The sequence below is a fragment of the Mauremys reevesii genome, linkage group 8 (genome assembly GCF_016161935.1).
Source record: "Mauremys reevesii isolate NIE-2019 linkage group 8, ASM1616193v1, whole genome shotgun sequence".
NCBI lineage: Eukaryota > Metazoa > Chordata > Testudines > Geoemydidae > Mauremys > Mauremys reevesii.
Genome location: NC_052630.1, coordinates 21,434,091 through 21,504,916, shown reverse-complemented (window position 1 = coordinate 21,504,916; position 70,826 = coordinate 21,434,091). Strand labels below are relative to the sequence as shown.

The following is a 70,826-nucleotide window of genomic DNA, read 5'->3' as shown; positions in this document are numbered from 1 at the left end:
CAGGTTACCCCACAACGGCTCGCTGCAGGGCTTCTTGCATCTTCTTCTGCAGCATCCAGTGCTGGCCACTGTGAGAGATGGGACACTGGAATACATGGACCACTGGTCTGATCCATCTGGGGAGCCCCTAGGTGCTGTGTTTCACACCCCTGTTTTAACCACACTTCCAAACTGTGCTACGCACTTGGGCTTTGCACCAAATTCAAACATTATCAGACCTTTGTCCCTGGAGCTACTTAGGTGTGCGTGGTTCTGGGCTGCAAAACCAAAGTGGGTTTCAACCATGGCAGGGGTCCACCATGCTATAACTGGTTTTCACCCATTGCTTTCACTCTGGGGTTCACTGTTTTCCTCTTCATTGGGAAGTGGGGGGCTCGGCTCCTTGCAGGATCCCCAGCGTTTGAAAGGAGACCGCAGAGTGAGAGCTTCTTTCCAGTGCTGATCCGTTTAATTTTGCCCAAAGTATTGAGGTGAGCAACCTTGAACTGTTCCCATCACGTCCTCTCTGGAGGCAGAAATCTGCCTGCTGGCTCCACAATTAAAATGGAAATGATTTGATGATGGGGCTTCGTTAGAAAAAATATCCCTCTCCCCCGGTCAATGTTATTGAGGGTTTTATTTATGGATCAGGAGGAGCACAACAAACTGGATTTATTTCTATAGTTTATAAATCTGGTCGGTAACAGCTTGAGGGACACAAGGTTTAGAGTCACAGAGCATTCCTTTCAGTTGGAGACTTAGCAACCTGATTTCCAAAACCTTTGAGTGACAGCTTGATTGCCTGATGTCAGGAAATGGACGGAGCAGTGGCTTTTTGTAGCAGAAGGCCATTTCCAAACCCTCGACAGCCTGCCACATGTTTACAAATCTTGGCAGCGCACTTCTGAGTGCTGCAGCTCAGTCGCACACCCTCGCCTTTCTGATTTACAAGTCGGCTCCATTTATTTATTTTCTTGATTCTCCGCTGCTAGTGCAAGTGATTCATGGAGGCCTTTTGCCACTTCACACCAAGTTTGACTTTCCATAACTTGATCCATTTTTCTACAGTCCATCTGGCTCTTCCCTAAAGGATTAAAGCAGTGCGTAACGTATGAGTTAGCAGCAGGAATTCTCAGCAACGGGCTCGTGGAATATGCAGATGTTCGACTCCCTGAAGCTGCAGCATTGCTGGGGAAAGTAATTCAGTCAGCATCCCATGCATGTGAAACTGGTTCTGCAGGGCCCGATGTGAGGAATGCCAATGAGGAAGTTGCTGAGAACAGTGGCCCCGTGTCTAATGCTACATTAGGAATCTATTCTATTCCATTCTCTTTAACTTCTTATACCGCTCCCACCTCACAGTATCTGAGTGCCCAACCTCTGTCTAGCAGAGTGGATTCCTCAGTGTTACTGGGCTGAATCTCCCCTAGATGAGAAAAAGTGATTGAAATTTGTTACAGGTTCTTGGTGAAATGAAGAGGTGGACAGAGGAGGTGTCTGCAGCACAAAGGCCACCTCACAGCTAGGGGCTAATATGCACCCCTTGCTGTCAGTTCCAGCAAAGAGGCCAGTCTCTCCTCTTCCTGCTAGAGGGAGGGTCCCTCTGGGGCAGGGCAGGGACACATTGTCAGGGAGGTTTGCCCTGCAGAAGCTTGTGCTGCACCTGTTCTGTGGATACAGAGAGGCCTGGGGTTCTCCACCTGCACCTTTCACCAGCACTACATTCACTTCAGAAAAGAGCTGCACCTGTCAGATTCCCCCAATGGCAGGAGCATTTCCACACAGCTTTATCTGTGGCCACATCACCGAGCCAGGCACGGAGCTGTCTGTCTACTCTGCTTCCTGGAGCCACATCCCAGGGCTGTGGAGATGAAAGTGTTCCCTGAAACAAAGCACCATCCTTCCCACATTTACCACAGGCAGAGCTGCACCTTCCCTGTTTGAGTGAGTGAGAAACCTACAGAAAGCAGCAAAGCACGTGGGGATTGATCACATCCGTCTGCCAGATTGGCTTGCTGAGACAGATGAGCAGGGGTTTGATTAGATTTCTACTGTGTGTCTCAAGTCGTCTTGGGCCAGGGGCATGCGGTTCAACTTCTGAGGACTCAAAGCAAACTAGCACCTTCTCGTTCTTTCTGTGAAGCCGGGGACTGGGGCTGCTTCCCCATGGAAAATGTTACAGCTCATCTTGCTAGGAAACAATGATTTCTTCTTCACCATGGAAACAGGTGTTCAGCCCTTCCGGCAGCATCAGAGCCAGCCATGCCCCTGGGTTCCTGGCAGAGCCTATAGCATTCATGGCAGATAGGAATATTTAGCATAGCTTAAAACTGCCTGCTCTTCCCTTCTCCTCTTCCCCTACATCTGGGCCCTGGTTAGACAGGAGGGATGTGGAGGAGGTCCCATTCCCCATGCCCTGTCCACACTAGGAGCAGACCCAATTTGTAACCACGGACAATTTGTAACCATGGACACAAGCCAACTCCTAACTGTGGCTGGGGAAGCAGCTTAAAATGCAGTCAGTTACAACTCCTAGCACAACCCAGTAGCCTCAGAGCTGCTACCTGTTGATGCACCATAGAACAGCACAGAAGGGGCCAGATTCTCAAACCAGTTAGACACACAATCATGTACAGGGCCGGCTTTATGAACTGCGGGGCCTGATTCGAATACCTGGCAGCAGTCCGGGGCTTCAGCTGCACTTCGGTGGTGCAGGGTCTGCTCCGGGTCTTCCGTGGCACCGAAGGACCCCCCGCCACTGAAAGGCCACGGAAGACCCAGAGCGGACACCCCCACCGCCGCTGCCAAAATGCCGCTGAAGACCCGGACCCCCCCTGCACAGGTTCCGGGTGAGTAAAAAGAATTAAAAAAATTAAAAAGGCGCCTAAGGCGCGGGGCCCTCTTAGGTACGGGGCCTGATTCCTGGGAATTGAGGGAATCGGCCTAAAGCCGGCCCTGATCATGTATGCAAAATGGGCATGCATTTGCATGCCCAACTTGCATGCACAGTTACTGTGACTGCATGCACAAATCAGGCAACTGTATGAACAAGTGGGCAATTGGATGCATTTGCATCCACAATTACCAAATGCACGTGTGCAGTTGCAGTAAATGCATATGCAAATGGGCCACACAAGATGTGCACGAGAAGTGCTTTAGTGATGCAGGTGCTTAGTCTAATAGCCTGGGTAGCAGCGGAACGGCAGCTACAGCAGAAACTAACCCCAGAAAACTAGGACTCTTCTCTCACTCTCCAGTTCTTTAGCTCTCTTGTGGTCTCTCTAACCCAGCGAGAGTGACCTTGGGGAGGGAGAGACACTGAGGGATTTGCCTTTAGCTGCCAGGTAGATGAAGCACCTCATTATGCAGAGCCGAGACGGCCCCAGGGGAAAATGTCCATCACCCTGAAACCCCAACTGCGGGGGCCGGTGGCGCATTTATGACTGGAAACCTTAATGTGCAGGCTGGAGGCAGCACGGACCCGGGCAAGGCAAGAGAGCAGCGTTATGGGCTGTTGTGAAATGGCACGGGACTCCCGCCGGGCTGGGACGTGTGGGAGCCAGGCAGACACACACAGTGCTCCAGGGACCTTACCCGTGTGTTCTCCCAGGCCAGCTCTTGTGCCTATCAGTCTATAGTATCTACCCCAATAAAAGATTCATGACCCACAGGCAGCACCACTGGCTTTGCTTCTCTCTCCTGTTTTTCCTCGGCCTTTCTCTTCGGCTTCTCTGTGCAGGAGCTGGGAAGGAGTGGCTTGCTGAGACGAGCCTGTGTTCACAGCGGTCTCAGGTCAACAACCCCGGGGGCAGGTTGGCTCCAAATGAGCATCGAGCCTCTGCCTCCAGAGAGCAGCTCTCAGCTGAGCGGTGAGTCTGGGGGGTGCAAGATACAGGGCTGGTCTAATGGAAGAGCAGCACAAGGGAGTGCTCGGGGCCCTGCCTACTCACAGCTCATGGGCCAGGCCTGATCCCCCCACCCCACTCTGAGCACTGGTAGGAAGGGGAGATCATTCCCTATCGGAGGCCCCTGCTCCAGATGCTGAGGAGGCGAAGCCTGGCTGGGACATTCTTCTCTGCCCTCTCCCCCGTCACGATGGGCCAGAATTGTTCACACTGGTGCAGGGACGACAGAAATCACCCCTCTCTGCTCCAGTTAATCCCTGCTGGCCCAGAGACAATTCGCCCCCATCTGCCCTCCGTGTAGGGTGCTGGCTGAGGGTGCCTCTGGTCTCCCCCAGAGGCTGCTCCCTCAGCGATGTGCTGAATCAGTGTCTCTCCCCTTCCCCCTCTGCACCCCTCCTGCCCAGGCCTGCCCAGCTTCCTGCTTTCCACCACTGCTACCTCCTCAGCTGGGGGGTCCCCCCAGGCCCTGAATTTAACTTGACCAGCTCAAATCAGGTGGCCAAGCAGGCTAGTCCAGTGCTCAGCGCAAAGGGCCAGGAAGGTCCTTGATTCCCCCAATGACTCTTCAAACAATGTGAGCCAAGCAGAGCCCACAGTAAGAAACCACCCCCCAAAATAACATCCCAGCTCTGTAGCGCAGAGCGGCCCCTCCATGGAGCTGCAGCTCAGGTAGTTGCCAACTCCCCCACCCCGCTCCCAATTCCAGGGAGAGGCAGGCGAGGTGCATGTCCCGAGGCGGACGGTGCTCCTGATGAGCGAGGACAGTGTGGCTTCCCCTCGCTGCTCAGCATCTCACCAGCACCCCCATTCTGTCAGTCAAGAGCCTCAACACACATCTCCCCACTGCACATACGGCCCATCTGCCGTGCCGCGGGCTCAGCCCTGGCGGCGGCTGCTCAGTTGACGCAGGCATGGCCGCATTTCCTAGGTAAGATGCAGATCAGCCAGGTTCCTGTTATCACTGCCTGAGGCTGGCTATGTCAGCTAACCCAGTGTACGCTCCAGCCCGATCACTGATCACAGCTTCCGCCTGGCTCCGCTCTGTGCCAGGTGTTTGTTTAAATGGGCTGGTCTAAGCTGATTCTGCTGCCCCTCCCCGGCTCTAGTTTCTGTTGCCATATTCCATGACATCGCCCGGTTCCTTGGGGCGGTTGTGCTCTTGTGTCACCTGGTGTTGTGTCGTAGTCTTGTCGTCTCTGGAGGCTTGGAGCCAGCCAGGCATCACGGCCCACCCTGGCCTAAGTGGGGGAGCTCCTTGGAAGCCAGTGGGGTTGTGCTTTCTTCACACTAGGAAGTGGGATCTGCAGCTCCTTTGGGAAACATCACCAGTTCCTGGGAGAACCCCAGGAAACCTGCGGGGAGTGAGGGTGGAAGAGGCTGACACATACTAGAGCCCCCCATCTCCTCTGAGATATGCAGCCCCACCCCCACCCCAGCCTACTGCGGGAATTAGGGCTCAGGGTGGGTAGAACAGGCCCTGCTCTCCATTGACCCTTAGTGGGCCAGCTACATGTCTCCCATTCCAAACACTTGGCTGCCTGCCTGCCTGCTGTGCCCTATGTGAGGTGGTTGGAAAGAGTACTGAGCAGCTCAGCAGGTGAGGTCTCTCCACCATCTGATCAGATGCAAATGGACCTTGTCACCTTGCCAATCTTATACAAGCTCCTGGGTGCGGTGTGATCAGGTGGCAGCAGCCAGCAGCTTCTGCCTGCACAAATGTACTCAGTTATGCAGCACTAATGGCAAAACATACCTTGTGGTCTGAATCTTTAACCAGAGCAAGGGTTTAACTTTATCAGCAGTTAAAACATGTAACCGCTCCCCAAGGGCAAAGTATCTCCCACTTGCCATTGCCCTGTTACCCTAAGCTCCAAGTGCTCAGCCCAGCAGATCCACCCCTTCCTAGAAATCACAGGTTCTGATCCTTGTGTGGGTGCAGTGCCCTCTCTCTCCCCTGTGCTGCAGCTATTAGTGTGAGGGTCAGATTACAAATGCCTCTATATTTTACATGCACACATACCCAGCGTGCATCCGCTAACCAGGCATTTGTGCAGACCAGGCTAGTCACAAACAGGTGTCTGGAGTGCAATGACACAGGTCTACCCCCTTCCCTGAGGGGGCGCCATGGTCCAGTACAATAGGCAATGGCCTGGGGATTAGGAAACCTGGGTTCCAGTCCTGGCTCTGCCCCTGCCACACTGTGACCCTCCAGTAGTCACTTCTCTCTGTGTGCTCCAGCTTCCTGCCTGGCAAAGGGACAAGATGATACCAGCCCAGCTTTTCAAAGAGCCATGAATTAAAAGTGCTAGGGAATGACTAATTCTTGTTATTAAACTCAGTGAGTGGCTACTGAGCACTCCCAGGCATAATCATTCATCATCAGAGCCCTGGACAAGGGAAATATGTGACTCCTCTTTTTGTGCCCACATGTATGTTTCAAAACATATGTGTCAGGCCACAAAGATCCTCTCTGGGTGCTGCTGACGACCAGTGGTATAGTTTGTGTATGGAAACAGACCAGCATAGGCCTCCCAAGGTACCCACCTTGCCCAAGAGGAGCGACATGGCCCCTGGTGTTCTCAGCACGTACCTGATTTCAACCTTCATGTGCTGTTCCAAACCATACAAGGCTATCTGATTGGCACTGCACCTGGCAAGAAATCATTCCCAGTGGCCAGGCTTTGCAGCAGTTCTGCTCACAGGGCAAGTTCCCGGGCACAGTGCTTTATGCTGAGCTTCCCTTCAGAGGCCAGAGCTCTTTGGCGGTGGCAGAGTTTTGAGAGGGCCTGTCCTAGCCCCCAAGCTAACCGTGATCTGATGGGGTGATGGCATGGCACAGAGCTTCCTGCCCCTAGGGCCGGAAAGGGCTGCAGCAGCCCAACACATGAAAAATGAGCAGAGCAGGATGAGGCCTGGGTAGCTTTGACCAAGAGCAGCCGTGCTAGGTTGGGGTTGGTTTGGAGCCTCAGCCCTTGTCATTAACTGCACCTTTGGGCAAACAGAGTCAAGTCTGCACCATGCCAGTAAACACATGACCACCTTCTTAAAGGGGTACTATCCACTGCAAATAGACCTACAATGAGTTCACTTTAGAAATCACCCAGCACATCCCGACATAGCTCTGTGATGGTGCTTGTCACACAGCCATGTCTACACTAGACTTTCTAAACAATCCCTCACCCCCAACTGCTGGCCCAGGACCAGGGCAGCTCTGCTGCGAGTAGCAATGGCAGGCGGGCTCAGGCCAGCCTTTACCACCAGTTGTCTATCCCGGGCATAGATGACGGGGGGTTAGAAAACTAGCTGCAATCAGGCTCCCATGACGAAGCGCTGGAAAGCTGGTCTGATATATTAAAGTGCAGCAAAGGCCCACGCATCCCAGTTACCCCCCTGCCCCATTCCTCACACCAGGGCAAGGGGAAGCCTGAAGCAGGTTCCCTGCCTGTGAAACCCACACCTAGCCTGGAGGCAATAGCGACAAGGAGTGACAAGTAACAGGAGTACCCTGTGGTCAAAGCCTTGAGGTGCCACACACCCAGGGCAAAGCCCAATGCTCGGACGCTGGTGGTGTGGGGAAGCAGCTGGAGGATGCTAGGGCATTCTGGGTCATGGCAGGCCGATGGGCCTGTCAGCATCAAGTGCCCCATGTGACTGCACTTCCCGTGTCCAATGCCACCACCACAAGCTGCTTCCGACAGTGGGGAAGAGCTGCTCAGCCCAGCTCAGGGGCATGTGGCCTGGTTACACAGACGCTGGTGTGTGTCCTGACGGGACTGCAGTGGCTCCGCACTGCCTGGCTCCTTGCAGGGCTTGCAAAACAGCCCACGCAGTCAGTCAGCTGAGCCTGAGCACGTGCATGAGACTGACCTGCTCATCTGGCAGGCACAGTGACAGCAGCCAGGACGTCAGCAGCAGCCGCCTCGCTGTGGGGGAAGACGGGAGGAGGTATAATGACGATGCGGCTCAGAAAAGGTAGCAGAGCGTGAAACCAATTTCACACTTTATTAGCCAATTCAGGTGTCAATTGCTCAAATCTGAAGTGAGTGATCCTGCCTCCCTGCCTCTTCCCTCTTGCTCCAAGCCCTCCCCTCGGAAGCACATTCCGTTGCTCTTAGCAGGGCCTGTGAGCAACCCAAGAGCCATGAAGAAGATTCCTTGGTTCTGCCACTACCGCAAATTGCCCGCTCCAGGGCAGCATTGTCCCAGAGCTCTGTGCTGCCTGGGCCCAGAAGGCTGGCCATGACTGTGTAAGGTCTCCCTCTTCAAAATACCATCTTCTGGTCTACCGCTGAGAGCAATGCCACCGCTTGGCACATACCCACCAGCACTTGGATGCCAGCCTGTCTCAGATTTACTTTATTTGACACTCTCCTGCCAGTGTTTAACCCTTCATGGAAAGAGCTGGTGGTGCACCATAACCAGATTTACACAGCCCCCGAAGAATAGCAGAAACATGCCAGCCAGCAGCCGCAGCAATTGCAAACCCACTGCTAGCATCCACGCCAGCCTAAAAAACACGGTGCCAGCCATCACGCCACTCTCATGAATGCTGACATTGCCACCAAGGGGACAGCGAGAGCACCACCTAATAACAGCAGCACCACACCAACACCGCCCCCCCCCCGCCACGAAGACACGTATCGCCACCAGAAACAGTGCTCACAAATGCCCATATCATCCCCAGTGGCATCACTCCCAGCAACACTGTCTTCACCCATGTTCCCTGGAAACTGGGCCATGCTTTCAGCCCCACGAGGCCAGGGCTTGGATCAAGCTGGCTCACAGCACTTTCCTGGGCAGCCTCCAGCAGCTTCCGCAGGATTTAAGCTTTGATTTCTAAAGATGATTAAGTTCCTAGCCATCATGGCAGTTGGGAGAGAACCTTCTGAGTATCACAAGCAAAAAGAGGTCCAAGACAGCTGTGCACTGCCCTTATTAACTGCATTGGGTGTTGACTCTGAAGTCTAATGATGACAGACCACATGCCAGCATTATTTTCCCTGCTCTCTATTTTAACAAAACACCCAGCTATTCTGGGATTGTGGAGAGGGTTTAGGATTGTGAGTGGGGTTTGGGTAAAGTCCCATCATGCCTTCTCACCCTTCTCTAGCCCTTGAATGAAGCCAAGTAACTGACAGCAGCCAACCATGGAGAGTGCAGGCAGCTGAGGATGCTGTTTCAGCAATGAAAAACAGGCTTGGGACTTCCTTGAAATATATTTCCCTTCCATTTTCAATGATTTGGTGTCTGAAGATTAGCAAGGCTGCCTGGATTTAGGCTCTGCAGGAGAGATGCTGCAGCGGGCTTTCCCTGATGCCTTTCGGAACTCCCTGGCCTGAAGCAGCAGGACAGATGAAAGTCAGGGGACAAGTCCATCCTGGCTCTCGCTTGATGCAAACAACAAATCCAAAGAGCCTTTTCTGCTGGAAGATGCAATTAGCAGGGCCCTGGGTCAGCCCTGCTCCAGCTTAGCGACTCTGTCAGTGGGAAGAAGCACACCGATAACAGGGACAGCAGGCACTGTGCACAAGGAGCGCTGATATTTAATTCCCAAAGAGGCATTTACACGTGCAGATCAGATACACTGCATCCCTGAAACACTGCAAAGGGGGAGCCATGCTTTCCTGTGAACACTGCAGGTGGGCAGGGAGGGAACGTTCTTCACCCTCTCTCTGCTCCCACATTCAAATGGATATGAGGGGAGGGACGTTTTTGCGTTTCCCTAGAGCCCAGGGTTGATGGGGAGGCAGCATGGTAGTGGATGGGGCACTGGACTGGGAGTCAGGAGACCTCCATTTCATTGCTAGGTCTGCCATTGAATCATTGTGACCTGGCTGAGTCCCTGCCCCTTTCTATGCCTGTTTCCTCTCCTCCTCTTTGTGCAAATTGTCTCTTCAGATGTCGTGGGATCTCACCCCCACTTTGAGCTTGTGGGTTCAAAGAGGGGACCCGCAGGTATTCTCCCCCCACCCTAACCCTTAGGGTAGGATTCCTTCTCGCTGCCACCAGTCAGGTTTTAACGTCTGACCTGCCTGCCTGTCCCCCCAAGCTGGGGGGGGGGATTCAAATTCAAAATCTTGAATCACTACACACACAGAAGCAGCCCCCCTCCCTCTCCTCTCCTGCTCTCTCTCTGCTTGGAGACAACTCTTCTCCCCACAGAGTGGCCTTAACTTCCTTCCCCAATCCAAAGAAGGAGGAACTCCTGAAACTTAAGAGTTTATTAAAGAGAAAAAAAAGAAAAAAAAAAAAAAAAAAAAAATACACAATCATAGAAGACAGATATAGGGTCTAATCTTAAATAAATCTATTAATTTCTTTCTTTCCTCAGTACAAACAAAAACAAAACAAAACAAATATAAATAAATCAATACACACAGACAGAATTGCAGAGACAGGATTCTTATATGCAGCAGTACCCAGTTCTTCTAATTAAACTAGAAGAAATAAGAAAGAAAGAGAGAAGATTAGATGCAGACTCTGGTGGTCATCTGGTCTGGTGGTCTCAGACGAACTAAGAACTCAGAACACAGAGACAGAGAGACCCCTCTCGCTCTTTCTCTGGGATTTTCAAATTTTCTGGTTTGGTGGTCCTTTGGTCAGGGTGTTTGTTAGTTTCTGTCCCTTTTAAACCTTAACTAACCTTAACCCTTAACTAACTGCCACCATGTCATGGGATCCCACCACCCCCTTTGTGGGTTCAAAGAGGGAGAGGGGACCCCCCACCCCCCCCCTTAGGGTAGGATTCCTTCTCGCTGCCACCAGTCAGGGCCTCAGTTCAGGTTAAACTGTCCCCCCCCCCAAGCCTCCCCCCCCCCCTCCAATCCATCCTCCCTTTCATACACACACACAGGAAGCAGCCCTCCTCCCCTCCTCTCTCTCTCTCTCTCTCTCTCTCTTTGTCTCTCTCCTCCCTGGACTCACTTCCCCAGGTCCACAGGTAACTTCCAAGGAATGAAACCAGAAGTTGAGACTTAAATAAAGATTAAAAAGAAAAAAAGAAAGAAAAAAAAAAGAAAAAGAGAGAGATAGAAGATAGATATTCATAATCTTAAATCTTATTAATCCCTGGAGAAATTTCTCCCTCTCCAATTCAAACAAATCAATACAGCAAAAAAATACAAACAACATGCAAGCAACAGAATTATAGCATGCACTCTCACACTATACAGCAGACACCACTTCTTTGAATAGAAGATAGCAATTCTAAGAAGAAAGTAGAGAAAGAAGAAATTAAGCAGGTGGTGCATGGTCTCCAGAGTGACTAAGAGAACAGAACAAGAAAGAACAAGAGACAACAAGAAACTCTGGGATTTTCAAATTCTCTTTGGTCATTTTCCCTGATTGGTCTGTTTGGGTGTTTCTTCTGTCTTAACTAACCCTTTACAGGTAACTAACACCTTATACTAAAACAGATGGTAAACCCTTTGGGGCAGGGACTGTCTCTTACTGGGCACTATGGCAACACAGATAACAATAGGACTCATGACGTGGTTGAGGAGATGGAGAGGGCCTAGCATTGTGAGCACAGGAACTCCGGACTTCTAATCAAGACTCTGCTACTGACTCCCTGCATAGCCTGGGGTGAGTCATTTCACTGTCCCCATCTGGGAACTGGGAATGATGACACTTATTACCCTACCTCTCTGAGAGGCTCTCGGAGTTAATGAGGATGACATATTATTATTAGGTGCAAGGAGTTAGGGAATGCTCCCCATCGCTCTCTTGCCTTACCCACTGGGGTCTCCATCATGCCCTGGCCCTGCGTATGTCCCTCAGGATCCCAGGCTGATGAGGAGCTCTGGGTGGGTGTCATGACAGCTCCGTGCCTTGTAGCTGCCTCCGTGTCCCCCATTGCAAGCTGCTTGGCTCCTTCCTCCTCGTTTGCAGTCTGTTGTCATTACAAGAGGAATCGGAGCTGGAGGAACACGAGTGACACCGAGATGCAGGGGGAGGCGGGAAGGGAGCTGCTGGTTTACAAATAAGCCAGGAATGTTGAGTTAATGTGCTGCCTGGCCACAGGCCAGCGCATCAGCATTTACAGCCTGTGCTGGGAGCACAGAGCTTCCCTTGCATCCTAATACCATAATTACCACAGCTGCGCTGCTGGCCCACAGACACGCTCCCAGACTCGCTGGCCAGCCGGCCAGCAGTGCAGACATGGAGACCTCATGGAAGGGCCTTCTCTGGGTGGGGGTGAATGGGGAAGCTCTGAGGGGGTCTGCCCCACCCGGTCTCCCCAAAGTTGCAGCCAAGATGGGGGAGCTAAGTGGTGGGTGATTCTCCTGGGGCTGATGAGCTCCCTCTTGCAGAGGGCCAGTCTGGGATGGCCCTGGACACATCTCTTCACAGAAGAAGATGGGGAAGGGTGAGGGGCTCTCTACTGGCCGCTGGTGCACTGGGGAGCAGGGAATGTTCATATGTGAGCTCAGATAGGAACCGTCAGTCTGGCTTTCCAAAGTTACAGCCCTTTAAGGCAGGCATGGGGGAAAGAGGGGGTTCAAGCCCTCGTTCTGAGACTTGGCTGCTGCGCTGCTGTCCGAAAGGGTTCCCCTACTGGTTGTTCCCTGGACATGGGCAGCGCCATCAGAGGTCCTTGCATGGTATCCTAGCGACAGGTTCCCTTTTTCTGGGCCCACAGCTTGGCACAGCTGGGCTCCTTGCTCATAGCCCAGCTGGTGTGGATCAGTCATAGCAGAGTGTGGGGAAGATGGAGCCCGTCTCCTCCTCCCCAGCTCTGTCTTGACCCTGCTGTGCTGCTCTGCCGTTGGCACGGTGAATAACCCTGGCCCAGCCAGGTCCTGCTGGGGAAGCAGGATAAACTTTTGTCTGCCCACCCCTTGGGACTGGGGAGTTACCCAGAGAGCTGCCCTTTCTCTCCCCAGTTAGAATTGTGCTGAAGGCAAACAAGGGTTTCCAAGGGCTGCCAGGTGGGCACATCATGCCCTTAGTGAGGCTCCCTTGCTGAAAGCTGCCCCAGCTTGGAACCTAAAGGAGGCGCTATAGGCGATGGTCACTTTGGGCAGTAATAATGTGACCCAGGAAAGTCAGCTGCCCTGGCTGGTGTGGGATTGCCATGAGGCGTTTATAGCAAGGGGGATTGGCAGGTGCTCTGCTCCCTATGTTGCTTTCACTCTGGGAGGCAGCGTAGCCTAAAGAGGATCTGACACCCAAATCCCCAGGAGAGCCTCTGCCTTCAGCCACACGCGGTCACTGATGCAGCCGGCCAGGCTGTGCCTGTGGGGTGCCAGCCTGGCCCCTACTTGCCCTCACCTGAGGCCTCTATGGGAGCAGGGGACCCAAAGGGGTTCTCCCGAGAGAGTGGGAGAAGGAGGGTAGGGGGAAGGGAATGAGTGACCGACAGTGTGTGACAGAGAGAGAAACCTGGATACAGTTATATGCTTCTTCCCCCTGTCCAACACCCCCTGTGACTGTCTTCTCTCTGCGTTAAAGAGGGATGGGCCTAGCCTAGCCAGGAGAGGAGACTGCAAAGCTGGCGTACAGGCCTGGCAGACTGCGAGGCTGCAGGTCAGGATGAGGTGATCACTACCCTCCAGGATTGTTCTGGAGTCTCCAGGGATTAAAGATTAATCTTTAATTAAAGGTGATGTCAGAAACCTCCCAGAATAAGTCCAGCCAAAATTGGCAACCTTATGACTCAGCAGAGCTGACCTGGGCTATTCCTCTGATATGGGTGAGGGGTGAAAGAATTCGTGGGGTTCCCGCAACGTTGCTGTGCCCTTGAACTAGACACAGAGAGCCCAGGCTGAGTGGAGCATGAGCATTTAGCTGATTTAGCTGTGACCTTGTAGAGCTGGGGGTCTGTGGAAGACCCCGGCCACAAGAGGGGGGAAGCAAAGAGAGGGGAGGGATGTTTACCCACCCTTGTTGTGACCTTGCACATGAGCAAGACTCGGAAAACTTCCCAGAGCTAAAGCCTCAACAGATGCCGTTAACTGTGAAGAAGGAGATTCTTAACCTTGTCCTGAGTGCACTTTTTGAGCTAACAGGTTGGGTCAGGCACCCTCCCCCTTCGCTCACTCCCAGCCACAAACAACATGTTCCAGTCATGGGGCCAGAGCATTCCTGCTGGAAGGGTATGTCCTTGCCAGGCTATTTAAAGGCACGCACACTGCCCTTTATTCTTCCACATACTTATGCTGCAAGAGGCCTGTACCACACGCCTGGCTGAGAGGAAACAGCCCCAGGGTCAGGGCAGTGCTGATTGGGAGGGGCTGGTGCCAAACACAGCATGAGAGGCCTGCCATGAGGGGTCCGTTTGGCTTTCAGTGCCCATTTGGCCAACCCCTGCTGTGTAATAGTGAGATCTCCCCACGAGCGGCACTGCAGGGAAATGCAGCAAAAGCCTTGCTTACGCTCAATTAGGGTCTGGGCCTCACACCTGGGGGCTCTGTCCTGTCCTTGCAGGGGCGGATTCAGCGATCAAAGCAGTCTGTCCATCTCTGCTTGCTAAGACGCCACGTCCTAGCCATCCGACTTCACCCAGCTGTGCAGTAATTACCCTGAAGGCCAAGAACACACCGGGGATTGGGCTGTTGCAGCTTCTTTTAGACACTTCTAGGGGGCGCCAAGGAAGCAACACACTATATGGTTGAGCAATGATCCCTGGACCAGCCTTAGGCCCATGCCAAGCAAGCAGCGGTTTGGGGGTGTCACCCATGGGCCTTCAGCCACTCACAATCTGAGGCTTTGCTTGGAGCACTGGGATGGGATGAGGAGCAGCAGGCCTCCGTCCTGCCCTGTTGCTGAGTGGGGAAGGGGAGCAGACTGCAGCAGGCCCCACCCTAAAGTCGGGTGTTGTCCCTGGCCAGCAGTGGGGGCAGCATTCTGGGGTGATACAGTAGTGGCTGCCAGGGCCTGGATGAGTGAAATGCCACTGGCGTGAGAAAAGGAATCTAGCCCCCCGCACACACCCCAGTCTCATCCTAGTACTCCGTGTGGATGGCTGGGTCCGAGCGGTATCTGGCAGAGGGGCAGGAGGACGACTGAGATGGTGTTTGCTCTGCATGGGAAATACATTCCCGAGTCTGTTCTAGCCCAGCCCAGCCCAGCCCAGCCCAAGGCCCAGCTATCTCCTGAACAACAGCTCAGCATGTGGCCAGCATAAACCGCTTACTGGGATTTGCAGTGGGCTGTTTCCATCCCATCTGTATTGGCCTGCTCAGCCCGCTTGCAAGTGCTGTGCCCAGGCACTAGACAGGGATCCTGCCAGCCTCCAGGCTATGCGAAGGAGACAGTGACTTGCAGCCTGAAGGACCCCCACAGGCTCGACACGCTAGGATCAGCGTTTCTCAAATGCGTGTCCCATTGTGGCCTCATGCGTCCACCTGGGGCTTTTCTTGTGGCCAAAGCCTCCTAGGCAGTGATGGGGAGAGGGAGCAAAGCAGCAGCCCCTCCCCCGTGGCTACCAGAAGGGGTTGGCTCTGCCCCCTCTGGAGATGCAAACGCTGGAGGAGCAGCCAGCCAGTGAGTTCCCCACCTTCCTGGGGGCAGTGGGGATGGGCTTCAGCCTAGGGGTGGCAGGTGGCAGGCTCCACCTGCGGGGCTTCGGGCTCCATTCCCTGGCCGCGAAGTGGCAGGCTCTGGCCCCAGACTCACCCCGCCCCCCCGTCACCCCTGGTCCCTGCTGCCTCCATACCTACCTCCCCATCAGGGCTTAATTTGTCCCCGGGCTTGCGGAGGCTGTTTGTTATCATATGTTTGTTAATATCACTTTTCACAGCAGACTTAGTAGCTAGCAAGTCTTTAAAAAAAAAAAGGCAACCAAAAAAAGCAAAAGAAACTACAAGAGAAAAAGACAAGAATGTGCAAAGCACCTTATTTGTGTTTCTATTCTGTTTAGGTCCAGTAAAGAATAGAGACAACTGTGCATTATTTTCTACTTAAATAAATTACAATGATTTGGATATGTGTATGTGCATATTTATTTGTTTTTCCTGAAGCTAATTAAGCATTTTAGAAAAAAATGTAAAAGTGGCTCCCAGCAAGAGTTGGTGGCCACACTCTGAGGCCACCAAAAATGTGTTGTGAGAACCCCTGTGCTACATGCAAAAATCACTTCACTCAGTGCTAAAATGCAGCCACTTCTGGGCTGGGATAGGGCAGTCATTTCACACTCATAAAAGCTCATGCAAAGGTGGAGTAAGAAAATGTTGTAACTCTGCAGCCAGGCCTCATGTCTCTCCAGCTTTCACCCCAGTTGGTCCGGAACTCACTTTGGGGTGCCGTGGGCAAAGAGCAGGGCAGCATTTCCACAGTGCTTCCCCTCCCCAAAGGGGCTTGGGAGTCTGAGTTCCAGAGGAGCAGGACTTGTTTGAATTGGCGTTTCTCATAATTGCTTGTGTTGGTTGCTCTGCTGATTGTGTTTGAGCCCCCCGCCGAGTTGGCAGGAAGACGGCTTGGGAGGGAAAACCAACCTGATTTGATTTGATTAGAATGAAGCGGAAGCATCCAGAGGCGCCATCAGCGGCTCCCTGAAGGTCTGAGCCCCACTGTCCTGATGCACAAGCAATGGGGGACATTGTTCCAAGGAGAGGGGATGTAGGAGCACGGCGGGGGCCACCATCATGTGGAGCTGCCCTGGGATAGCAGTGGTTGGACATGTTAAGACAGTGCTTCTCAAGCTATCTGATGTGGGGGACCGGCAATTTTTTTTTCCCAATGTTCCAGGGACTGGTGCCATATTATTATCCTATTGGACGCTCTTGTGAGGAAACTCGCTGCGGACTAGTAGCCGATGGCTCGCAGACTGGTGCCACCACTTTGAGAAGCACTGTGTTAAGAGACAAGGCCCTGGGGTGAGACCAGCAGGATGGGGCCCTGTCCATTGACAGCATCAGGCCCAGTCTAGTTAATTAGCTGGAATGGCAGGCAGCTTGGTGGGGAAGGAAGATGAGTGACACTTTCACCGTGATCTCCAGACCTCGCTGTGTTCTCCCCCAGGCCCTGTGTTCCCCTGGGTATCAAGTGAAGGGCAAACCAGTCTCAAGCAGGGCCCATGGCAGTCTGGGGCCCTGTGTTCTGGGCTAAACACACACTCCACTTCTCCTACAGTCTCCCCATGGCTCCAACCCATCTTCCCCAGAGACCCCCACCCTTGTACAGCCTCACTCTCTCTTGGTGCCCGGCAGCCCTGTGCCCTACTCTCTCTCCAGACACCCGGCTCCCCGACAGACACCTCCACGCTCTTGTCCACCTTCTCATGTGGCCAACTCCATGCTGACAGCCCCATAAATTCAGACCTTTCTCACACATCCCCCACGGCTCCCAGACCACTCCTGGACCCAGCCCCCACTGACAGTTACACCACAACTGTGTACACCCCATACCTATCCACATCCATGCTCTCCACCCCATTCCCAGCCTCCATTCCCATATACACCCACCACCCATGTACCCTGCAGCCAGCGAGAGACCGCAATCAACTTGGCCTTAAATTTGGCCTGAGCGATTAATAATGTTGGGCCAGCAGTGGCCAGCTTTCCAAAGGGGATGCAATTCCTGTCAGGCCTCTCCATTGACAGGACTGGCAGTGGGGCTGGGAGCTTGGGCCTTTAAAGTGCTAATGAAACCTCCTGCTGTGGGATAGAGACAGCAGCATTCCACCCTCCCAGCAAATAAAGGGGAACTCCTCCCCACAGCCCTATTGCAGCCTCGCCCCACTCACATCAATGGTGCTGCAGATGAAAGGAGAACTGTTGACAAAGGTGGGTGAAACCCAAACACCATTATACTCCTGCTGAGGGGATGATGATTCCAGTTGTGTATACAGATGTTAATGGGACTCTAACTGCAGACGGGATTCTTCCCCTTCCCTTCCCGCCATGCCTAAAGGGATCTACTCACTGTCTCTGTAAATACAGCGCCTTCTCTGGTGAGAGTGCCTCACCCAGCCTTGGAATGCAGCCATCTCTGGAGTGAAAAGCAACCGCTCTTGCCTGTGAAAGGTCTATCATAGCTGGTAGCTGTGAGCCCACAGCTGGATCACCTTCCCTTTTGGGGGACACAGGAGTGTCTGCCCCAGAGGGGAGCCCAAAGAGGAATTTTAGGTATACTGCCTCCGCCATAGTCAGTGTCCAAGTCTGTGGCAGTAAGTTCAGGAGAAGGGTGTGACGTTGCACTCCATATGCTTTTATGAAAATATGCTAATGGGTGTGAATGTAATGTAACTGGAATATGCTTCATGCGAAAGGTCTCTTGTAAGGTATCCTTACAAAGCTTATAATCTTCTGAGTGTGGTCATCCTATTTGTATAAATGTATCAGTGAGCAGTGATACTACACAGACAGTCAGGGCAGGAAGTGAAGGAGACTCTCTCTCCAAAATGAGATGCCAGGGGAGCTGGTGGTAGGCAGGATATACTCTGGCCCAGACTGGGATTGACTGGGACACCAGAGCCAGCATGCATAATCTTGCCGAAAGTGCCACAGAGCCTTTGATGGGAAATGGTCAGTAGTCTGGCTTTATAGCTCATGGACAGGGGAAGGAAACATGGCCCTGCAAGGGCTGCCCTCCTCATGCTCTATACAAACACCTCAACCTTCCTGCAAATGTGCTGAGTGATGAGAAGCAGAGGCCAGGGCCCTGCAAAGTGCTAACTTCTGCTCCCTTCTTGCTCTGCTGCGGAAGCTGGAGGAGATCAGCAGCTTTGTTACTGGTCCCATTGCAATGAGAGTCAGTGACTGGTGTGGCTGGGCGAACTCCTTTTCCCCCATGCAAGGGGGCTGTAACCTATCTGACAGCACCTCGTATCACCAAGTTTCAGAATTCCCATCTGAAGCAGTCCCATGGTTCCTGTGCAGCAGCAGCAGCAGCCCATTGGGCTCTCCCAGGAGCTCCTACCAGCTAGTCATGATGCTTCAGGCAAGGCCCAGCCCAGTGGATGGCTCAGGCTTGCTATATAAGATGCCACACAAAACATATTGAATCGTTGCCTGCTGGGCAGTCATTCCGGCTTGTTTCCTGTGTGTTTGCCTTCCTGCCAGTTAGCAGAAATAGCAGTAGGCCTAAGGCTACACTCAAAACTTATAAGGAGGGGAGAGATAGCTTGGTGATTTGAGCATTGGCCTGTTAAACCCAGGGTTGTGAGTTCAATCCTTGAGGGGGCCATTTAGGGATCTGGGGTTTAAAAAAAAAATCTGTGTGGGGATTGGTCCTGCTTTCATCAGGGGGTTGGACTAGATGACTTCCTGAGGTCTCTTCCAACCCTGATATTCTATACTGGCCTAGCTGTGCCCCCCAGTGGGGTGAAAAACACACTCTCATGGCAGCATAGCTACACAGCCCAAACCCTCAGGATAGCTGCAGCTGGAAGAGGGTGTCCATCATCAGAGTTAATAGTGTTCAGGGAATTGGTAAAAGCAACAAAGAATCCTGTGGCACCTTATAGACTAACAGACGTTTTGCAGCATGAGCTTTCGTGGGTGAATACCCACTTCTTCGGATGCAAGGAATTGGTGTTCCCATCCCAGCAGAAAAAGGTCGTCTGTCACCGTCCACTGTGCTTACGTTAGGGGGCTAGGCCAGTGAAGCTCTACCAGCACAGGTGCTGTAGTGCACACATAGCCTCATGGGAATCTGTTAACAAATCCAGGGCCTCCCACAGGCATGACACTGCCCCATACTGAGCTCTGCAGGGGTAGCCCTCTAACAGCCTGACTACAGCATCTTTACAATTGGCAGACGCAGCTGAGGGTTAAACAGGCCATGGAGTGTGAGCTGCACCCTCAGCCCTGGAGGAGTTCCCTCTCGGCACGTTAATATAGGCCTGGGGGCGGGGCGGGGGGAGGAATCTTGCCGTGCTGCAGTCCAGGCTGTACTTGTGGTTGGGATCACAGATGCCTTCAGGCTCCAGGACTGCGGCCTTGCGCAAATCACACCCATCGGCCATGTCGCTGTGTTGGCCAGGGGTGATCATTTGAGATAGCTGACAGACATGCCCTTTGCTGAGGAGGAGCACACTGTGGCAACCTACTGTCCACCAGGATCCTGTGCCTCGAAGCTGCAGGGCTACCCATCACACAGACACACAAAGCCATGCACACATCTACCCAGCCGCCTGAATGCAGATAGAGGGGCTTACATTTTATCCATCAAAATAAATATATACATATCAAATACCCCTTTACTTTACTGGCAGCATTTATCTAGCTTGTCACTGGACTGAACTGGATATTGTGCGTGCTTTTGTCAGAGTGCACATTTGTGTAGGAGTCAGGCACCGGGGCTGCCTTCCTGGAGCTGTCTCACAGCCATCAGCTGTACTGCTCCCGCCCCCCCGTTCCCCGTGCCATGGCTGCAGCTGGCGGGTGCATGGGCGTTATCTGCTATGTGCCCTGCAGCCAGCATCTCAAAGAACCCAAGAATTAGGAACGTACATGTAGGGTGCACACACACCCACGGCTGGCATACACTGGCTGTCCGTGTTGATAGACCACTGCACAAAACACATGCTTGCAGTGCAGGCAGCCCAGCCACGTCTGCAGGCTGCAGCCTCACCCAGAGACAGCTCTGCCTTCCTCTTCCTTGCATAGGCACCTGGAGCATCAGGCTGGCTGGTGGCAAAAGGAGAGAAGTTTGCCTGGGCTGCGCATTTTACTTGCTTTGCAGGGGCTTGAGATGACGACCTCGGCCTATTTTCATGCACAACAGGATGAAAGCCGAGGCTTTCAGCATTTATAATATATAACTTGGGATCGATTTTTCCAGCCCAGCATTTTTTAATAGAAACAGCATGTTCTGAGTGCCTGGAGCCTTGCTCCAGTAATGCCCCACAGCCCATTCTGTCTCCTCCCCTCCCACAAGGCTGGTTCATCTCTTGGCTGCATTGTTCAGCTTTGCTTCCCAATGCCGTGCCCATCCTACTGTGTGGGGCAGTGGGTGTCTGTAAGCCAGCCTGACACATCATAACCCTTCATGCTTGCACAGCATGTTACAAATATTCCCAGTTATTCCTCACAGCCTCCCTTGCTAGGTACACGAAGGAGATGGCATGAGGCTGCTGAAGGAGGAGTGTCAGAGCCAGGATTAGAACTCAGGAGGTGCTGGCTCCCAGGTCTGTGCTCAGACCACATCTTTCTCTGTAGATCCCATCTAGGCCTTATGGTCCATCTGGAGCCTAACCCTCAGCAAGACACTCAGCAGCACTCTGTGGTGGCCACTGCTTCTCACAATCCCCCTGTCTCTCTTCCGTGGCCATTTCTTTGGGCTGGAAATGCTGCTGCTACAGGCAGTTGTGTTGTTTCTAAATAGCTCTTCCCATTCAAGGGTGAAGAACAGGGATGTTTTCTCTTGGAGACTCAAGGGCCCATTGCTTCCACACATCCTACCCTTAAGGCTGGCATGCTTCCAGTTGTGGAGAACCTGCTGGTTCTTGCCTAACAGTTAGCACCGCTACTTAGTTAGCTGGGCCGGCCACTGTCAAGGGACACAGAGACTCCCTTCCCCCTATGCACTGCCTGCTTCTGCCAGTGCTGGGCGTGAGCCACACAGTTGATGGAAACAGTCATATTTTCTATTTATAAGGAGACACAAAGATCCATTCACCCACCTGTGAAATGCAGCCACCTCTGGGGTAGGGGCTGGCAGCTCTTTAACAGAGCCCAGGAACTCTACACAACAGCTTGGCACAAGGAGTGAAGACCAAGCCTTTACTCAGCAGAGCTGGCAAGGAGGCTGCACGTAACCACCCTCAGTTGAATTTGGCTGGGGCTCGCCAAGCCGGTCTTAGAGCTTGAACAATAATGGAAAGGACCACGATTCTGATCTAAGATCAGTCCCGAGTGCCCGGATCTGTCAGGCCCTTAGCTTCACAACGCAAGGAAAAGGCTGCAGCACCATGCCCTGGCACCACACCGAAGTTCTGCTTGAGAACTGAGTCCCTGCAGCTCCTCCCCTCTCTGCAGAAAAGAAGAATGAGGGGGGATTTGATAGCTGCTTTCAACTACCTGAAAGGGGGTTCCAAAGTGGATGGATCTAGACTGTTCTCAGTGGTAGAAGATGACAGAACAAGGAGTAATGATCTCAAGTTGCAATGCGGGAGGTTTAGGTTGGACATTCGGAAAAACTTTTTCACTAGTAGGGTGGTGAAGCACTGGAATGGGTTACCTAGGGAGGTAGTGGAATCTCCTTCCTTAGAGGTTTTTAAGGTCAGGCTTGACAAAGCCCTGGCTGGGATGATTTAGTTGGGTTTGGTCCTGCTTTGAGCAGGGGGTTGGACTAATGACCTCCTGAGGTCCCTTCCAACCCTGAGATTCTATGATTCTTAGGGCCCCTTTGCGTGTCTCCCATCCAAGCACCAACCGACCTGTCTTGGCTTAGCACGTGGTATCGCAGTGGAGCACCAATCCCCCCAGGCAGTGGGACACGGGATGGCAGAGCCTCCTCTACAAACTGCTATCCGTCCCCACTGACTTCTCAAGCCAAATGTTTGCTCTGAAGGCTCTGCTCTTTCAGACCTGAGGCAGATCCCAGGAATTCAGCAGCTGGATGGCACAGCTGTGCCATCTAGTGGCCAAATTATGAATACACAGGGAGACACAGGATGCACTGGGACCTCTTTGTAACACAGGTGTGTCACAGACCACTAAAGAATTCCTGTCATCAGCCTCAGAGAGCAACAGCCCCACAGCCCTTTCTAAGCATGGCATCAGCATTTCTTACGCTGCCTGCTTCCAGTAGTCCAGCCCTTGGGATGATAATGTATGAATAGTCTGACACATTCCCATCAGTACAGCCGTGCTGCTCTCTGGCTCAAGAATCCCAGGCAGTTGAGTCCTGTTATGGCAATGTGGAGGTGATGTGCTGGGGGCATCTGTGCCATGCTAGCAGTGCCACTGCCCACATGCCCGCCCAACCCACTGCTGGAGTACAAAGAATGATGGTTCCCCTTCACCCACAGTAACTACCACTTAGCAGCACAGTAGTATTTTCCTCCCAAGTACAGTGCATGAGTGAAGCATTTGGTAGCTTATCATAGAATCATAGAATCATAGAATTCAAGATCAGAAGGGACCATTATGATCATCTAGTCTGACCTCTCCTGCAAGATGCACAGCCCAAGATCACCCACACTCCCTTAATGAACCCCCCCCCCCCATGCTTGGAAGGAAGAAAAAACTCCAGGCCCATAGCCAGCCAATCTTCCTGGAAAATTCCTTCCCCCCGACCCGGTCAGCGGCTAAACCTAAGCATGGGCATGCAAGACAGCCAAACCCAGCCAAACCTCTGGAATAATATATATTACCAAATACATGATTTATGACTATTTGTTAAGCCCCGTATCCTCCCCTCCCCTCCATCAACATCTATCTTAAAGTCATTTAGGTCCTTCGTCTCCTTGTTTCCTGTTGTTTCCTTCCCTCCCGGTAGTCTAGTATTGCACTCCCCTGATCTCCCTGAAGGTGCCTGAATCTGACTTGACATTTCATATCCGATGACCCGTCTCCTCATTATATCCATAGCAGCCCTTCTACTTCCCTGGTATTCTTCTTTCTGATATTTTTATATTTATCCATTTATCCTCATCTCTCCTCTCATCCTTTCTCCTCCTATTCTTCTTTTAAGGAAGGAAAACCTCTCTCCTCAAGTCTCCTTTCTCCTTGGCCTCTTAGCTTTCAGCTTCTCTTTGTACTCCTTCTAGTCTGAATTGATTTCTTAAACATTCTAGTTTTCATTCTTCAACACACACAACTGCAATGAAACTTCAAATGAATACTCCAAAACGCCTTATATACTCCTTATCCTAACACCTTCTTATAACTACTAATACTACACCGACATAAGCCCAAGACCGCATTAGCTTTCATTTACACATTTTTTAGCTACATCACATCAACATCACATCCTAGGTCCTCCTCCTCTCTCCTCCTCTCCCCCCCTCCTCCCCTCTCCCAGCTTATAACTAAAACTTCCAATAACATTATACTATGCATAACCTAGACATCCTAAATGCATAATCTCACCTCTCATCTAATACTTAATATCCTGGTAGATAATCCCCAGTTTACAAATCCCCTAAATCTCCCTGAAGAATATCCATCCTCTTCATCTCCCCCACTCCCCATCTTATCAAACAGCTTCCTTACTTCCCAGGTCACTCATAAATAGAAACAAATATAAAAGATAAAATAGCCCAGGAAAAAAACCCCCAAAACCGAACTCCTCCAACCTCCCTTCCCCCCCCTCCCCCCCCCCTCTTGCAGTCTCTGCAGTCTCCTTTCTCTCCCTCTTTCCTAACCATTTTATCATCCCTCCTTTTTTCACTCATCCCCAATCTTTCCAATTTTTTCAGCAAATTCTCGATGCCACGCATATCGAATCCATTACTGAAATCATCAGATAAATCCTTTTAAATCTTCTTTCCTCAAATCAAAAAATCTGTTACTCTTGTAAGGGCCTCAATCTACCTTTCACAATCTGCTAATCCAACCATCCCAGTTCATCTCTCCCTCATAAACCACCACTCTCTCTTTTTTTTTTTTTTTTTTTTAAGATTTTTTACCACTACTTTGCACTAACCAGTAATTAGATTTTTTTTTTCCCTCCCTTGAATAATTTTTTTTCCCTTTTTAATATATCAGTCTCTACAATCCCCAATATCCATTTATTATTTTTTAATTTTATTATATTATAGATTATTAAATATTATACCCTAATATTCTAGGATATAATTTTATCAGCCCTAATTTTACTGTAATAAGATGTTCCAGTTCCCCCTCTAGCTCTTCCTTAGTAATGTCTACCCCCATCTTCATTCCCCCTACCCCCCTTATCTCCTATCCATCCTCTCATTCATTCCTTCCTCTATCATGCCTCCTTAAATTCCTTCAGATATTGTTTTATTCAGAGAGGCCCTATATCCATTCTTTCTTTTAATCCTTCCCATTTCCTTCTTTTTCTTTCTTTTTTTTAAATTTAATTTAAAACTTTTCTTTTTTATTTAAATTTTCTTCCTAGTAGATCCATTTTCCCCTTTGCCTTTCTCACCTCTTTCTCCCCCTCCCTCTCTCTCTTGCTGAGGTTTGCCTTGACCTCTCTTTCCTCCCTCTGGTCCCCTTGCTGTGCTTTCTTCTTTCTTCCTCTAATGACCCTTTTCTGCTCCGCTTTCTCTTTTTGCTTGCTCTAATGCCCACTCCCCCCTTCTCTCGCCATCATGCCTGGTGCTGATCTGCCCTTGAACCTTCTTGACAACTCCCCAGGCACTTACCTCCCTGTTATAGTTAATTTAAGTCCCCCCTAACCCCATGATCCCAATCACCCTTAATTTACTAAAGTTAATGTTTATTAGCCTTATTAACTTCCTAACCTTAGCTCAGATTTACTCATGCTTTTGAAATCCTACAATTTGAATTAGTATAGGTCCCCCGTTACTCACTCCTCAAAAAACATCCTCAACAACAGGGTTCACAAATCCTCTCAAATCTAAATGGCCTATCTCATCTAAGTAGCAACTTCTTGAATAAAATTATTATTTCAAAAAGCTAGGCAATTCAGAATCCCCTATTCAGGAAAAGCTTATAGCTATCATTTGTATCCCAATCTATATCCGGTAGCCCATTATCAAGTTATCTTATTATCTCTAGTATTTACCTCCTAAGAAAAGTAAAAAAAAGCTCCATCCTCCTTCTCTATCCCTAGAGCTCTCCTATCATCTCTAACTATCTCACTCTTCTCTATTCCATTCATTGGCTAGCTATCCATTGCCATGCTATTCTCCATTTGTACTCTGCATTTATCTTCCCCACCTTACTTTTACCTCATTTTTTCCTTTTTAGCACTCATTACTCTTACCTTATTATACTCTATTCATGCTACTTATACCCTTTACTCCTTACCTTCCAGTCGTCATGCATGCATACCCTTACTTTCCACATACCCTTTCAACATGTTTGTTATCCTGGGTTTGGCTCCCAGTTCCATCCCTTTTCCCTTTTGTTCCTGTTCCTCTCCACTCTTTTCACCCATTTTTTCCAGTTCCTGTTACCTCCTTTTCCTATTGCTCTTTCTAGATCTGGCCCCTTCACCTCTCTTTTCCTCCAACTCTTCTCCCTCCCCCTCTTCACCTGTCCCTGCCCCCCCTGTTCCTATCTGTTCTCTGCTCTCCCTGTCCCTCCCTCCTCCTCCCCCCCTTCTCCCAAGCCCTCTCTGGCTCGAGATCCTCCCAATGTCCTAGCTCCTCCTCTTGAGAAAATAACCCTCCTGTCTAGTGGAAAGCTTCCCTCTAGTCCCTTCCCTACTTCCTCCTACTTGAGAACACTAGAACAGCCCTCCTCCCCTCAAGCCTCCCTCTGCCCCTATTGTAAAGCCCCCCTCTCCCACTCCCCCCTGTCCCACCTATTCCACACCTCCTCCTCCCCCCTTTGCCAAGCCCTCTACTAGGGACAGGTCCTCCCCCACTGAAGGTACCTCTGTAGAATCCTTCTTGCTCCTCATCCCTTCCCTGGCTCTCCCAGAGATCACTTCAATCCTCTACCCCTCCTGGGCATAGTCTCCTTGATCTTCAGTCACTCCAATTCCTTCCTCCTCTCCCTCTCTCCTCTTTTTCAACCGGTTCTTCCCACACCCTTTAGCACACCCTTTCAGCAACCAATCTTCTCACACCCGGATCGCCCCTGGTCACAGGCATGCCCTTCCAACCCTTCCTTATTCGCCCTGCCCACACGTGCCAATGCCCTCCGCTGGGCCTACTCCCCCCCCCCCTATCATCCCCTTGTCCCTCCCTAAAGCCCTGGTCCTTCCCCTCTCCCTGTCCCCATTCCTATCCCTTCCTCCCCTCCCTATCCTTTCTCCCCTTTCCTGTTTCTTCTCTCTGGTTCTTCTTATCTATCTTTCCTTGGTTTCCCTGCTCTTTTCCTTCTTCTCTCTTCTCCAGCCTCCCACTTGCTGTCCTTCTCCTTCTTCCTTCCTTCCCTTTTCCCTCTCTCCAGTTCTCTCCCCACTGTTCCACTCCTTCACTCCTCCTTCCACCTCCTTCTTCCTTTCTCTGCCTTCCCCTCCCCTTCTTCCCTCCCCCTCCCACCTCCTCTTCTCCTCTGCCCCCCTTCCTGGCCCCCTGCCTGCTCCCCTCCCTCTGCCCCCCCCCCTCGCTTCCCCTCCCCACTCTTCCCTCCAGCAGCTCCCCCCTTCGACACTTCATCTTTATATAGTACTGTTCTGGGTTCCCAGCAGCTCTCTTCCACCCTGCTGTCTGCATGTACTTCATATAGCAGCTACTGTTCTGGGTCACAGGCTCTGCATGCTCATACCAGCTGTATACTACTCTTCATCCTCTCCTGTCCTCTGCTGCTGCTGGCTCCCAGCTGCTGGCTCCTGGCTGCTCCCCTGCTTGCTCCCCCTCCTTCTGGGCCTGCTGGCCTGCGCCTCTGCCTCCCCCTTGCCTGCCCCTGCCCTGCCCAAGTATCAAGCAAGTTTGTTGTATGTATGTAGCTTTATATATCTATGACATGTCAGAATAATATTCAATATTAAATAGTATTAGTAGTCATCGTTAGCTTTTCTTCAGTACCTCTCAAAGGAGGTCATTTGAGCAAACTGAGGCAAGGGGAGGGGAAGTGACTTGCCCAAGGTCACCCAACAGGCCAGTGGCAGAGGCGAGAATGGAACCAAGATTTCCTGAGTTCCATTCCAGCATTCTATGCACTAGGCCACCCTGCTAATTTGAATGCTCTTTTAAACATAGCAGCCACTGCCATGTCTTTTTTATTTAAAGTGAATTTAGTGCGAGTCAAAGGTGCTGGACCTTGAGCCCAGGAGACTGAATGGGCAGCAAGGGCAGCAGCTGAGCAGACCTCTCACAGCATGGTCCCCATCCGTGGGCAAGAGGATAGTTGAGTCTCCAGGGCTCATTTGATCCTTGGTCTCTCTGTTGAGATGGCTAGTAAGAGCACCAGCCAGCCCATGCCGGTTGTGATGGGTGCTTTCAGGGTGTGGACATGTGTTTGCTAGTCATGCTCTCATGTCCCAGATGCATTTCAAAGAGGCCACCAAACAGCTGTCCATTTCAGTCTGGAGGTCTCCATTTGTCAGGGGAGGTCAGCACTGGATCTCATTTAGATTCTGGCTGGGTTCTTTCTCCCTGCTGAATGGAACATTCTTCTCACTGTCGTTAACTTCAGTGAATCACAGCAAAGGGGAACAACATGCACCCACAGACCTTCCTGGCTTCTAATAAAGCACAGAATCATAGAACTGGAAGGGACCTCGAGAGGTCATCTAGTCCAGTGCCCTGCACTCAAGGCACGACTAAGTATTATCAAGACCATCCCTGACAGATGTTTGTCTAACCTGCTCCTAAAAATCTCCCATGATGGAGAGTCCACAACCTCCCTAGGCAATTTATTCCAATGCTTAGCTACCCTGACAGTTAAGAAGTTTTTCCTAATGCCCAACCTAAGCTGCTCTTGCTGCAATTTAAGCTCATTGCTTCTTGTCCTATCCTCAGAGGTTAAGGAGAACAATTTTTCTCCCACCTCCTTGTAATAATCTTTTAAGTACTTGAAAGTATTATGTTCCCTCTCAGTCTTCTCTTCTCCAGACTAAACAAACCCCATTTTTTCAATCTTCCCTCATAGGTCATGTTTTCTAGACCTTTAATCATTCTTGTTGCTCTTCTCTGGACTTTCTCCAATTTATCCTCATCTTTCCTGAAATGTGGTGCCCAGAACTGGACACAATACTCCAGATGAGGCCTAATCAGCACGGAGTAGAACAGAAGAATTACTTCTCATGTCTTGCTTACAACACTCCTGCTAATACATCTCAGAATGATGTTTGTTGCAAAAAAAAAACAAAACAACAACAGTGTTACACTGCTGACTCACGTTTAGCCTGTGGTCCACTATGACCCCCAAAACTCTTTCCTCGGAACTCCTTCCTAGGCAGTCATTTCCCATTTTGTATGTGTGCAACTGATTGTTTCTTCCTAAGTGGAGTACTTTGCTTGTATCCTTATTTAATTTCTTCCTATTTACTTCAGACCATTTCCCCAGTTTGTCCAGATCATTTTGAATTATAATCCTATCCTCCAAAGCACTTGCAACCCCTCCCAGCTTGGTATAGTCCACAAACTGTATAAGTGTACTTTCTATGCCATTATCTAAATCATTGATGAAGATTTTGAACAGAACTGGACCCAGAACTGATCCCTCTGGGACCCCATTCATTATGCCCTTCCAGCTTGATTGTGAACCACTGATAACTACACTCTGGGAATGGTTTTCCAACCAGTTATGCGCCCACCTTATAGTAGCTCCATCTAGGTTGTATTTCCCTAGTTTATGAGCAGATCATGCGAGACAGTATCAGAAGCCTTATTAAAGTCAAGATATACCACATCTACCCCTTCCCCCCATCTAAAATGCATGTTACCCTGTCAAAGAAAGATATTAGGTTGGTTTGACATGATTTGTTCTTGACAAATCCATGCTGACTATTATTTATCAGCTTATTATCTTCTAGGTGTTTGCAAATTGATTGCTTAATTATTTGCTCCATTATCTTTCCGGGTACTGAAGTTAAGCTAACTGGTCTGTAATTCACCGGGTTGTCCTTATTTCCCTTTTTATAGATTGGCACTATGTTTGCCCTTTTCCAGTCTTCTGGAATCTCTCCCGTCTTCCATGATTTTTCAAAAAGAATTGCTAATGGCTCGGATGATGCAGACACAAACACACCCTCACACCTTCATGCCCTCCTGCATGACAACACAAAAGGCACTCTCAGAGTAACACACACACACCCACCCCCTTTTCTGCACACAAAGTTCCCCATGCAAAATTCTATGTCAGTAGTTTTTGTCCTTCCCGTTCTCAGTCCAGTGGGGCCTCTTCATTTCTTTGCCAGCTCATTTTCCAGCTTTACTCACTGCATGTGCCAAGCCTCTCTGGGAGATGGGGTGGGTAGGGGAGTGGATCGCTCATTCCTGAACATTGCTTCTGCTGCTACGTTTGCTGAGTTGGTAGAGACCAAGCAGGCAAGCTCCAACCCCCCAGCTCCTGGGTGGGGACCATCATCAGGTAACTGGAAGGTACGTAGCCCCGCTGTCCGTTGACTTCCACCAAGCTCCACTCCTTGCTTCCCTTCTTATCGTGAGGTTCCAGCACTGTCAACGGCTGCCCTGCCTGCAGACTGACTTCATGGGGGCTCCTGGCTGTGAATGCATAACCTGCAACCACCTGGAAAAGGCAAGGAGATAGGTACAGAAAACCCCCATTGGAGAGAAGATCTAGATGGGAGCAGGATATGGGGGCTAAAGTGGAGATGAATGCAAGAATCCCACTCATTTAGGCCATATCAATTCAGAGAGGTGTGCATGGGTGTGGATGCTCCATGGTTGTGGAAATTCATAAGCATTGGCTACCTGTTTGCTTCTGAGAGGAATTCAAGGAGTTAGTTACTGTCATTTAAGCCCTGACTGCCCTGGGCCGCACTCTCTGAGGGTACGTCTACACTACCCACCGGATTGGCGGGTAGCAATCGATCTATCGGGGATCAATTTATCTCATGTAGTGTAGATGCAATAAATCAATCCCCGAGCGCTCTCCCATTGACTGCTGAACTCCAGCTTGGCTAGAGGCAGAAGCAAAGTCGACAGGGGAGCCATGGCAAGCGACCCTGCGCCGTGAGGACGCAAGGTAAGTTGAACTAAGATACGTCGACTTCAGCTATGCTATTCTCGTAGCTGAAGTTGCGTATCTTAGGTCGAAACCTCCCCTCCCCACCCCAGTGTAGACCAGGCCTAAGTGACGAGACAGTCGGAATTAAATGCTGCACCCAGGATTTACAAAGGGACAGTGTAATGTTACAAGCCAAAAGGACATTTACAGTTGTCTGTGCAAAGGGTTAATCAAATCTCATCTTTCTGAGCATCTTCTGATCATTGCAGGGGTCGGGAAGGCCTTTTCCTCTAGCTACAGCATTGTACAATAGTCAATTGCACATGGGGGGAGTCCCTTTCTTCTGCACTGGCTAGGCACCGGTTAATGTTAGAGAGGAAATACCAAACTAGATGGGCCACGGATCCCGTCTACGCTGTCCGTTCCCAGCTCCCCTGGAAGTGGTTACCCAAGTATGTCTTGAGTTGTGTGTTGTGAATGTGGCTGTATGTGCTTCCCCCACTCCTGTGCTGTAGGTGTGTGCAGGGACTGGATGTGCCCAGGGCAGCTATATGCACAGAGGTGGGTGCAATGACTGAACCAACGTAGGTGCCTGCCGGTGTCTCCACACCCACCTGGAAAGCCGGAGGGGTGACGAGGACCTGTGGCCTGGGTGTTTCGGGTAAGGTGTAAGAGTGCCGTCTTCTCTCAGCCCCAGCGTCCGGGGCCAGCATCTGCATCCTGGGCTTTTGACTTTGGACCAGATGATATGGTTGGAGTTTCCCAGCCAGGACATACCCTCGGTGACCTGTAGGACACACAGACTCAGTCAGGCTGGGCACCAGTTACCTGTTCTTCTTTTGTGGATGGAGTCGTGCAGAGGGGAAGAAGGAAGGGATGACTCTGGCAACACCCTGCACAGCTCTGCCACTGCACCTCTCTGCTATTTGGCTGACTGGCCCCACCGTGAAGCACCATCAAGGGATCCCGAGGTCTTGCTGAACACAGGGGACCAGGCCGTGGCACATCACAAATGCTCCCTGGGGAATCAATGGGGCAAAACCTGAGCACTATGTGTAATGGCCTGTGGCTGCCGACATATTAGAACTGGGCAACAATGGGGGTGGATCTGGGTTTGGCAAAACCAGGGGAGGGTCACATCTAGCTCCTGTTTCATCCAAACCCAGGAAGTTCAGGCTGGTTGAGATAAATGGTTCTGCTTCAGGCCTATCTCCAAAATATACATTTGGAACAGAATTCACAACCTTCTGTCCTCTCAGTGCATCAAGCTCTGCCCTGTGAGTTCCTGAGCAAAGCTCTGATGTATTCCACCCACAAATGGGCAGTCAAGGAGAATGGATCTCAGTGAGGTTGCTCCAGAGAGAAAAGAGATACAACCCTAATGCCGAGCAGTCTCTGCTTCCCCAGAAATTCCTGGATGGAAGCCTCCCTTGGGACAGTTCACCAACCCAGAGCACTTTACTTTGTCAGAACATAGTTCTCCCTCCTGTTTTTCATGCTGGCCTGAGGGACCCTTAGTGTCAGGGGAAAAGAGAAGGTTCCTGTAGTCCTCGCAAGTACCTCCAGCATCCACTAGCCATCTGTTAGTGTTGCCTTTGGTGTCCATTTCATGCAGAAGAGCCACAATCTGTCCCCTCTGCAGGGTCAGGTCCAGATCTCTGCTGCCACTGATGTTGCTCGTCACCTGGTAGAGCTTCTCTGGGCCATGTTTACTGACAAGTGAAAGGACCCTGCGCTCCTCAGCAGGGCTAAGAGGCTAATGGGGAATAAGACACAAGGAAAATTGAGTCAGAAAATGTTCTCTACTGTGAGAACTTGCCCTCGAGTGTGTTTTCTTTCTGGATTATTGGGTGTTATGTCATGATCTGTGGCAGCCAGGGTAGGAACTCCTGTCAGTTGCAGTTAAACATCTGATCAGCTTCAGGGTATGAAGCTGGGTCTCCAGAGCTAAGGGACCCACCCCAGGGCATTGTAGCCTGATGTGGAGGATTCCCTGTCTCACCACAATTACCAGCCAACCATTGTCAAGGAGTCAAAGCCAGTAACATGGCTGCTGCAAAGTCCTCGGCATTGCAATTGGCTCTCCCCAACCTCACTTGCTTCCCAATGGGATGTTCTCCTGCATTTGTGAAACATTAAGAATCTACCCAACTGTTCCTGTCTTCTCAGCCATCTGATGGGAGGAGGTGCCTGGCTCCTCCCTGCTCCTACCTGTACCACAGGGCTCGGCATGACCGTCTCAAATTTCTGGCAGAAGGAGTTAAGCTGAGCACCAGACTGTCTTAAAGTCTCCTTCACCATCTTCCAGAAAGTAGGCAAAGGGACGTGGCTATGCGGCAGCTGTGGAAAGAGACAGTGGAATTAGAGATCACATTGAGGGAGAAGGGCTGTGCAGAGATAAATCCATGGGAAGGGTATCAGGAAGAGGAGGAACAGAAGGAAAGGGAATCAGAAACCAGAAGAGAACAAGAGTTTCTACATTTCAAGAAACCTGAACAATCAGTCAGGTCCCCCTCGTCAACAAACAATGCTCCTGTCTGACTTTGAATCACAGCTCCTCCCCAAGTGTGAAATGGTCAGTGATACTGCTGGGTCTTGGAGGAGGGCTCCTAGGAGATCAGGAATATTCTGGCTTGATCAGGCTATCTCCTCAGGGAAGGAGCTGTCTTCTTGTTCTGCATTTGTACAGCACCTAGCACAGTGGGCCCCTCGGCACTAGCAATTGGGACCCTCAGCACTAGCGCTATCCAAATACTAATAGTAATCCTCAGCCACCACGTGGAACTCCCCAAGAGGGGATAGGCACACCCATAGCAGTCTAGGAGAAGCAGCTCCAGCCCACCCAAAGGAGAAGGGAAATAGACACATGCAAATAAAAGTGGGGCCCGCGGGGAGAGCTCAGTGCATCTGCCTGTGGAGAGTCAGGGTGGGAGGAAAGCACCCTGCTGCTACCCAGGCAGTAACCTCTCCTGGTGCCCCACCCACCCCATGCCTGTGGGTCTGAGTGGGGTGTGGCTGTCCACTGAGGCCAAGCACAAGAGCCTCTAACTCGTGCTAGCTCAGTACCCACCCAGGGGTCTCCATTACCTGGGCCAGCTCTATTTCAGCCTCTTGGAGCACCTGCTTGGCCAAGTCCCTCTGAAGGGCCACAAGCGAGCGCAGTATCTGCCCCAGCCACTGCATGGCCACCTGGTTGAAGGTGGGGAGCTCGGACACCAGTAGGGTGTTGATGGCGAGGTAGGTGTTCATGGTGGCCTCCTCATCGTACGTCACGTTGCCTGTCTCACTCTTCTTCTCCTCGATCTCCTCATAGTCCAGCAGCTTGTCCAGGCGCTTCCTGATCAGCTGCTGCGGTCCCTTCAGAGTCTCTGACAGGCCGCAGAGTGGCTGGTAAACCAGCTGATCCAGCCGTCTCCTCTGTTGGAGAGAACCCAGAGGCACCCCAGTGAAATCCTGATATCCCCAGATCTGTCAGCCGCACAGCACAGTGCCCCAGCCTGAACATCAGGAGCAGCATGGGGGACCCTTGAAATCCATGTTCTCCAGGCCTGTCACAGATGAGAGCATCGGCGCCCAGCTCTCCTGTATGGCTGGTGGCCATGAGAGAAGGGAATTGTCATGTCTACAGAGAGCAACTTCTAGCTCCTACTGACTTGACGTAGGGGGAGCTTCCACTGGGCTCACCAAGGAGGCCTTCTGCCGAAAGACCCCAGGAAGCTCCCATTATGATCCCACCAGACTCCACACGTGGTTTGTATCTTCTCAGGTACCTCTCCACCAGTAGCCAGACACACAGGCGTCCCTCCCTGGACATTTATTAGGACACTAAGAGCCACCCACCCTCCTCATTCTGAGCCAGTGAAACTGCAGCAGTGAGCACAATATAGACAGAACAGACTTCAGAGGGTGTTGAGTTCCCAGGCGATAAGCAGGTATCATGGAATGAAACAGGCAGGGTGCTAGTGGGTTGGGGGAACGTCTAGTGGAGTGAGGTGCCCAAGTTCTGACTGAGGGAAGGGATCAGGGAACCCCCAGAAGTGGTGTGAGGGCTGGGACACAGGCACATGATGGAGCTCCCTATGGAGTACCGGTCAGGAGGCAAGTCACATAGCCAGTGTAATTGCCTTTCCCACAGTCCTCTCTTCTGATGCAGTCCTGCCCTCACTGCCTGCGGTAAGCTAATGAGAACAGCCCTGGGGTGGGACCTGCAAGACCAATGCTAGACTCCCTGCCCACACAGATGTAAGTGAGGTGGCACTCACAAACTCCGGGAAGATGGTGCGATGGAGCATTCCTGCCAGGCGACGATACTGCTGGGCAGCTCCTTCCATTTCTAGCTCACACTCCTGTGGTTTGGAAAGGAGGAAGACCTGGGAGGGGGGAAAAAGAGGCTGAGAACCCTAGAAGTGCCCATGTGTGTTCAAACCTGGGAGATGCCCAAGGCTGTGAAAGCCTTCCCTGAAGGCAGCTTCAGAATGTGACCTACTCCTTTTCCTGCAGTCCTTTGTAAACTCCAGGCACTTGTTATCTCTTCCACCCAAAGCTCCTGTCCTCTTTGCTTTGAGAATAAAAACAACAGCAGCTGTCCTGCAACCTATGGTATCCAACCAGTGCACTCAGGCTGATGCTCCCAAGCTAGCGACAATAACAAACCAATGGACTCAGCCTGGCATCTCCAAGTTATCCTAAAATATCAAAGCAGTGTTTGTAGATGAGTGCTCCAAGCAACTCTCTGATAGCAAACCAGTTTGTGCACCCAATGCTCAGGAATGACCCCCAGGTCAGGGTGCACAAACCACGTGGCAAGAGCCACCCTACAGTAACAAACAGGTGCCTGCAGCCATGATCACAAGAAACACTGCAGAAACCCAGCTACGGACCCCTGCCTGAGGGCAGCTGCTGAGATGACTGGAACTCCCTGCTCTCATCTGGATGGGTTCTCTGCCTCTTCAGAGAAATACTCACTAGGCCACTCAAAAGGAGCTTCCATGTGCCGTTCCCACCAGCCCGGGCTGCCTTGGAGTATTGGCAGAAGGTGCTTTTTTGGCTCAGACTGAGCTAGTGTCTCCTCTGTCCCAGGTGCGCTCCTGCTCTCCCCCACCCTCCACCAGAGGAGGAGGAGGTCATGTCCCAGGGAATGCAGCTCCTCTTTCAGGTCCTTATTGCTACTGGAAAGGCGGGAGCCAGAAGCAGCGAAGATGATAGAGGGAGGGATCTTTGGCCCCTAAACCACAGATTGGCTGTTGTGTCTGAGACCCCTGAGCCGCACCTGGGTCCTGTGGAGACTCCTATGGGAACGCCACAGGCTTTGCTGGGTTTGTATAAATAGTGTTTTGGCTCTCTGCTTGTGGCTGAGGGACTGGCATGTGCAGATGAATGAGGAGGATCAGACTGGAGGGATTAAGGAGCTGCCAACCTGCCAAATGGTGCATTAGGAGGTCAGGTTATTTCCATACAGGGGATCACATAATCTCAAGCTTTTATTAATATTTACCAGAGGATTTCCCTGGGGCAGGGATGGGACACACGCCTTTCCTCAGGCTCTTCTAAAGGCTGCTGGGGAGCTGTAGCTGATCACAGCCCTGCACAGCCAGACCACTGAGCTTATTGTCCTGGGTGCTCAACGTATTCCCTGACTCCTGGTGAGAACGGTAGCGACGGTAAAGACCTCTCAGGGCATCCAGCTCGGCACCCTGGGGCAAGGCAGGATTGTTCTCCAGGGCTTTTTCCAGGCTAGTTTCAAAAGTCCCACGGGATGGGGCTTCTGCCATTTCCCTGGGAGGCTATTCTGCACACTAGCATCTCACTGGCCTCCCAGACTATGTTTCCCTAATTTCATCCCGTTCCTCCCAGTTCCAGCCCCCAAAGAATTCCTGTGTTTCGTGGGGCTTTAAGCCTTTCCCATATTTATAAAGGGCCCTTCTCCTCTCTCAGCCTAGCCCGTTTAGCACTTCTCATTGCTCTTTATGAGTCCATCCCTCCAGCCCCCTGGGCCTTTTGGCTCCTCTTCTCTGAGCTCCCTGCACTTTGTCAAGATCTACCTGGCAACACTGCATCTCGAGATGAAGGCAGGCCTCCAGCTGCGGCCGCCATAACCAGAGAGATGCCGCCTGTGGGGAGGGCTGAGAAGCAAGCAAATCGGGTCTTCAAAGGAGGAAAGCCAGGGCACTAGCTCGCTGTGTCACCCTGCGTCCTTGTTCCCAATGTGTCAGCCTTAGTGCTGGAAAGAGTCCTCCTCATGCCCGGGGATTTCACAGCATGAATAACCCTGGGTCCATTTGTAGCACCGTGCATCTTCTAAGAACAGTGCAGTTATTATTTTATTTATTCCTCACAAGGGATGAACTTTACCTCTGTGCAGAGAATTGGTACAAGGCCCAGGCATCGTTTCAATCTCAGCTCAGCTCTGGATAAGCAATCCACAGACCTTATGTGACCCCTCTGCACAGGGGTGGATTTCACCCATCAGAAATAAGGCCTCAATCCTGCCAGGTGCTAAGCACCCTCAACTCTTATTGGTTTCAGGTGGAATTGAAGGTGCTGAGCCATCCACAGGAGCTTGCCCGGGCTGCCTCTGTGAGTCTCTAACCCCCAAGCATGATGAGAGGAGTGGGCTTTACCTGTAAATTGTTCAGGTAAGAGGTTACGTTCTCTTTCAGCTCAGTCACACCAGACGCCAGGAACTGAAACTTTTCCTCCAGATGGTCGAACTCTTTGTCCTCCGTCTGAAAGTCAATGGGGAGAAGATATACCGTGGACTCCTGGACAGGAGATCAGTCCATTGACTAGTCCCAGCAGGCGCGGTGCTCCTGCTGTCCTGTGGGACGGACTGGATTGCAACACCAAATGGATTGGAACATAGACAGTTCTTGGGGGACACAGGAGGTGAAATCCTTGGAGCTCTGCCATTGGCTTCAACAGCCCCAGAACTTCTCCCAGAATGTACTTGCGTAGTGGTAGGGACGCATGCAGGGTAGAGGTAGGGCATAGAAAGGCCTTCAGTGGACTTGGGAGAAGCCTACAGGAAGGGTCCATTCCACTGGATTTGTTTCCCTTCCTTGCGGTCCTCAAAAATCCCTCTTTTGAGTCCCCAAACTAAGCCTTTAGGAACTGAGGAAGCTGCCTGTACAATGCTCCAAGACTTTGCTCACCAGGGGATCAAGAGAGTGAATTTGAACTCAGATCACTAGGCTAGCCTTTAAATTTGGGACAAATGACCACAGGTGGGTCACATGATAACAGCATGGACCTCAGTGTGGCTCACCCATGTCTCACTTGCAAATACACGTGATGGCCAGTGTTAAGCCACAGAAAAACAACAGGTGCTTTCAGTAAGCGGCACCCATCCCCTGCTGCCCTTGGTTCAACTGTTTTCCTCCTACCTACGCCACCAGCACATACACACTGCATGGTTACTGGGAGCTGGATGTAAGCAGGAGCCTCACCTTGGGCACAATGCCCGCTTCGTGCATGAAGAGCCGGCTCAGCCGCGTGGTCTTCTTGGCAATGGAGTGCTTGTTGAGCCGGCCAAGGCGCTCCCGCAGTGTCAGGTGCTCGACCTTGCTGTATTTGGTTGCTGCCTCAGGACAGAAGGGGAGGAAGATAAACAGGTGAGGGATCAAGAAATCTCTGAGCCTGGATCCCTCCTGGGGATGACATCTCATTCAGTTCTTTGGGGCCCAAATGCACAGCCCCGACCCCTCATAAAGGGAAGTGAGTATAACTGAAGCTGTAAATGACCCGCCTGCTTACTCCACTATATCCCTTCCTGAGTTCTCCCCTGGACACTCCTACCCTCCTCCTTGCCTCCTATAGTTTGACACACACGTCTCATGTCTCATTTGAATTAGACTATCCAGCCAGGGACTGTCTCTTGCTAAGTGTTTGTGCAGTGCCTAGCACAGTGGGGCCCTGATCCCCACAGGTGCTACTGTGATACAAATAAGAAGAACTAAGGTAGGAATAGTCATCAGAATAGTAAAACACAAAGAAAGGATTGTAGGAACTATAACATGAATCTAATCTGACTGATTAGTGGAAAGAGAGAGAGAACTCAAATCATTAACAGAGTAGAATATTCAGACATGAAAGGCCAATGTTTTAAAAACTGCCCATAGTTTCACATGCGCAAACCACTATGGTTCTGAAGTGTTCCCTCTCATTTTGTACATCCATGTGCGGAATTCATTTTGTTATGGGCACCAATATGGAGGTGATGTGTGGGAGGGGGCTCAGGACTGGGGCAGAGGGCTGGGGTGTGAGGGGATGAGGGCTCTGGCTGGGAGTGTAGGCACTGAGGTGGGGCTGGGGATGAGGGGTTCAGGGTGTGGGTTCAGGTTGGGGCAGAGGGTTGGGGGTGGGCCCGGGGATGAGGGGTTTTGGGTGCAGATTTCCCTGGGGCTGCAGTGGGGAGAGAGGACTCCCCCCAGCCCTCTCTTGCTGCAGCAGCTTGGGGCTGGGTGAGATGCACCTCTCCCTGGCCGCAGCAGCTCCTGCAGGGCTGGGTTGGACTGAGGGAAGGGCTCCTTTACCCTGGCCATGGCAAGTCCGGGTCATGTCCATGCTGGGCCCCGGGGGGGAGAGGCACCTCTCCCTGCCTCAGCCCTGAGCCCTTGTGTCAGGCTTAATAGGCAGCTGCACAGCCGCGCAGCTTAGAGGGAACTTAAGGTCTGACGGAGTGCTGGCACAAGTGACTGGCTGGAGAAGTCTGTGTGTCACTAGGCTCCACTACAATCTATCAAGGTGAATTGCTTGGCTGAATACAAATAATTTAGAAAAAGAAATCAGAAAGAATTGTAAAAGCCTGTTTTTATTTGGTACCATTGGGGGGGTTGTTTCCTCTTTGCCTTTCTCAGCTCTGAAACTGAGAAGAGATTGGTCAGTTTCATGAGCGTTTCTAGTCAGTTTCACTTCTCCTACACAGGGCAGTTTGTTTTGCAATTAGTAGTATATTAGAATAGTAATAATGTTTCTCTAGTTCTGGGAGGCCATAACTGAGCTCAGGACCCCACTGTGCTAGATGGTGCTAGAGACTGTCCCTGTTTGGAAGAATTTACAATCAAGACAGAGGGTGGGAGAAAGGAAGGGTTTTTCCACTGTAGGTTAAAGCCAGACTAAAAACTGTTTTCAATGGAATAACAATGAGCCGAGACGTTTCTGATTGATCTTGGGTTTTACAGACCTTCCGTCATCCTGACAAGGCCTTTAACATGCCAGTTCCTCCTCACCTACTTCCTTGCGCCTCTTGTACTCGTTGATGTTGGCATTAATCTCGAGCATGGCACTGGCTGCGCTCTGCAGGGCAGAGTAGGCATTGTCCCTGGCTGACGTGTTCTCCAGGATCTTCTGCAGCAGCAGCGGGTACTTGGTGACCCTCTGCACAGGTATCACCAGGAAGAAGCTCAGGTCTGAAGCACCCGTGTGAGGCCTGCATGAGAGGCGAATGGGGAGGATTAGGATCTTGAGTACACCTGAATTCCTGCAAGGCTTTGAGCCCTTCCTTCCTGTCCACAGCCGGATGAGAGACCCCTCAGCTTTCAGATGTACCCAGTCATGAGGGTGGAGGCAGGGGGGGGCAAATAGGCATCAGACACCTGTGATGTAATGAGGGCGATCACCTTCAAAGAAACTCCATTTCACAATAAGGTCCACCCCCTGAATCCATGTGACGTGCGTAGCAGCCCTCCCCCCACCCCCAAATGGCACCACAGTGGGGAGGATCTTCTGTGCACATCACAGATGGGCAGTACCGTTGCTCCCATTTTCTCTTCAAATTCATGGCCGGATCCCCAGCTGCTGAAAATCAGTTTCTCTGTAGCTACAACTATTGCGGTGGAGCTTTGCTGATTTACACTAACGGAGGACCTGGCGTCCTGGGCTGGGGAGCTCACTGTCAGGTGCTCAGGGATTTCCAGGCCATGCAGCCCTGGTCTCGGCCTTCCAAAGGGAAGCAGGCAGAGCCTGTGAACTGTCACCCCTCAGAGCTGTGCTACGTCACTGCGATGACTGTCTGCCAGCACCAGCCAGGGAGAGACCCGAAGGACACTGCCAGCCACGGACGGATTTCCATGCCTCATTACACAGCACCACGTTTGTTTAGTGAACAGGTCCTGGGATTGATTTTTGTCTTGGGGAAGGGAGACAAAGACAGTGACTAGCTGCCTTTAGCAGAGCGAGTGCTGCAGGCTGACTAGCCTTCCTCCCAGCAGCATGGCAGGCACTATACACTAGTGATTTTGTGGCGAGATCCATGCAGGCACAGAGTAAGAAACCCCAGCACCCCCCACCCCTGCCATCAGTGCCCTTCCTAATAGGGAAGTGAGAGTGTCAGCAGCAAGCCCATGTCAGCTCTTGCCCCAGGTCACGCTGAGGGCATCTCGCAATCCGCTGGCAGGCCCCTTTCCGCATGCGGGTGATGATTTCCCATTTGCTGGCTGGGGTAGGGGAGCAGGCGCGAGCTGCAGGTGCTCTCAGTTATCAGCCTCGCCTATCGTCCAGGTTTGGAAGGATGAGCCCAGGGTCCAAGACAGGGACCCAGGTCCAAGGCACAAAGCAAGGGCTAGTATTTCTGATCCTCCCCTGCCAACAGAGTCACAGCCCCCCGTCCGTCACGTGTGTTGGGGACAGCAGTGATATTCTGATATGTTGGCGGGCCCCCCTCCACACACCTCCAATAATTCCTTCTCCCTCTCCCATTCCAACGTCCTTTCCTGTCCAGTAGGACTAGATGGGGCTCCCTTCAGAGCTTGTTAAGGCTGTTTCTCAGTTGGCCCGGGGGCAGGGGGGGAGATATTGAGGGAGGATGGATCTGTCACCAGGAGCTGAGCACATGGTCAGACAGGGGTCAAGGCACTGAGAATGCAGTCAGGGTCCCCACCCCTCAAGGCAGTGCAGGGCCATAGGGCTGCCCCCCAAACCTCATTTCATCCTCTTCAGTCCCGGGGCCTCTTCACAGCCCCTAACCCTGCTTTTGTTCTGAAGGTGAATTATTGGGGTGTGAGGGCAGCCTCTCCCCGTGACCCCAGGTTGGAAGGAGATTTCACCCTCCTCTAGGGTATCACGGCCAAGCAGCCAGATACCCTAGAGGAGACAGGAGAATCCAGCCATATCCGGAGGAGACTGTGACCACCTGCACCAGAATGGGGAATAGTGCTGTCAGGCAAGCACTCACAGCTTCCCATGGGAGCATCAATAGCTGTCTGGGGTGGCTGTGAGCCATCGCCATTCCTCATCTCCGATCTCCCGCTGAAGTAGAATTACTCAGTCCCTTGGAAATGTGTCTTCCCCATACCTTGGGAATGTCCATAAACCACAGACCAGTCCTCACAGTGCTTCCTACAAAGCACTATGGCAAATGGACCAGAGGATTCTGGGACTCAGAGATGCACAATTTTGCCAGAGGGCTGAAGGAGGTTGTGGTGTAAAGATAGTTACCAACCCCTGTTTCATGGTACATGATCCAGCCAGCTGACTGAGGACATGTGCCCCCAGCAGCAACTTCTCTGGTCAGGAGGACAGGGACATCCAGCTAGTCCAGCCAGCTGTGTAAACTGAATGTGCTTCCAAAGCATGCCCAGTCCATCGTGGATAAAGAGTGCCATTCTGGCCAAAGCACACTCAGCTTCACCAAGAGAGCTCGGGAACAGGTATGGTACTTACACCGTCGTATTCAGGGTCTCCACAATCTCCTGCTGCAACCTCGGGTCCTTCTTGTAACTCTCCACCAGCAGAAGAGCTTGCTCATAGCAGGCACAGTAAACCTTATAGATGCTCTCCATCTCCTCCTTGAACTCCTGGAACAAGGCACCTGGGCAGCAAAGTTACCAGACAGAGTCACACTGGGGAGCCAGCCCCATTCCCAGGGGAGGGACGTCCTCAGCATACACAGTGCCAGCACTGTCATTAGCCTCCTGGCCAGCAGGGTCAAAGGGAGACCAAGGACTGAATGGACATGGCAGCCGAGACACCCTAGAGGGAGATACCTCCAAGCTGTGGCTGAGGAACCCTGCCAGGGGACAGTGTGAAGGAAGCCTTCGAAGGCTGGTGCAGAGATGGAGGTCTCCACTCTCCCCACCAGATGAGCAGGAGAAGTTCAAAGTCACAGGAGGCTCCTCTCCACCCTGCTGGAACAGGGAACACGAGGAGATGGAGAGCAAACAAGACCAGGCCCTTCCCCAGCCAAATGTAACCCAGCAATGGGCATCACTGCCCCTCAGGCACCCTATCCTAACCTGACTGTGACGCTTCCCAACCCTTCCATGGGCAGGTCCGATCTCGTGCCTCATGCGGCGTGTATCTTGCAGGGTTAGGCTCTCGGCGATTGCACAGAGCTAGTGAAACAATCTGCTGAGATTAACACACAAGACCCAACAATTCCTTCCCCTCAGGCTCTGGATTCCTGGGAGAAGCAGGACATGAGTACGACTCATGCTGCCCTGGATTGCTGCCCATGAGGCTGGCTGGGTCTGCCAGAGCCACAGACAGATTTGCTACTGTAAATGTTTGGATATCAAGAGCGCCGAGGAAGGCAAGGGTGACGGCTGTTAAGGTGAAGCAGGCCCTTTTCCCCTGCTGCTGCCAGGGATCGGCAGTATCAGTTCAGTGTCAGCCTGGCACACAGAGCCTCGCTCGCTGCCACCTTCACACTTACTGATCAGAAGCAGCTGCTCAGGCTCCTGGCTCACTGTCGCTTCCAACCCTTTCAGGAAACGTTTGGAGAGACAGAGGACGTCATCTATGTTAGAGAAAAGCCCTTCCAGGTCTATGTCAGGCAGCTGAAAGGAACAAAGAAGCCATAAACAATCAGAATGAATTCAGTCCCACACTAGACACCAGCCTCCAGGCCGCAGCATCTGCATCCTTCAAGCCACCCTCGGAAGTTGCACATGGGGCTGGCTGGAAAACAACAATTCCACTTCACAAAACATTTACAGGTATCAAAATGTGGTAACATTCCACCGATGGAGGCTCCGGGGATGGACAGGGACAGGCCTGCCCGCATCTAAAGCCGTCCTGCCCCCAGACAAAGGGGAGGAGCCTCTGGACCCAGGCATCAAAAGATATGGGGGGGACAACAAATGAAAAAAACCCAACCATTGTAATGGAGAATGTAAATAAGACCTTTGGAAGTTTCACAGAGTGAGACACTCTGGCTCTCTATAGCCTGGCCTGATAGAGATCAGGGACTTGAACCTGGGATCCCCACATCCTAGACCAGGATCCTAACCACTCCAATAGAATCAGAGTCAGTCTCTCATCTTCCCTTTCCTTTCCAGCTCCCACCCACTAAAAAAAAGATTTTAGTGTCAATGAAATGGCATTTGTCAAGGGAAATATTTTGTTGATAATATTTTGACCAGCTTCCGCTGCATGCACAGGTTTCTGCATCTACAGTTGTACCCTTGCAGAAGTTCAGAGCTAGGCATTCAAACTGCACTGCATGCCCTCAGGTCGCCTGTGCAAATGCACTTTGTGTGCCCCAGTCTGGATGTTTGTGCATTTAAAAGCAGACGTGAAAGTCTCAATGGGTAAAACAGTGCAAGTTCAGTGGCTATTTTTGAAGATCTGTTGCCTCATGTCACAGGTAATTCTATGAGGCAAAACTCCTCCAGGGTAACTGTAACTCTTTGAGGTGCTGGTGGAGGGTTCTGCCTCCACAAATTTAAGAGGCTTCACTTTTAGGCTTGGATGTCAATCTTCCAGGATTGGTTAGACTCCTCCCAGAGGTGAAAGTAAGCCGGTCCGGTCCGGTCCGGCATACCGGCAAGAGCCAGTACGCCGTGCTGGACCGCACCGGCTTCCATGGCGGAGATTGAAAGCGCTCTGGGCTGCCCACCACTACGGCTGGGATTTAAAGAGCTCAGAGCTCCCCGCGGCTGCGGGCAGCTGAGAGCCCTTTAAATCCCGGCCGCAACTGGGATTTAAAAGGCTCAGAGCTCCCAGAAGCTGCGGGCAGCCCAGAGCCCTTTGAATCCCAGCTGTGGCTCTGGCGGCCAGGCTGGGGCCAGGATTTAAAGGGCTCGAGGCTCCCCTCAGCGGCAGGAGCTCTGGGCCCTTTAAATCCCTGCCCCAGTCCCGCAAAGCTCGGGGTTCCCCCGGTCAGAGCCCCAGGCCCTTTAATTTGCCCCTGGGGGCTCCCAGCCACCTCTTCAGCTAGGAGCCCCTGGCTGATTTAAAGGCCCTGGGTCTCCCAGCCACAGCTGGTGCCCCGGGGCCTTTAAATCTTGAGAGGCCACGCCTCTTCCAGATGAGACCACACACCCCTCAGGACTCTGGCAGTACCAGTAAGTCCTGTAAGTTACTTTCACCCCTGACTCCTCCCCACCTTCTCTCCTATGGAAGAGGCTGGTTAAAAGAGCCCTTCCATTGTATAGGGGAACAGACTTGGCTCCTACTGAGAGGAAACAGTAGCTCCCATTTCAATTGACACCAACAGAACATTCCCCACATTGTGACTGACATCTCCATTAGCCTATCTCTCACCTGCTTTTGCTGGAGGTGGACCCGGATGTCACACACACACAGCTCGATGGTGTGGACATAACTGGCCTCTGTCTTGATCAGCTCTTCCACTGCCAGTCTTTGGTTCTGCTCCGCTCTGTCAAGGCATATCACCTCTTCATATATGGGGCACTCAGTGCCTGGTGTCTCCTTAGCAGGCGGCTCATCTGGGCTGGAGCTCGCCATGTCAGCAGCAGGTTCTGAGAGAGACAGAGAGCTCAGTTTAGAGCAAGTCTGCAATCGAGTCATCTCAGCAGGTTTATGCATGACTATAGTAAAGACAGATTCTTTGATTCAGTGTTGTTGAGTCACCTTTTGCCACTAGGTCTCCACTTTTCATCCAGCCAAAATTGGTAGCAACCCAAAGTCATTATCATTCAATGGCTGTTTGGTGGCCCACGTGCAATAAATTTGGGGGTCTCAGTCAGTGCAGTCTCAGTCCAGTGAAGAGATATTGATGCTTGGATCATCTCTCAGGTGTTGGCACGATACCAATAACCCATTATAATTCAGGGATTAAAAAGAAGTTACACTTAGGGTTTGGCTTTGCAGCAAAAATGGGAGAAAACCGAAAAACATTAGTCCAATCCCACATAGTGAAGGAATAAAAAAGGGTTGGGAGTAAGTTGTACGTGGCCATAAAGGGCTGATTTCACTGATCCCAAGGGTTGGATTTTCAGTTAGGTTAGACACAAAATATATCGGAAGGTATTCACCAGATTTATGTGCACAATTACAGTGGCTGCATGCATGGATTGGGTAGATGTGCCTTCAAACAGATAATTAGCTGCATGTGCAGGCACAGTTATCTGACCTGCGTGTGCAATTGCAGTAGATGTGTGTGAAAAAATTAGATGTTCAATTGCAAATGAGCTCCTAAGCTGCCTGAAAACCTGGGCCCAGAAATCCAAAGTGCAGGGACCTGGGGCTATTCCATTCAATGAGTGTTAGGGTATGTCTACACTACCTGCCGGATCGGCAGGCAGCGATCGGTTTATCGGGTATCGATATATTGCGTCTCATCTAGACACAATATATCGATCCCCGAATGCGCTCCCGTCGACTCCGGAATTCCACCAGGGCGAGCAGCGGTAGCAGAGTTAACAGGGGGAGCTGCGGCCGTCGATCCTGCGCCGTGAGGATGGGAGGTAAGTCGAAATAAGATACTTCGACTTCAGCTACGCTATTCCCGTAGCTGAAGTTGTGTATCTTACATCGACCCCACCCCATAGTGTAGACCAGGCCTTAGATAATGGTGCTTCTTTTACTCTGCTTCTTTTCTGCATGTTCCTTTTGGATTGGGATTCTTAGTGCTGTTTCTAACTTCACTTTAACTCTAACCATCTGGAATACTGCCTGCAGCTCAAGAGCCTTACTCAAAGTCCAGGGGGAGTCTTGCCATTTAGAAATGGGCAAATGACAGATTTTTTGGTTTGTTGACAATATTGAGAAATCAGGGGGAAATATATTTTGGGTTAAATGAAAAACTATTTTTTTTTAATTTCAGCAAATCTAAAAGTGTGAGGGAGGGGAGTTTTGGGTCAGCCAAGCATTTACAGCATATTTTTGATTTAGGGAATATTTTAATATTTTTAATGTTTCAAAATAAAATTAAAGGAAATTTCAAAATGAAAAATCTCGTTGAATTGAAAAATCAAGGTATTTATTTAGAAAAATTTGAAACTTTTTTGATTTTTCCTGAATTATTTGTTTTAATCTGACCAAACCAATTCAGGGAATTTGACATGAATTTGTGAAATATTCAGTGTCACGGAATCAGCATTTTTTGCCCAAAAAGTTTCAGTCAAAAAATCCCTCCCAGCTCTATTTCCACTGACTGCAATGGGCTTGGGATCAGGCTCTCAGACAGACATATCTCTGGTAGTGGGAGGGGCTATAACTTTCATTTGTTATAGATGTAAGCAGAGTCAGGATGAGCTCTACCCTGACATCTGGTGGTGAATTATGGTGAGTGTGGAAAAGAATTTCAGGGGCTGATCTTGTTTGCATAGGCACACCCACCCCACCTAGCATGAATCCATGGCAGCCCAAAATGGTCACTTTGACAGCTGTGGGATCCCCAATTTCTCTGTTATTGGGGCAGGAGGAATAAAGTGTTGTTACCCTGATTAGGTGAATGAGGGACTATGAAACTGTTTTATGACAGAGGGTTTCACCATTACTAAGGAGCACTCTCTAGACAAGGGACATGGGTTCCAAAACCCAGTGAATTGAGAGAGGTTGGGGATTGGTATGTGTACCTGATAGCATGGTTCTCTTTTGAGGGTCTGGAACCTCAATTGCACAGTCTCTTCTTTCTAGTGTTGAGTAGGGGAGCTACTTTTGATTATATTAGGAGTCTAGCTAGAGGCTGCTGAGCTGAATTCACTTTGAGCCAATGATGCACCAGCACTGGGGCTTCCCTACTACAAGCTGAAATCTGTAAAAGAGCTCAACTGAGCTGAGTGCTGTGTTAACTAGTGGGGGAGCCTGAAGATATATTGCTAAGCGGCTGGCAGAGCAGAGCAGTTTGTAGGAAAGTTGGAGTGGCCCATGGAACAGTGGGTGGAGCAGTGTGGAGCTGAACAGTTTGCAGGATGATTGGAAGAGCCCACGGAACAGCGAGCGAGTGGAGTGGAGCAGTTTGCGGGGACGGCTGGAGGAAGGGAGCGGCTGGTGGAGTGGAGCTGTTCGTGGTGAAGGCTGTAGCAGAACTCCACGGAGAGGTGGGGCAGTCAGCCTCGGGCCATGTAAGGTTCCTCATAACACCCTGTGTGCCTCCCCTCCATTTCCACCTAGGCTGGGGGGGGTAAAACTTTGCAGATAAACTTTTGAACTCTGGGGTGGCACTGACCAGGGACAGAGACTTTTGGGTTGTTGGACTTTGGGGTGATTGGACTTAAGGGGAAAAGGACACTGCCAAAACTTACTTGGTGGGTCTTTTGCTCATGGTTTGTGTTATGAATCCTGTTTGTGGTGTTTCCTCAATATGATGCCACATTGTTTCCCTCCTTTATTAAAAGGATTTTGCTACACTCAGATTCTGTGCTTGCGAGAGGGGAAGTATTGCCTCCTAGAGGCACCCAGGGGGGTGGTATGTAATTGTCCCAGGTCACTGGGTGGGGGCTCGAGCCGGTTTTGCATTGCGTTATTGAAATGGAACCCCTGGATACTGAACCCGGCCCTTGTTGCTGCCAACTCAGAGGGGCAGAAGGGTTACATAGATATTAGAAGCAGGAGGAGCGTTGTTATCTTCACAGACCTTTCACATTAGAATGTACCTATCTGAGTTCCTCCCTGCCTGCAGAGAACAGGAATAAATGGAGTCAACTCACATAGTTTCCTTCCTGGATTCTGTATGTTGCTCATTTTGAAGTAGAGGAGGGAAGACACAGCTCTGGAACTGGCAAAGCAATACACTCAAAATCACTACAGAGAGGGAAGCCTTGAATGGGTAAACGGCTCCAATCCGTGTCAGCTCCAGTCTACAGCTCGTCTTCACTAAAAGCAATGATTAAAGCACTGGCCCCAAAGGGAGAGATGTGTGCTAGGTGAGCTAGGTGATGCAAAATAGGAGGCTGAAGTGAAAAACTAGGGCCAGGTGCAGATGGCAGGATAAGAGAGGTGTAACGAGAACTTAAATTGCTACTGAAATGTAATGCCCTTATTGGGTGTGCTCTCAAGCCACCCAACCGATAGTAGCTCCAAAGCGAAATTATTTAGATAGTTTGTCGCCACTTAAAATCCCACCCAATTGCTTTAAAAGAATTCTGCCCTTGCTCAAAGCCCGTATTTGGAAGGGAAAAGACCAAGAGTTAAACCTGAATGGTTACTAGCACCACACTGTTTTCATCCCACCTGTTTTCAAGTGTGCGTTTTATCCTGTGTATCTCACTGGGGTTTGAGTCATGCTCCCTAAGGCTTGGCTGCAGTTTGTTGCTTGAGCTCATCTGTCTAACCAGGTTTCAACGTCTTTCCCCTTGCCAGTCTCTCCCTGCAGCATAACTGCCACAGGAATAGAAACACCAGAGGAAACAGGTCCACCAATGCCCCGAGCTCCCACTGGGACCCCAGGAAATTAACCTGCCTGATTCTAATAAACTGATCTCTGCTCGGGGCTCCAAAGGCAGGTGAAACCAGCCCCTCCTGCACCAAGGTCCTCACCAGCCTGGCTAGGGGCTGAGTTACCACCTCATCCTAAATCTGGAGATCCCTAAAACTGAATTGGTCCAGGGGTGAGCAGTGGCGCTGGAACAATTTGTATCGTGGAGGTACTGAGAGCCATTGAACCAAAGTGTAAACCAGGGGTTTGCAACCGTTCAGAAGTGCTGTGCCGAGTCTTCATTTATTCACTCTAATTTAAGGTTTCGCGTGCCAGTAATACACTTTAACGTTTTTAGAAGGTCTCTTTCTACAAGTCTGTAATATATAACTAAACTACTGTTGTATGTAAAGCAAATAAGGTTTTTAAAATGTTTAAGAAGCTTCATTTAAAATTAAATTAAAATGCAGAGTCCCCCCGGACTGGTGGCCAGGACCCGGGTAGTGTGAGTGCCACTGAAAATCAGCTCGTGTGCCGCCTTCGGCACACGTGCCATAGGTTGCCTACCCCTGGTGTAAACCCTCTATATAATGGAAACCACTTTGAGCCGGGGGCGCTGCAGCACCCCCCAGACCTCTAGTAACAGCCCCTACAGGAGTGAGTATCCTGCTTTGGGGTACAATATACTAGTGGGTGTTTGGTCCCATGCTAGCCTCACTCGATAGTCATCGCTCACTGCTGCTCTCTGATCTGTCTGCCCCACCCTCAAACCCGATGAATAATTTAACCTCCTGAGCTTGTTTTATTCCTGCTTCTGCTACTGACTCACTGTGTGACCTCAGTTGAGTCACTCTGCCACACTGTGACTCAGTTTCCCCATCTATAAAATGAAGATAATACTACTGATCCCCTTTTAGAGATCTTGGGGTGCAAATATCATCCTCGTCTCAATTATTAATAGCCCTTTGTGGACTACGGACACACAAACACATCCTCCTGTGCATCCCCTTGGAAGGGCAGCCTGGAAAACCCTAGTGGTTTAAGGGTTAAGCTAGCACAACACAGAGCTTTCTCCATCCATTTGAGACAGCAGCAGTTCTGTGTGGCAGCCTCCCCCAGGAAAGTCCAGCTGTCAGAAAAGCCATCTGGTCTGTGCTCTCTGACGAATGAGAGATATTTGGTTGTCCAGTCCGGCTGTGGACTGGCTTACTTCTCTCCTCTGTTCCCCAGAGCCCATCAGTCAGCAGCGATACTAACATCTGCACTCTTCTTGCCAGGAGGTACTGATCCAAAGAGAGGTTCTACAGACACTGGATTAGAATTCTGAGCTGGCTTACAGGCTACTCATGGGATTGCACTGCACCACTCTCTGTAGCACCTAGTGTTTCAGATGTTTCCACATCTGATTGGCAGAGTTTCAGTAGTTAACGGCCCATCTATATCTGTCTGTATGTGATGCTTTGGAGAAGGTAGCTGCCCCACACTTAATGGACAATGTTTAAACAATGTTTAAAAGGGGACTGGATAAATTCATGGTGGCTAAGTCCATAAATGGCTATTAGCTAGGATGGGTAAGAATGGTGTCCCTAGCCTCTGTTTGTCAGAGGATGGAGATGGATGGAAGGAGAGAGATCACTTGATCATTGCCTGTTAGGTTCACTCCCTCTGGGACATCTGGCATTGGCCACTGTCGGTAGACAGATACTGGGCTAGATGGACCTTTGGTCTGACCCGGTACGGCTGTTCTTATGTTCTTATGGACATGGCCAGTTTTGCAGCACTATACTTCTGGGATTTTCTTTCATGATGATTGAGAGCCCTTGCACATGTTCTCATTCACACCCGTGTCCAGTCACAAAAGCATCTGCCAGACTCAGCCAGTGGAAGGCAAGCTCTCAGGGATGACATCGGCATATCACACGTGGGTCGATACCACCAGAATATCGTTACCCTTGGGAAGGGCAGTGTCTGTGGCAGGAGGAACATTGTGATATTAGACCCTGTGGCAATGCCCTGGAGTGATTTATTGCGGCTATATTCTATGGGTGAATCTCACCCCAGTGCACTGTGCCAGGTGGTAGAATTTTCACCCGGAGCGGTAGCTGCCATACCTGGCCTCCCAACTACCTGGCTCTCCAGCACTCTGCAAGCTTGGAGCTGTCTCCATCTGCCCATATATCATACACCCTTCCTCTTCTTCCCACTCCTCCTTAATCACACTTCTCCCACAGCGTCTCCCAGCAATGACCTAGATTCCTGCACCACCTCAGGCTGCTACCGTCATCACCCGTGCATCAGACATGTCTGAACTCTGTCTCACTGGAAGCTTCCTTCAGAAGAGACTGAAGCTGCTTGTACGTCTGGAAAGCACTTAGCACAGGTTCCCAGAATTGTACCATAGCAGCTCACCCAGTCCATCCCCCTGCCAATGAAGAGCTGTCCCCTACCACACCCTTTCGGTGCCTTCTCCAGTGTCCTCTTACAAACTCCAAGTGATGGCAATCCCAGGCACTCCAAGCAGGGGACTCCGGGGGTAATCCATGTCACTGAGTGCATTGTCACTGCTCAACAAACCATAATAATCCCAACAGTAACCACATTATAAGCACCCACACTATAACCTATTAAGGCCCCTCCCTGGAATCATTCAAAAGTGACTGGACAACTCCCTAAAGAATATTCCATAGGGATCGGTCCTGCCAGCCACAATGTCTCCTCTGGACATCTTTCATTTCCAGAGGTCCCAGTCCTGCACGGTGCTGGCTAGGGGGGAAATGCAGCCTGCAGGAGGTAGTGATTAGCTCATTCTTGCTAGGGCTTTTTCCAAATCTGTGGAAACTCCCTCCCGCAACTTAAACATAAGAACCTGCTTCTAGGGCTCCAGCCAAAAATGAGGGAAAGAAGTGAAATTGTGACTAGAACACAGTACCCTGCAGCTTCCTATCTATGAAGGGGGCAGAATGAATGGATCAGGTGAGAAATATTTCTAACTGGGCTACAAAAGCCTGACTGACAGCTGCCAATCAATGGTCTGAGTCAGAATGCCTTTAAAAATCACAGCTTTGTCTCGGGAATAAACTGGAACGTGTGGCTTTGACACTCCTCTTGCCTCTCACCAGAGCTTGTCCTTGTTCAGTCCCATTGGCAGCCAGCCCATCTAGTGGTTAAAGCAGGAGACTGTGAGTCAGGAGACATCCCCAGCTCCACCACTGACCAGCTGTTCAACTTTGGGCAAGTCACTTTGCTGCTCTGTGCCTCAGTTTCCCTGTCTGTAAAGTGGGGATAAAACACATTATTGACCCACCTGCATGGCACTTTGGTGAAAGCTGCTATAGAAGCTCAAAGTGTTATCGTTGCTTCTGGTATGACTCAGCTGTGGTGACAGATGGGCTGGCTCTAAACCTGAGACTCCAGCCCTCCTCTCAGGTGCCTGCATTCCTCCCTCTCCAATGGGCACCTGATCTCCTCCCGTAAGGAGGCAGGCTTTGGAAGGTACATGATCTCCAACTTGGTTACGCAACCCTCCTGCACAGACGACAGCAGCTGCTGAGCAGAGGCCAGACCGTCCGCACTCTGCTAACGCACCACAGACGTTTTCAAGGCCCCACCACCTGTCTGTGCATAACTCCAGTGACGGCAAAGCAATTGTCATTTCAGATTTTGTCATTCTTACCTGCCAGTGAGCCAGGGATTGGCCTCTGGGAGCTTCCCCTGGCGCAGGCTGTGGCTGCTGCTGCTTAGGCTGCCTCTGTGGAAGTTAATGATAAACTGGCTGTGTGCTGCAGTGGCACAGTCTGCACAGGCAGGAGGGACCAGCCCACTCAGCTGTGTGTGCGTGTTTCTGAGCAGGGTCCAGCTCCTCTCGGTCATGCTCATGCTCTTCCCAGGCTGTTGGCAGCAGTGAGGGACAGAGAGAGAGAGTCCAAGAGAGTCAGATCAGCTGAGCCAGCTGCGTTCTCCCTGCGCAGGCAGACACAGCCATGGCAGAAAATGCTCTGGCAGCCAGCCAGCTGGGGAGATTGCTGGATGAAAGCAGGTTGCTTACTGCCTGGAAAGCCAACCAAACCTGATAGGGAGATGGGGAGTGGAAATAACACAGGCAGAACTGGTGGGTCAGGGAGTGGGAAATGGTCTGGGCAAAATATTATGGGGTACAAAAATTAGCTGACCCCCAAAGGCTTTAGCCCAATGCAGCCCCGTTGTGGCTCTGCCAGGTCACAGGTCTCTCTCTCTCTCTCTCTCTCTAATGTTGTGCCCATCGCTGTGGTATCTTTACAGCTCACAACACGATCTATCATTTAGTGCTCACCTCGCCTCTGATTGTTTATTTGTTGAGCATCAATTCAGTACCCTTTGGTGCTGTGACAGGGCGCTAAGCAGAAAACTGCTTAGCCAACCCTCTGGCACTCCAGCTCCAGTTAAGGGAGGTGAATTGGAGCTGGGTAGCCCACCTGGCCCTAACTGGGGACGCCCCATCAGGCTGGGGCTGGATAAGAGCCCCCAGGGGAAGCTGGAAGGAGGAAAGCTGCAATAGCGGAAAGGCAGTGAGGGGAAGTAGAGAGAGAGATTGTCCCTTCTCTCCTGCCCGTGGTCTGCAAGAAGGGGACTACTTGTATGGTGGAAAGGTCCAGGGAGCACAGCCTGTAAATAAAAACACCAGGTGGGCACTTCACCTAGAGGTCTCTGTGTGCCTTTCTCAGCCCAGCGGGGGAAGGAGCCAGGAGGGCCCTGCAGGGATGCTGCTACAGGTGTACACACACAAAAGGCATACAGCCCCTGCCTGGAAGAAATACATGATCCATCCCCGAGGGGCCAGCTTATTCAGTGTCTCTTTATGGTCCTGTCACTCAGCTCGAATACAAGTTAGCCCCTCAACTCTAATCAGTAGCCCTTAAAGTTGCTTTAATAAGCTGGCTCTAGTGAAGTTTCTCCCCACAGTATGCCAGCCACAAACACACACTGATTCCTCTCCCCTCATTGGCTACATCACTTGTTTTTCAACAACAAGCAGAGAGTCCGGTCTGACAGCCACAGAACAAACCGGTTTCTGTAAAGAAACCCACAGGCACAGACACTGGATCCTGGTGCACACCTCCTCTGGAGCTGTGTTTCAAGCACTGGGTAATGAAAAGGGTTTCCTACCATAATAACCCTGACTTGAAACAGAAGATAAAGCCATTTGAGGAAGTACAGTAGTTACACAAATCATTCCACTGGATGGTTTCTCAATGTTTAATTTTGGCTTATTAGGCTCTCACATCTTTATGGTATCAAGGTATAGAAAATCATCCACAAAGCAGCATCTGATTTACAAACAATCCCCCCCTCCCACCTCAGCTAAATCTAGCCTTAGTTCTAGCCTCAGTGAAAGGACTGTGGCAGCTTGAACTCAGCTGGCATGTGAGGCCAATCCTCTGTGTCCACAAGGTGACATGGGGAGAACGACACACAGGTTCTCGTCACAAGTGGATCTGAATCAGAAACTTCAGATCCGGATCAAGATCCAAGCCCCTCCACAATTCAGGAGTATTCAGCTCTGGAGTCCCTGTGTGGTTCTGACTCCACCTTATTGAGACCCCACAGATGTAACAGGAGGAGATGCTGCAGATCAGATCTGAGCTGCCTCAGCAGAGTGGGGTGGGGAAGCACGAGGCTAGAATAGCCAGGATTGCTGTGAGTCAGGAGTGAGGGGCCTCAGCAGAAATGGGAGGGTGGAATAGCAGGCAGGATCTGCAGGTCAGAACAGATTCCCAGTGATTCTATGTCTCACTCTTGTGGGCAGACCTCTATAGTTAACCATAATGAGAAACAATAATGTCTAACCATCACTCTACTATCTGCAGTTTCTTCTATTGGGTAACTGCTCTGTGGCCATTCAAATGCAGGAGTAGGTGACCTAAGAGACCTTTTCTACCTGTATCTACTATGATCTGATATATTCTGTGGAAGTGACCAACCACCTGTTTGCGCTTAGCCAGTGAAACCCCACAACGTGTGGGCAGCATCCTGCATGCTGGATAATAACCTGAGAGGACTCCATGCCTCTAATCCTACACTAGCTCTGTATTAAGAGAATTATTTGCAACTCAAGCCTTGTGCAAACACACTGACTTCCAGATTCCTCCTCCAAATCTTCCATCCTGCAACCTGTGCTCCGCCCCGCTACAGGCAAGGCCCCTTTAGGGGCAGTGGAGCTGCCCTCTTTGGAGAGTTTCTCCTGTAAGCAAAGTAGTGTCATGATGCCAGGGCACTCACAGTGTTGCTTTGCCTTGTTGCAAGGGCTCCAAAAGTTATCCTGGGCCCCCTTTCCCCCTTTCCAGTGAGTTTAGCCAGACGCAGAACCAACCCCACAAAAACAGGACGATCCCAGATGTAATAGGAAAGGTGGTGGCAACAGTTCAAGCCACTCAGAGTAAATAAAGGAAAAGGACACAATAAATACAATCTTCACTCAACTGTCCTAAGAGATAAATATGCAAAACTAACCCCGCTGGATTGCTGCTGACAGGAGGAAATGTCAGCTTTGCTGAGGTGCCTGAGCTGTTTCCTGACAGATTTTGTTTCCTTTGGCAGCTGTTTTCACCTGTCCCCTATTTTGGCCCGGGCCGCTGTGTGGGATAGACAGTGTCAGATAGTGAAGTGATTTCCCATCCGTGCCGTGTTGCTTACACTGCTGTAGCTCTGGTTTTGTCATCGCTTCAGTCAAAATCTTGTACCTCGCAGTTTATTGTGTAACAGGCTGGATTGGAGAATGGAACCCAGGGCCTTAGACAGACAGCAGTTTCTTCTTTCAATACTTCTCCCCCCACAGAATGGAATAATGGAGCCATAGACGTTAGAGACAGAAAGGCATGCTGTCACCCACTCCGCCTACTGGGGGGTCAATGCACGATTGTTTCCTCTTGTACATTTGCCAATGCTTTGTGCAGTCTAGTTTTCAAAAAAAAAAAAAATCCCAAGTAACGTGGCTTCTGCTATTCTCTTGGGAGTCGCTTCTGCCACCTAATACATGTCACTGCCAATTTTTCCTGATATTTAAGTGAAATTATATCAAACTAAGTGGTTCCCTTCCTGTGTGCTGTTTCCACCTTTCAAATATTTGCAGACTGTTATCTTATGTGCCCCACCCTAGTCATCCCCAAGCCAAGCTGCACACAGCTAGATTTTCTAGAGCCAATACTTCCAGGGCCTACCACCATTTTGGTGGCCTAGGCACAGAGAGTTTGGTGGGACTCCATTCAGTTCCCGGGGGCGTGGGGGGGGAGAATCGTGTCCACGACCACCTTTGCCTCTGTGTGGCTTTGCAGAGAGGCCCTGGACTCCACAAGGTGTGACACCTGAACGAGCTGCTATTGGTGTTATTCTTTCCTTGATAATTTTTTGGATGAGCAAGAACCAGAATGCTGATCAGAATAAGCAGCAAGGTTAAAATGGTGGCTGTACTCCCTTCCTAGCTCACACTGCCTTGACTCACTTCATGGCTTTGTCTTGCATGGCCTGTTGTTGTTTCAAGTTTCCCTTTCTCGGTGTTTGTTTCCTGAGAAAGGGGCCCAGTGAAATTTCTGGTGGAAATATTTTCAAAAAAGCATAAAAGCGGCTGGCGAGCTCGGCTCCTGCCTGCAGCACCCCTGGCTTGGCCATCTCAATAAAGCCCTGAGCCAAAGCCCAGAGAAGGCAGTGGAAAAGCTTCCATTGAAATCACTGGGCTGTGGACCAAAATTGGCATTGCAATAATAGCATACGAAGAGGGAAGGATATTTGCAGCTTAGTTGGGCAAATATGTCACACTCACGGCCATAGAGGACACTGGGATGAACACAGGCAGGCTGCCCAGCATATATCCAGGAGTGCTCTAAAGAGAGGGCATTGGCTATTGCACAGTTTAAGACTCAATACAGAATAAAACAAGCAGCTCAGCCATGATGCTGACAGTTGCCCCGGTGCTTGTCACCTTAGCTTTTGCTGCTACTCTGGTAAGTCATTTCTGATTATACAGAGCAGGGCACATGAGCCATCTGAACTGTTCAAAGCCTAACCTATGAGGCTTTTCTGATAAATATTAAAAACAGGAAGTTCCCAAATAGAACATTGAGCAGTTACTGCTTTGATTGCTCAGAACACTAAAGCTGATTTTCTGCACTCAGAGACTGATGCAGACAAAGCACGACAAGAGCTTACCCAACAATCGCAATGGGTTTATGGGGTTATTTCACATTAGGGCATCATGTACACACCGGTGGGGGCAGGGCTGCTTTAACATCTATTTGATTATTTCCCACATATTGTTCTTTTCAGCTCTTTGCCCCACAAGGTCTTTCTCTCCATTTACTGATATCACTGATTTCACTGTGTCCTTGCCAGTCAGAAAACACACAGTCTAGAAATGTGCTCACCTGCTTGATGTAATTTCAGACCACTCAAACACTGTGGGCTTGACAATTCAGCCCAGACTCATATGTTATCCTGTTCACGTTCTGCTCAAGACAGAAACATGGGGGAAGGAAGTGAGAAGGAAAGAAAAAATCCAATGAAATATAATATGGGGGGCCAGATCTTCAGCTGGTGAAGGTTGGGATAGATCCTCAGACATCATTTTTGCTGCCTTAATAAGGCACAGGGCACCCACATGTACCAGCCATGTCACTAGCCGTGGAGGAAGCTGTTTAGTCAGCATGCATAAGGGTGACAGAATCAGACACTTAAAGAGCACAAAAGTCCAGAACAAAAAGATGCTCTTCCTCTTCTCGTCCCTCCTGGACAGAGGAATTTTAAGAGTATTGATTTTGGAGAAAGATTTATCAAAAAGGCGCGGTTGGCACCTTGATCTGAACAGACCTGGGATCATAGGCAAGTTGGGGGGTTAAATATTGAATACTCCTTGGGGAGAAAGATCCAAATTTATGTGAATCTACAGAATAGACTGTGAGGTTTGCAAAACCTGAACTCTCTTACAAACCCACGAGCTGTACTGTCAATTTCATCATTCCGGGGAGAACGGGGCCGGCTCTGAGAAATGGCATGGAACTATCCAGTAATGAATAGCTGGAAACGATCTGGGTTTATATGTCCTGCTAGAACTCATGCCGTATTTTGTATTCCCCCTCGGATTTTACCATATATGCTAAACAAACATTTCTGTGATGACAATGTTAAGATTGAGCTGGTAATTCCAATATCTTCATCATCACCCCATAGCTAATTAGGCTCATCTGTGCTTGCATTTACCCACTGTGTGTGTACATATGCACTTGCAGTAATTGCACCCACAAAGTAGGCACATAATTGCACACAGATTTGCCTAATGAAATTGTTTGAAAACTTGAATCGGAATTTTGAATCATGCCTGTAACTTAAGGCCTGATGCTCTGCTGGCATAAATTGCTGAAGCTCCATTTGAAGCGAATGAAGCTGAGGATCTGGTCCTTAACTCCCATTGGGGCACAACTTCACTAGCAGGATAGGAAAGAAAGCAGATAGTGAAATTAAGTGGAGGGGATCTGAGCCAAGTAGAATGCATTCAGTGGCATCTTTTAGTGCTGAGGGGTTTATTTATGGGCTGACATTTGTGAAATTGTATTTGGCTCAACTCCTGTAATATATTCCAAAGAGACTTTTTTCTTTATAATAAAGCTCTCTTCAGTGATGAGAGTCATACTCACTGGAACCTTATTTTTCAGTGTTCTAGCCAATCTCCCTTCTAATTTGACTACAGCCTACTCAGCTTGATCCCATCTCAGCACAGGCTCTATCCTCCAACCCTCCACCCCTCTGGACTGTGAGAAGGAGTGTAAAGCTCTGTCAAAATCTTGACCAGTCATTCCCAGTGCAGAGACAGCTGCAGTTAACCGTCTCCTTGCTCCTTCCCAGGTTTAATGTCTCTCCTTTGGGTAGAGTGGGTAGAGGCACCCCTGCCAGCTCCCCCTGCTTGAATCAGGAAGCCTCATTTCCATCTGTCACAACAGACTGAAAAGTCTTGCTGCTTCCGGCATGATGGCAGTTTTCCCTCTTTCCCACTGAATTTCAATCCTCCTTCCCACTTCCTGTCTCCGCCTTCTCCTGTTCTCCCTTTCCCTGCCTTCCCTCTCTTCTCTCTCACCCTAACATAAAGAATGGTGAAAAAATAGACCCCAACAGCAAGAGAGACATCTAAATGTCAGCTCTCAATCACATGGCATCGGAGCCACACCCCTCTTCATTTCTATCATGGTTTCATGGCTCCCCTCTCCCTCATTTTATGCTATAGGGACCTGATGTCTCAGTCTCCAGTGTTCCCTTCCCTAGACCTTTAACCAAAGGCATGCTGGCATTGTATTCTCTTCCCAGGGATCTGCATCCCTGCATCTCCCATTCATGCTGTCTAAGTTCTCACAGGGCTGCCAAATCTGGACTAGGCCAGTTATGCTAATTAAGCTAGTTCCAGTTCATGATAACTAACAGTTTGAGGACATCAAGAGAAAGCCAGATGCTGATTTCAGAGTGATGATTACAGGCTAATGGATGTCAAACACTCTGCTCTTCTCTCTATTTGATTCAAGAGCTTTTCTCTTTCTCTATATGCAGACCAAGCGTTCTGGGCTCCTGGAACTTATATTGAAGTCTCAGTATCACTTTAATTGCTTTTTTCAATAAAATAAACAATGCCGATATTTATTCATCTTCCTTCCTCTTATTAGTGCAAAGGATGCAGGTGGCTGCCTTTGTTACAGGGGCTTATTCTAATCAGCAATTGGATTTTTCCATTTCTCCATACATTCCTGACCACAACTGGGGCTGGCTGGCTGAAAGATGTCTTGAGATCTCAGGATGATCATGGGAACCAGGCATCCTGGGGAACTGGTAGAAGGGCATGGAGCCTTTCATCTCCGGGTCACAGGTCCAAATCAAGCCCCCAGTTGGATTGTGGACATCGCCATCTGATAGCTACAAGAAATGAGTGGATGGATCTTAGTCCAGTTCCTAGTGTGATCAGTGTGAACATCACACTGAACACTGCCACACTTGGTCCTGTTTTTGGCAACTTGTAGGAGGAAAGGCCATGGTCTGATAGGGCCATGGAGAGTGTCAGGAATAAGTAAATAAAGTGACAAGTTTGCTGGAGAGCAGGAATAACTATTTTGCAAGCTGGATATTACACAAGCATCCACTAGAATTATTTGCCCATCACTTCCAGTAAGGTCTCCACCCAACAAGCCCTGGGCTCCTCACACAACTGACAGGAAGCTAACTTCTGGCACCTCCATGATAGCCTGTTAATTTGCTTGCAGAGCTGGCAGGTGGTTCCTGCTTTTGGACTCAGAATCTGAAGTCAGGCTGCACAGGTTTCTAGTGGTGATGCACAAGGAAATGTAGCACTGTACAAAGGAATCTGAGAATAGGAATGGAAGAGAAGATGGGTGTGATGGAAAAGGAGTTTGTGCCTCCCATTCACATTCCATACAAACAAAACCACACCAGCTGCACCTCATCACTGAAGGGAGAAGGGTGCCGTTCTATTGACACAACACGATTACACCACAATTTCAGACTCTGGTCACCAGCATCCCCCATCAAGTAGTTTCTGACTTCCATAAGGGAGGCAGTTCTGTCCTCATTAGGCAGGAATAGTTTCCCAATTCAGCTCAGGAGGGCAAATGCTCAATCCCACCTAGGACGTCACTTTGGGTGAGGCAGTAACATAGGATCATACATATAAATATGTGGACTACCTGGGGACCTCTTACTATGCAGCTCACTGACAGAATAGACCATAATGGCCATGTATCCAAAATTCCTTGGGATGTTTGGGGTGAAGTAGATTTACCGTAAATAAGGTAACAAGGAAAAAATAATTCCATCAAGGAAGTCCACTTGCAGTGCATTGTCTCTAGAGTAAATTCTTAAAAATAATATTTAGATTAAATCAGCCCCTCTGATTCTACAAAGACATGAGAACGCGTCAGATGGGGAAAGGCTTTTGAGAAAGACCCAACCATCCATATTTGATAATACTATTTTCCTCTCTCTTCCTGGTTTTGTGTTGATTCTGCAGTTGTGTGCCCATTATCGCACACACCTGACATCCAGAGCTGGACCTGTGCCCTGCTGTACACTACTTCCCCACAGTTCCAAAGACTCTGGACTACATAACACCCCCAATCTGCAGCAAAATACCCCCACATCCTGCCATCGCTACCCCCATGCACCACATCACCAATGAAGCTGCACACTCGTTTCGTTTGCTGGTATATTCCACACTATCAGTACATCAGGGAGCATTGGCTTTGAAAAATAAGCTGAGATGCCTACCCGAGGTGAGCTCTTCCTCTCTGGTGTGTATCTTCCAGGGAATCACACTAATCCTGACAACTCATCCACTTCTTAGTAATAAGGAGCCCACTCTTTATGGCCCATTGTTGTTCTGAAGATGAAGTCAGATGCTGGTTTCCTGATGCAGCATCTGAGCGTTGTTCTTCCTGCTTGGATTGAAAGTCAAAGATGAGAGCAACATTGCAAAGAACAAAGCTGCCAAGCCAGTTGGGGCACAAGCTCACCAGTCAACATTTCCATTGGTGCTGATGCAACTTGGAATGTGTTTGTTGGAATGTATTTGCCTTCCCACAGTGACCACAAATTTATCAACTACTGCCAGAAGACATAAGGACTTTCTGGCTCAAAATGGATCAATGCTTAGTTTTCTTGTTGGTAAAAAGATAAACCAGCTCCATAAATTCTAAGAGACGTTCCATGTATTTCCAGTAGAGACAGGGAAGTGTTAGTACCATTATACAAGGCAGTAGTGAGACCTTATCTGGAATACTGTGTGCAGTTCTGGTCTCCCATGTTTAAGAAAGATGAATTCAAAATGGAACAGGTGCAGAAAAGGGCTACTAGGATGATCCGAGGAATGGAAAACCTACCTTATAAGAGGAGACTCAAAGAGTTTGGCTTGTTTAGCCTAACCAAAAGAAGGCTGAAGGGAGCTATGATTGCTCTCTATAAATACATCAGAGGAATAAATACCAGGGAGGGAGAGGAGTTATTTAAGTTAAGCGCCAATGTGGACACAAGAACAAATTGATATATACTCGCCATCAACAAGTTTAGGCTTGAAATTAGGCAAAGATTTCTAACCATCAGAGGAGTGAAGTTCTGGAACAGCTTCCAAGGGGAGCAATGGGGGAAAAAAACCTAACTGGCTTCAAGACTGAGATTTATAAGTTTCTGGAGGGGTGGTATGATAGGACTGCCTACAATGGCATGTAGCTGATCCACGACTGCTTGCGACAAATATCTCCTACAGCCAGTGATGGGACACTAGTTCGGAATGGCTCTGCATTACTACAGCGAATTCTTTCCCAGGTGTCTAGCTGGTGGGTCTTGGGGTCAGGAAGGAATTTGCCTCTGAGTCAGATTGGCAGAAACCCTGGAGGGTTTTCACCTTCCTCTGACGCATGGGGCATGGGTCACTTGCAGGTTTAAACTAGTGTAAATGGTAGCTTCTCTGTAACTTGAAGTCTTTAAACCATGATTTGACAACTTCAGTAACTCAGCCAGAGGTTAGGGGTCATTCTGATGGCCCAGACATCTGGTGCCTAGCAACTAACAGCCTTGGACAGCCAAGCCTCTGCAGGAAATCAAACAGTTTGACCAGCTGGGGAACAAAGGAACTAAGGTGGAAAGCAGGTGACAAGAGTTTTCCTGGCAGCCAGGACAAAGGGCTGGAGAGGAGCCAGAGGTGGTGGCTAAACATGAGGCAGCTGGAAGGAGAGGGGGCTGGTGAAATGGGGACTTGGGGGTCGAGAGCCAGCCCTTGGGGCTCTGGATCTGACCAAGATGGACTTTGCCATAACTTCCTGCTTGCTCTGCTAACAAAGAATTTTCTATGCTGTGCTCCAGACAATTAATAAACCCTTTTGTTTTTACAATGCTGGCTGAGAATCACTGTTGACTGAGGACTAAGGAAGGCAGGGGTGTGTGTGTGTGTGTGTGTGTGTGTGTGTGCTTTGGTTCCCTTTGTTTGTGCGGGTGTGGGGGTGTGCAAAGCTTCCCCAGGTGGCCTATTCAGCTGGACTCACTGAAGGGAGCTCACAGAGTGAAGCTGGGGTGATGAAGGCTCCGTGGTTAATCCCAGGAGGCACTGAAGGCAAGGAACCTTACCCTTTTGAAGCAGCAAAGAATCCTGTGGCACCTTATAGACTAACTGACGTTTTGCAGCATGAGCTTTCGTGGGTGAATACCCACTTCTTCGGATGCAAGTGGCATATCCCACTTCTTCAGATGCATATTCACCCACGAAAGCTCATGCTGCAAAACGTCAGTTAGTCTATAAGGTGCCACAGGATTCTTTGCTGCTTTTACAGATCCAGACTAACACGGCTACCCCTCTGATACTTTACCCTTTTGAGAATGTGCCCTGCGGGGGTTGTCACACTGAAGAGGCTCGTGCCAGGGATTGATTCAGTGCTGTTCAAGAGCACCAAGCCTGTGGACCCATGACATTGTCGGTATTTTCTGTTCATTTTAAAGAGAAGCAGATCTTGTGTTTTACAGCATCTCCATCTTCTTGAATGAAGCTGGATTCTTTGCAGGTGGTGTCAGATGCAAAACAATTTTTTAAAGACCGATTTCTTGCTAAACTGCTGCTATGAGGTTAACATCAGACACTCTGGTGTTGGGGCCCAGGAAGGAGAAGAATAAGACAGGGCAGATTGTGCGGACAAATACTACAGACAGACCTTCTGCATGTGGAATGTGATGCAGAGAAAACATTTGTTTTTTTTAACGACATAATTACTGCAGTTAGGTCATTTCCGACAATCCTGCTTTCACTGCAGCCATGGAAAAATTCCTATTGACTTCAGTGACAGCAGGCTGTGCTCCAAGGTGTCTCGCTACGTGTTCCATTCTGCCATTGTTTTCATACCCAGTTGCTTATTTTCCTTGAAATATTCTTTATCACTAACAGAAGGGAGTTTCTCTGTGCTATTTCCTGTTGCCTTGCCAAGCACAGAGGCTACAAACTAACAAAGGCTAATATCTTACAGGCCATTTAATGTGAATACTAATCTCATTATGGCCTGGGGGAGCAAGGGCTGCTTGGAAAAACAGCACGTAATATGGAGTAAAATAATGGGGGTTTTAAGTTCTCTTGATAGGATTTATTTCATATTTTCATGTTACAGCTCCAGCTACTTTGACTACCTTGGAAGGTTTGTCTCAATGATCGCTTGAGTCACTTTGCACCTGAAAAACCACAGGCTGTTGTGAAATGGCTGATAATTAAGAACATAAGAACATAAGAAAGGCCGTACCGGGTCAGACCAAAGGTCCATCTAGCCCAGTATCTGTCTACCGACAGTGGCCAATGCCAGGTGCCCCTGAGGGAGTGAACCTAACAGGCAATGATCAAATGATCGCTCTCCTGCCATCCATCTCCATCCTCTGACGAACAGAGGCTAGGGACACCATTCTTACCCATCCTGGCTAATAGCCATTTATGGACTTAGCCACCATGAATTTATCCAGTCCCCTTTTAAACATTGTTATAGTCCTAGCCTTCACAACCTCCTCAGGTAAGGAGTTCCACAAGTTGACTGTGCGCTGCGTGAAGAAGAACTTCCTTTTATTTGTTTTAAACCTGCTGCCTATTAATTTCATTTGGTGACCCCTAGTTCTTATATTATGTGAATAAGTAAATAACTTTTCCTTATCCACTTTCTCAACATCACTCATGATTTTATATACCTCTATCATGTCCCCCCTTAGTCTTCTCTTTTCCAAACTGAAGAGTCCTAGCCTCTTTAATCTTTCCTCATATGGGACCTTCTCTAAACCCCTAATCATTTTAGTTGCTCTTTTCTGAACCTTTTCTAGTGCTAGAATATCTTTTTGAGGTGAGGAGACCACATCTGTACACAGTATTCGAGATGTGGGCGTACCATGGATTTATATAAGGGCAATAATATATTCTCAGTCTTATTCTCTATCCCTTTTTAATGATTCCTAACATCCTGTTTGCTTTTTGACCGCCTCTGCACACTGCGTGGACATCTTCAGAGAACTATCCACGATAACTCCAAGATCTTTTTCTGACTCGTTGTAGCTAAATTAGCCCCATCATGTTGTATGTATAGTTGGGGTTATTTTTTCCAATGTGCATTACTTTACATTTATCCACATTAAATTTCATTTGCCATTTTGTTGCCCAATCACTTAGTTTTGTGAGATCTTTTGAAGTTCTTCACAATCTGCTTTGGTCTTAACTATCTTGAGTAGTTTAGTATCATCTGCAAACTTTGCCACCTCACTGTTTACCCTTTCTCCAGATCATTTATGAATAAATTGAATAGGATTGGTCCTAGGACTGACCCTTGGGGAACACCACTAGTTACCCCTCTCCATTCTGAGAATTTACCATTAATTCCTACCCTTTGTTCCCTGTCCTTTAACCAGTTCTCAATCCATGAAAGGACCTTTCCTTTTATCCCATGACAGCTTAATTTACGTAAGAGCCTTTGGTGAGGACCTTGTCAAAGGCTTTCTGGAAATCTAAGTACACTATGTCCACGGATCCCCTTGTCCACATGTTTGTTGACCCTTCAAAGAACTCTAATAGATTAGTAAGACACGATTTCCCTTTACAGAAACCATGTTGACTATTGCTCAAGAGTTTATGTTTTTCTATGTGTCTGACAATTTTATTCTTTACTATTGTTTCAACTAATTTGCCCGGTACCGACGTTAGACTTACCGGTCTGTAATTGCCGGGATCACCCCTAGAGCCCTTTTTAAATATTGGCGTTACATTAGCTAACTTCCAGTCATTGGGTACCGAAGCCGATTTAAAGGACAGGTTACAAACCTTAGTTAATAGTTCCATAATTTCACATTTGAGTTCTTTCAGAACTCTTGGGTGAATGCCATCTGGTCCCGTGACTTGTTAATGTTGAGTTTATCAATTAATTCCAAAACCTCCTCTACTGATACTTCAATATGTGACATTTCCTCAGATTTGTCACCTACAAAAGCCAGCTCAGGTTTGGGAATCTCAATAACATCCTCAGCCGTGAAGACTGAGGCAAAGAATCCATTTAGTTTCTCCGCAATGACTTTATCATCTTTAAGCGCTCCTTTTGTATTTTCATCATCAAGGGGCCCCACTGGTTGTTTAGCAGGCTTCCTGCTTCTGATGTACTTAAAAAACATTTTGTTATTACCTTTGGAGTTTTTGGCTAGCCGTTCTTCAAACTCCTCTTTGGCTTTTCTTATTACACTCTTGCACTTAAGTTGGCAGCGTTTGTGCTCCTTTCTATTTGCCTCACTAGGATTTGACTTCCACTTTTTAAAGGAAGTCTTTTTATCTTTCACTGCTTCTTTTACATGGTGGTTAAGCCACGGTGGCTCTTTTTTAGTTCTTTTACAGTTTTTCTTAATTTGGGGTATACATTGAAGTTGGGCCTCTATTATGGTGTCTTTAAAAGGGCCCACGCAACTTGCAGGGATTTCACTTTAGTCAATGTACCTTTTAACTTTTGTCTAACTAACCCCTCATTTTTGTATAGTTCCCCTTTTGAAATTAAAGGCCACAGTGGTGGGCAGTTGGGATGTTCTTCCCACCACAGGGATGTTGAATGCTATTGTATTATGGTCACTATTTCTAAGCGGTCCTGCTATAGTTACCTCTTGGACCAGCTCCTGCGCTCCACTCAGGATTAAATCTAGAGTCGCCTCGCCCCTTGTGGGTTCCGTACCAGCTGCTCCATGAAGCAGTCATTTAAAGTATCGAGAAGTTTTATCTCTGCATTTCGTCCTGAAGTGAAATGTTCCCAGTCAATATGGGGATAATTGAAATCCCCCACTATTATTGGGTTCTTAATTTTGATAGCCTCTCTAATTTCCCTTAGCATTTCATCATCACTATTACTGTCCTGGTCAGGTGGTCGATAATAGATCCCTAATGTTATATTTTTACTAGAGCATGAAATTTCTATCCATAGAGACTCTATGGAACCTGTGGATTCGCTTAAGATTTTTACTTCATTTGAATCTACACTTTCTTTAACATATAGTGCCACTCCTCCCCCTGCACGGCCTGTTCTGTCCTTCCGATATATTTTGTACCCCGGAATGATTGTGTCCCATTGATTGCTCTCAGTCCACCAGGTTTCTGTGATGCCTATTATATCAATATCCTCCTTTATCACAAGGCACTCTAGTTCACCCATCTTATTATTTAGACTTCTGGCATTTGTGTACAAGCACTTTAAAAACTTGTCCCTGTTTATTAGCCTGCCTTTTTCTGATGTGCCAGATTCTTTTTTATGTGACTGTTCATCATCTGATCCGGCCCTTACATTATATTTCTCATTCCTCTGCTCCTGACTATAACCTGGAGATTCTCTATCATCAGACTCTCCCCTAAGAGAAGTCTTGTATTAGTTCATTGCTATTAGTGTGACTGAAGATCTAAAGACACATTCTCCTCTTAGTTACGGTGCTAGAGCCCTATTGAATTCAATGAGAGGGGAGTTTGATTTTCACAACATGAAAACACCTGGTATCCAATCCTGCTGTGGGCCCAAATGCAGGCAGAACTCATGTTGAACATACTGAGGGTTTGCAGCATTTACCTTTGGTTTCATGCTGTGGGCCCAGATCCTTGGATGGTGAAAATTGGAACAGCTCCATTGGCTTCTGTGAAAGAAGGCCGATTTACCCCATGGGAAGATCTGGCCCCAGTTGTCTTTATCCTGTTACGTGAGAGATGCACTGGAGTTTTTTCCAGTAAGTGTGGACTGATTCTTTTCTCTTAGAAGGCATGTAATTTTTTCAGGTTCACACTGATTAACACAGAAAACAATTGGGGCTGTTCAAATTTCTTCAAATTCTATAGAAATTTAAGTTCAGCTATATTTTGCAGTAAAGTGATGAAATGGGTGTTTGTATATACAAACATCAACATGCTTAACTACTCACTTCCCCCCCACCCCCGCGAATATGCAGTATTTCAGTCTGTTTATATGGAATATGGGAGTTCGGTGAGGAGCCATTTCAGCATATGTATGACTTATTAAAAGACAAATTTTAAGTAGAACTGTATCCTAAACTGCATTATGATATTGTACTCAAACATTGCATTTCAATGGGAGATTCAACTTCCTTTATAGGAACAGAACAGACTTCTCAAACTCTTACCACAAAAGTGGTCCATAGACATGCAGATAGTCCCATTGTCTTCAATGGGATTTGTCAAATGATTAAGGGTTTACAGGATTAGGTTCCAAGTTTGTAAATTGTCCTGGATGAAACTGACAAAGCCTGAGCTGTCAGATCAGAAGGAGCTTCATTCGAATAAAGGTGGGCAGATGTGTGATAAGTCTTAGCTCCCTTGCTAAGATGAGGAACATATTTTCAGCAAAGTTCTTGGCAGATTCCTGAGGCAGCTGGTTTAAAGTCATCAGTGTCTGGCATTATAATCTTCACTTATAGTTCTCTGACCCACAAAGCTGGAAAATGAGGCATTTGTTTTCTTTGTGTTGCTACTCCAGTTCCAGTTCCGGTTAGCAAAATGCACATTAGACTAGTTTGGCTGCAAAGAAGAATTCTATGTATGTCAATACCTGATTCCTGTCAGGCTGCAGAACTGGCTGACATCAGAATCCAAACATCCTCTGGTCAGTCCAAGCAAAGGCATTCCTCTAATGATCTGGACTTGCTGTGATGCAGTATGGATGTCATGGATAGTTCAGACCAATGGGGAGAAACAGAATAAAAAACACTGCTTAAACATCTTCCGTCCTCCCCACATCCCTCCCCTCTTGAGGACTCTTGACCAATGTAACAGCACAATACATATGCTAACAAAGCCTTTGATTAAGTTTGTTAGCATATGCATTGTGCTGTTAAATCCATATAAAGAATTAATGCCCTCCCTGGCCCTGTTCTGCTCCTTTAAGGAGCAGAGCTCAGTCCCACCCCACCACTGGAGTGGGGGCTAGCCCCAAGTCTTTCTGGTACCCCGTACCCCCTAAAAATCTCTTGCTGGTACTGCGTACTGGAGCGTACCACCCTGCTTGCACTCCTGAACAGGAATCAATGGCCGCGGTATCTAAATCCAATGCAGAGAATCAAAGCAAATAACACAGTAATTCCAGAAAGGAACTCAAAAAAGGGAACTCTGCAGTCTGTGGGGCAGACAGCTGTGGAGGTTGGGGTTATGGGTCTAAAAATAGCCTTGCTCTGTACATTGTTGAGAAACTCAGTGGAAAAAATTGTTGGCCTCAGTGCAAAGACTAGTGGAGAAATGTCTCCCGCACAAATTGCCATCACAGCTGGCGGGGACTAACTGAAGTGCCCTTTCACGCCAAGTGATGGTCCCTCCTGATCAGTATTCAGGCACATCAAGGGGGGAGCTTGTCCTGACTCTGCCTGTGTTGTATTTGCTCTGGGGCTAAGTGGAGGATTTGCCAAAATGGGTTATGCTCCCCAGCTTCTATTTAGGAACTTACATAAGCAGCCTGCTATTGGAAGGTGCTGAGCATTCAGCACCTTCCAGTGAAGCCAAATGGTAGTTGCTGGGTGCTCAGCACCTCTGAAAACAGACCACTTCTCAGGGTGTCTAAATATAGACTTAGGAGTCCAACTTAGGTCCCTACTTTGGAAAGTCTCCAGAGCTGTCGCCACGACACTGTTCACCAGGGCTGAAATTCATTTAAAGCCCCACTCCAAAGGAACCCTTCAAAGATCTTGGTCTGCTCATAGGAAGACATGGAACAGGGCTCTGTGCATCAAGGATGAGACTGATTTGATGGTGATATTTATCTTACTGTGGCAACAATAAGACGAGAATAACCCTTCCTTTAGCTAGCACCTTCCATCCACAGCTCTTCACAAACGCTAATGAACGGAGGCTCACAATAGCCTTTTGAGGAGAGAAAAATCAAACAGCGTCTCTCAGGCCATGCTCTTTTGATCTTTGCAAGCAGCAGCTCTCAAATGGCAAGAAAAGCTTCGCAGCTCAGTGGAGAGGAGCAGATACTCAGACCAGAGGTGACAGATGCATCGATCACTTTATGAATCTATGAATCTAAACCGAAGAGGCTCCATAGGATTCTGTCTAGCCGTAAAGGGACACCTTTTCAAAGAGACCCGAGCTGCAGCTTTTCCTTCACAATTATTTGTCTGGAACTGGGTGTTCCAGTCTGGGGCCATCTCTGAGTCGAAATCCCCAAATCCTTACTCCTGCAAAACTCTTACTGAGCAGCGTCAAGGGACTGGACCTCTCACGGGCATCCAGGGGAGTGGCACATGCTCAACACCTCTCAAGATGTGGCCTATCAGGAGTTGAGCTGGAGCAAGAACAGGGTAAACACAAAGTACAGTGCGAATGAGGGCTCCTGGAAACCACTGATGTCTCAGACCAGTTGCCTGAACACTGACCTGCAGGGACTGCTGGTAGGGATGAAAGGGCACTTAAATGAATCCTTGACCTAAAGATAGGCAAGGGCCCAGCTGACACTCTGGCACAAATCTGCACAGCTCTGGGGTGGGTGCAGTTTTTGCTATCCCACCCTTTCAGGACAGCCCATTATCCTCCAATTGGTCCTAGACAAAACAAACAGCGGGTTCTCCATTGCCTAAGCATAGTCTGTAGAATACAAACCACTTACATATCTTCCTGGTTGCTTTGATTTTCCTCTCTGGTAACAAAGACATTTACAGCAAAAGGCCTGAGATTTCCTTGCCTCCTCTAAAGTGCCATGAGCTCAGGAAATGTATTTAAGGCTCCAC

At 49.5% G+C, this 70,826-nt stretch overlaps 1 protein-coding gene and 1 long non-coding RNA gene across 6 annotated transcripts; one reads left to right on the top strand and one right to left on the bottom strand.

The window, feature by feature from the left end:
• Positions 1 to 11,399: 11,399 nt before the first annotated feature.
• LOC120370267 lies at positions 11,400 to 15,763 on the top strand. Its single transcript, XR_005583674.1, has 3 exons — positions 11,400 to 11,468; positions 13,340 to 13,412; positions 15,748 to 15,763. It is a non-coding gene; the product is annotated as an uncharacterized LOC120370267 (long non-coding RNA).
• A 13,647-nt stretch (positions 15,764 to 29,410) lies between these two features.
• Positions 29,411 to 53,032, bottom strand: ARHGEF37 (Rho guanine nucleotide exchange factor 37). 5 transcript variants are annotated; one of them, XM_039483203.1, is made up of 13 exons: positions 52,732 to 53,032; positions 44,999 to 45,216; positions 43,167 to 43,290; positions 42,176 to 42,323; positions 39,745 to 39,944; positions 37,963 to 38,093; positions 37,138 to 37,242; positions 34,780 to 34,887; positions 33,605 to 33,934; positions 32,729 to 32,857; positions 32,078 to 32,273; positions 31,132 to 31,304; positions 29,411 to 30,076 (listed from the first exon to the last, which is right to left on the bottom strand). In XM_039483203.1, the coding sequence occupies exons 2-13, from the start codon at positions 45,200 to 45,202 to the stop codon at positions 29,843 to 29,845; spliced, it is 2,082 nt and encodes a 693-aa protein (XP_039339137.1). In that variant the 5' UTR covers positions 45,203 to 45,216; positions 52,732 to 53,032; the 3' UTR covers positions 29,411 to 29,842. The 5 variants fall into 5 exon arrangements, with proteins under 5 accessions (XP_039339137.1, XP_039339138.1, XP_039339136.1 ...); XM_039483204.1 differs by lacking the exon at positions 52,732 to 53,032 and adding an exon at positions 52,363 to 52,406; XM_039483202.1 differs by lacking the exon at positions 52,732 to 53,032 and adding an exon at positions 45,329 to 45,955.
• Between the last annotated feature and the right edge of the window lie 17,794 nt (positions 53,033 to 70,826).

Bases quoted from the DNA above. Each gene is read 5' to 3' on its own strand.
- ARHGEF37 (XM_039483201.1), bottom strand. From the start codon at position 45,283: ATGCATAAACCTGCTGAGATGACTCGATTGCAGACTTGCTCTAAACTG. The intron at 43,291-44,998 runs GTGAGAGATAGG...TGTTCCTTTCAG, and splicing joins TCCACCTCCAGCAAAAGCAG to CTGCCTGACATAGACCTGGA. The intron at 37,243-37,962 runs GTGAGGCTCCTG...ATTGACTTTCAG, and splicing joins AAGCGGGCATTGTGCCCAAG to ACGGAGGACAAAGAGTTCGA.